This window comes from Cucumis sativus, chromosome 3, assembly GCF_000004075.3.
Source record: "Cucumis sativus cultivar 9930 chromosome 3, Cucumber_9930_V3, whole genome shotgun sequence".
Classification (NCBI taxonomy): domain Eukaryota; kingdom Viridiplantae; phylum Streptophyta; class Magnoliopsida; order Cucurbitales; family Cucurbitaceae; genus Cucumis; species Cucumis sativus.
Genome location: NC_026657.2, coordinates 30,053,564 through 30,107,830, shown reverse-complemented (window position 1 = coordinate 30,107,830; position 54,267 = coordinate 30,053,564). Strand labels below are relative to the sequence as shown.

Sequence of the window (54,267 nt, the reverse complement as noted above, 5' to 3'; positions counted from 1 at the left end):
AAAGAAAAAATTAAAACATAAGTAACATAATCAAATTAAACCAATGTCTTACTTGCAAATCAACGGGCCAAAAGAGCGTTGTTGTCATCTTGTTAATCAAACAGAGGATGTTGGTTGAGTGCTCCGAGATCATTTAGAATGCATTCACTTGGATAGAGACCCAAATTCATTCAAAGAGGTGCAAGGAGATCAATGCTCTTGAGAGACACTATATCATCCTGTTAATAATAAGCATGATAAGGGTTAAGTGGAACTGTTTGGAAGTGATAAATTTTGGTAATGATAGATGTGTATGGATCTCTCTAAGATAGCCTTGGTCAATGATGAAAGTTTTAGGTACCCTGAAAATTTAATTTCAATATAGGGTTTTAAAATTCAATTATTAGTTAGCTAAACTTTTAACATTGCTATTGCCATTACTGTACATTCCCTACATTTGAGCTCTAACTCTCAAGAAAATAGGAAATAGCTTAAATCTAAAAAAGAATTAGTTGACTACAAAATTTAACTAAACTTATAAAATAATTATAATAATAAATACTTGTATAGGTTAGCAAAATACTCCAGCCATATTTTTTATTGTTATATTATTTTTTAAAACATTTATAAATAGCCAAAAGTAACATAGAAGAACAAAAAATAAAAGGGATAAAATTAAGAAATTTATATAAGAATATATAAGCTTATACTTTATGCACTAATCTAAAAACAAAAACTCTCTATTAATTGTGCTTAAATAAAATAAAATATAAAAATTTTAAGAAAGTAAAACTTTTTTTCTTCTTTTACTTTTTAGTATAAAATGTATTTATGCACTCCAACTCAGTGACCATTACATCTCCCAACAACTGACCGGAACAAAAATGGCAACCTCCGGCGACCCCTTCTGGCATCAGTTGCTCTTTGGACGGTGGTTCTCAGCCTTTGCCTCCATTCTCATGATGTCCGTCTCCGGGGCCGCCTTCACGTTTGCCCTCTACTCCTCCGACATCAAATCTGCCTTTGGCTACGACCAAACCACCCTCAATTTGCTCAGCTTCTTCAAGGCCTTAGGCGGCAATGCCGGCATCATCTGCGGTCTCATCAATGAGGTAGCTCCGACTTGGATGATTCTTCTAATCGGCGCCGTCATGAACCTTTTTGGCTACACCATGATTTGGCTAGCCGTAACCAAACGGATCCCCAAGCCCCAAATATGGCATATGTGTCTCTACATTTGCATCGGAGCTAATTCTCAGACCTTCACAAATACTGGGGCTATTGTAACCTGTGTCAATAACTTCCCGCAAAATCGTGGTTGTGTTTTGGGGCTTTTGAAGGGTTACGTTGGCTTAAGCGGCGCCATTTTGTCCCAGCTTTACTTTGCCTTTTATGGCAACAATTCCAAATGTTTTATTCTCTTAATCGCTTGGTTTCCCGCCTCCATCACTGTTGTTTTCTTCCGTTCCGTTCGCATCATTAAGGATCTCCGGCTGCCCAACGAGGCCAAAGTTTTATACCATATCCTTTATATTTCTCTCGGCCTTGCGGGGTCGTTAATGGTCGTACCCGGTTTCAACAAATACAATACGTCGGAAGTGCCATTGTTGTGATTTTTCTGCTTTTACTGCCTCTGGCCATTGCTTTCAGAGAGGAACTGATTGTTTGGAAGAGTAAAATCGGAAATCCAAATGGACAACTAGAGTTAGCATCTCAACAACCACCGCCGCCACTTATCTCGGCAGTGCCACTGAGCCCTCCGTCGGACTCCTGCTTTAAAAACATGTTTAAACCCTCAAACAGAGGAGAGGACTACACAATCCCTCAAGCCATTTTCAGCGTCGATATGATCATTCTTTTTATCGCCTTAATCTGTGGTGTCGGTGGAACGTTGGCGGCTATGGACAATTTAGGTCAAATCGGAGAGTCTTTGGGGTACCCATCTCAGAGTACCACCACATTCATCTCTCTGGTCAGCATATGGAATTACCTCGGCCGTGTAGCCTCCGGATTCGTATCGGAATATTTCTGGAAAAAGTACAAAGTCCCACGTCCTCTATTTCTCTTCGGGACGCTTATTTTATCCTGCGTCAGCCATCTTCTAATCGCATTCGGAGTTCCACATTCACTGTATTTTTCTTCAATCATAATTGGGTTCTGCTTTGGAGCGCAGTTGCCATTGATCTTGGCAATCGTATCGGAAATTTTTGGGTTGAAGTACTATGCGACTCTAAGCGATTTGGGAGTAGCTGCAAACCCTATTGGGACGTATATTATGAATGTGAAAGTGATGGGTCATTTGTACGACAGGGAGGCTGAAGGCAGATGGAGGGAGCAGGGGAGAATTTGAGTTGCTTGGGAGTGGAGTGTTACAGAAAGGCATTTCTTATAATCACGGGGACGACGGTGTTGGGAGGAGTTGTTTCCCTAATTTTGGTGGTTCGGACATGGAAGTTTTACAAGGGCGATTATTTATAAGAAGTTCAGAGAGGAGGAAGGTGAAGACGTCGAGATTAAAACCACCGCATCGACCAAGACGCCCAAAACTGAATCTGTTTAGTAATCTTTTCTTCTAAAACTATCATCTTCAGGATAAATGGACACTATCCCAAGTCCTAACAGACACCCATTTCTGAGCAGTTGGAATTAATGTAAAAAGTAATATAAATTAAAAGATGAGACAGAAAATTTGTTCCTCTGAAAAAATGGAAAAGCCTTTCAAAAAATGATAAAGTGAACAAATGTTGGTTTAACGTGGGGCCATATAAAAAATTATAGAATTGATAGGATTATAAATTTCATGATTATTTTGAAAAACATCCATATGTTTAACTCAGAATTAATGTATGGATGGTTTTCAAATGTGAGCCACGATAATTTAAATTGATTGACTTTATATTAGACTTATGAAAATTTAATAACTCATCGAGAGAACAACACATACCTTAGTCAGGTCTTGCTCCATGAACTTCACAAAAAAGAGAAAAAGGTGAACGCAGATAAAGCAGACAAGACATCAATGTCAAATTTCTATGGGAATAAAAGAGTTGGAAGACATTAAGGTAATGTTTTAGGCCAATTCCATTTACGAGCATTAATTAACTAAATCTAAGGAGAACATATTCAACCCATCCAACTAAATTATTCAGAAAGTATACATACTGTCTGTATTGGTGTTATTCAGAATGCACTGACAAAATGAACTGTATTGATAGTATTAGTGTTTGAAGTTTGAAGTTTTTTTTTTTTTTTTTTTCCTTTTTCCTGACCGATTGGAATCATAGTTTCCTAAAATCAAAGGCGTCCAAGCTTCCAGTCCGGAGTCCCAAATATTTGTCCATCTTGCTGACAGGTATGTACAACAGAAAGTTCCAGACTCAGTCCTGCTTATCATCCATGGCATCTACCGGTTTTGGAGGTGGGTGTTGCTGACCAGCTAGAGGTTCCAACTCCACCTGTTAAGATTAAGAAAAAAAAACTTGCTTCAAACAGCTAGAGGTGAAAACTTTCAGAATTGAAACCACTAAACAGTAGGTTTAGTTTAATGTAGAACACCCACATATCTGCTGTGAAATTTGAAATAAACAAAATACCAAAATACATACAGAAACTAATAGAAAGACGTGTATCGATTTATACAAAAAAATGAAAACACATATCCTTATGTCAACTTCAGTCTAAGTTAGCATACATCTCTGAAGTCTTCTTTAGCTTGAGATAATAAAAAATGCATAATGATTTGGGATCGACCTAGAAAAGAGAAAATTGTGCGATCAAATTCAAAAGAACCCATCTCTGATTTATTCATTCACAAATAACAAAAAGTGATTCTAGCAGGTCCTATAACCCAAGAATGATTTAAAACGGAAAAGGGCAGCTTTGAGGCCTTTTATCTTGGTGAGTTGAAGGGTAATTATCGAAACAACTTGAGGTGTAAATGACGCGAAGAGTCTCTCTCAACATCTTCGGTGGAAACTTTGCCTCCAAAAACTTTAGATGATCTTCAACAGTTCGAGCTCTCTAATTGGAGAGGCCAACATAAGCTCTTTTCGTCTTTTTCTTTTTCTTTTTTTCTTTTTCTTCTTTTTGTCATTATTCCTGATTCAACCTCCATCATCGACTTAGATTGATGGGCTTTTTATGTAATCCTTCATCTTAGATAATGGGACACCTTCTCATTTCTCCTTTAGGGCAGTTTTGTTGGGTGAATGAATTTATTTCAGCTTCTTTACAAAATAAATAAAAATTGAACCTGTTTAAGTAAAGGTCATTGCTCCTTCGAAACTACCCTAACACTACAAAACAATAGACATAAGTGCCTAATTAACGTCAGTTATGAACCCATCATTTATTTCGAATGTCTTAAAGTTAGTTCATTTTCCTTCCTAATCTTGTATACATGTTTCTACCCCGAAACACCAAAGAAAATTGAACGTTCCATCATTACCCAAAATCACTATTCGATAGAAGGTAATTGAAGTAACAAGATGCAATCCTATTAAATCTCCTCAGCATGCAAAAACTATTAAACGTGACTTCTTGAGAAAAAAAAATTAACCAATACAAATAGCCGAAGCCAAAACTCCTTCATTGTTTCCGAAAACTACCTTAGCAACAAGCATTCGGTCAATAACAAGACAAATTGATAAAAGCTTAACCTTCTACATAAAATACACACATCATTAGTATCCAATTTCTAAACAAAAATTCATCCATTTACCTAATCTTCCTTGTCAAAAAAAAATTTATAAACCAAAATTCAGTATAAACGATAGCAGAATCACTCACATTGCTATTTTGTTTGGCAGCAGGGCGATAGGGACAAGCCGGCGGTACCACCTGCGGTTTTCTATATTCCCAGCCAAAAAGTCCATAAATTTTGCCCTAATAGAAAATTCAAGAAAAACAACAAAAGAAAAAGAAAAAGAAAATTGAGATGAATATTAACAAAAATTACATCCAAATCTTTAAGGGGATTAGATGAGCATGCGAAAAGACGAGATCCAAAAGAGAAAATGAGTCATATTTGGCGTACCATAATTAAATAGAATAGAACAGGAAGAGCGTTGACGACTGGAATGAGAAACAGAGGCAACAGGCACGCCAAGCAAACCTAATCAAAACCGAAAACAAGCGTAAAAGAACATTTCAAACTGCGAATCGCAAGAAATTGAGGGATTTTACCATTTTCGAATCGAATTGCCAAAAGATTGAAGAAAGAAGATCGCGAATCTGAAGAACTGACGGACCCTTCGATAAATCTCAATTTATCTGAGTCGAGGAAAAAGAAATATGAAACCGTAATATCAAGGAGAAAAAGAGAATGAGAAAAAAAGTTATAAAAAAATTGGCCCATGCAGGTCTCGAACCTGCGACCTTCGCGTTATTAGCACGACGCTCTAACCAACTGAGCTAATAGGCCAATGTTGATAATAGACTCCTACTTTTCATATTTATTCCATTTCTCATTTATTACTTATCTTCAACATTGTGATTGTAAGGATCAATCTTAAAAGAAAAGAAAATAAGAATTATGTTCGTTCATCCACACAATTCAACCCAAAACATGAAGTTGAATTATAAAAAACTGACAAAAGATAATCATGAAGCAAAATGTGATATAAATAGTGTATATGTGTTAGTAGTTTAGATGTAACAGCTCAAACTCAAACTTTAGACAAGACTTATCATATAATAATGGGCTATAAATTATAATGTCTCTTCAAAATCCAAAGCCCACCACTCAAAAAGAGCCCTTAGCTTAGCAGCTTCTTTCAAATTCTATGGTCTTTCTTTCTCATTTTGGCATTTGTTGTTTTCATTTAGAGGGGTAAAGATTTCTGGCTTTTAGGCACATGGCTCTTCATGTATTCTTCTTCTTCAACATAAAAGATTTAGATGCCTATGGGCCCTTTTTTTTGTCATCCCTAAATTATTTCAAATTCTGTCCTTTCTGTATCATCATCTATGTGCTCTTTCCTTATTATGATAATATATACATATATGGCTTTCATTTCATAAAATGCAATAATGGCATTTTCAATAAGTAAAGTTTTTGTTAATCATTAAAAACTTTAGTTCCATACTTAGACCATCATACCCTTTATTATTATTTCAACTTATATATATATATATATATAAGAAAATGTATGAGAGGTATAAATATAATGCAAAGTACATATATGAGGAAATTTTGTGTTGTTTTGTTACTTCAATGATCATTTGATAAGATGAAAATATATCTTAAAACTCAATCTCTATAACAAATCGAGTTTTTTTTTTTTTTTTTTCCATTCTAAACGTGATGGTATCTTATTAGATAAGATTTTTTTATAAAAAAAATGATTTTTTGAGATTATTAGAGAAGAAGCAATCCCTGCAAAGGTGCTTTCTAAGGGAAGTTTTTGAGAAGAGTAGAGTTGAACTTGGAAGTTATATAAGGAAAACATGTTTGAAGTAATATTTGAAAGATTATATTTTGATTAACTTTCTAAATATTTAAGTCAGTGTTTATAAATGAAAAAAAAAAGTGTATAAATAAGTAAAATGTAAATCCAAACAAACCCTTCAAAATGATAAAATGAAAAAAGAAAAAGAAAAATAGTTGGCTGAACTTCAACTTCAACATCCCCACATGGGTGAGGCAAAAGAATGTTTGGGAAGTGGAAACTGACAAATGAAGCCTTATTTGAAATATGTATTGGAAGTTAGCATCTTTTAATTTGGTTGCCATTGTTAAGCTAAAGAAGCAAACAATATTCAAATAGTTCTGAATATGGCAAAAGATGCCAAAAGAAGATAAAAAGAAAGAGATTGAAGCAATGGCTTATCATATTTCTTGGTTTGGAAACATTCATAATATTCCACACAAAATCTCTTTATCACTCCAATTAATATATATAAAATGTTAAAAGATCATATCCCTACTTTTGGACCCATATATTTTATGCACCATCATGGAGTCTTAGCTTGTATGACATTATATTTGTTGGGGTTTTCCTCCTCCTCCCTTCTTCGTTTTCTTCTTCTTTTATACATATATTGCATTATTGTTTGGCAAAAAGTGGAATCTATAATGGTTGAGTTTGATTGGTGTATAAAGAGACAGGTTTTGTCCAATGAGACTGTGCCAACTCAACTTGTATTTTGTTTTCTTGTATGTATTTTGCTTACTACTCAATGCATTTTCTTCTTTTCCTCCTTTGGTTTGCTATCTTTGGATTCAAATCTGGGCTCTCACTCCCTTTGTCTCTACTCTAAAGTTAACACAGACCTGTTTTCTTTTATCTTTCTTTTTTTCTATTTCACACTACAATATATATTTACATCATCTTCTTCTCATTCAAATATACCATTCTTTTAAAAGTTTGTAATATAAATGTGGATGATCCATTTCAAAATTCTATCAGTTAAAAAATTAGAGAACTAATTATAATCACTGTGACACTGACTTTGATAACTATTTACAGAATTTACTTATTTGTGAAAATCGTTGAGAATGCATTAGCTACGTCCACTAGTAAAGTGAGAAAGAAATTTTGTTAGAAAGACAATTTCATATTCAAGAGTCAAAGGGACGTTAGTAAAGTTTGAGAGTTTGTGTATATCATTTCTCTAAACCCTAAAAACTGCATATACATCAACATGAGATCCATGAGTAACGCAAATAAAAGATTCAACTTAATCTTGACAAACTTCTTAATCATCGATATGAGTATATATCATGCATACATTAGTAAACCATGATTGAACTGATTCATTGTTTTGAATTATGTATGTTGATCTATGTGATCATGATCCCTTTGTTATATACACGTAAATATGCATTACAACATTCTCCATAAATGTGAAGCTTATTCTTCTTTCTCAAAAGGCACAATATGATTGCCATATATGAGACGTTTAATGTGGTTTATCATAAGCTAAGGATAAGCTATTATATGTCTAATTTTAGCCATTCTTTCATTGTTTCCACATGGTTTGAATTTTGTCATACATTGAGAATGATGGACTTTAAGAGTGCTTATCTATATAGATCATTAAAATGATTACATAAAGTTGTTTCACTAATCATCTTGAATAATTAACTCATAATACCTATTTATAGGTAAAACATGGCAGTGTGCATAACTATAAGAAATATTATATTGATGTAACTTCCTGTCACATTCAACCTTTATTTAAATTATTTTGCTAACCCCTTTTTCCCTTGTCTCTAGCCTTTAGGACTCATTTAATTAGTTGGAAAGACTTTTATGGTATGCTTTTATTTTACTTAAGAAAGATGTTTAAAATTAATCGTTTACCATTCTATATATATAGTTGTAGTGAGGTTAGCTAGATGATAATTAAACTAATCTTTTCACAACATTATTAAATTTTAAAAAAAGTTTATAAATTAATTTTATAAATTTCAACGTTAGTTTACTTCTTTTTTTTACTATTTATAATCAAAATTGTATTTATTAAAACAACTCAGCTAAGTAAATCTTTGTAAATAAAAAGAATCAAATCTAAAAACATTTAAAATTTATAGTTGTACTAAAAAAAGATATTTTTCTTTCTCTTTTTGAATTAAATGTCATTAAGATTTTTTTTTTTCAAAAGAAAAAAGAAATAGATCAAGTCATCTTTTTTTATGTAGTAATTGGTGTTTCAATTACTACGTTATGTTTTTTTTTTTATTATTATTATTATTAACAATTAGTTTGTAATCCAAATATAACTCTTGATTTGATAAAGATGCAATCTAATCTAAGTTACAACTGTTATTAAAATTAAACAATGCAACTTATTAGTAATAGTTAAAACTTTTTAAATGTCTGTGTATATGTTTTCATTCATGGTAAAAGTAAAATACAGATATTTGAATTTACAAGTTACCACTATAAAATGGTCAAACTTTACTTTTTACTCATCTCAATCATAGGCTTCACTTTACCCTACCTATCAATAATTGATGTTCATATTTTTATCTCATACAATATTAAAATTACATATACTGAATTTCTTTTTTAATTTTTTTTTAAAAAAGCTAAATATTATATTGAAAGCCCTTTTCTTTGTCCTCCTCCGATCTTCTATCTTTAGCCTATGGAGTTTGAGCCAAAACTTTTCATTTCTAATCAATCAAGTGAACTCATTAATCCATAGACTTAGGTCTAAATAAAAATACTTATTCAACTCATCTCATAATTATTATAATAAAATAGGACATGTCATTTTGAAATGAGAACAAAGGTAATGTAAACTACATTACACATCTCCACACAATATTTCATTTATTTTTGTTGGCATAAAAATACATTTTCTTTTTCTCCCTTTTCTAATATGAGATTTTGGACCCTATGAGGTCAACAATTCTCGTATCTGTTCCTTTTTTGTGCCATTTTTTTTCCACTTGGGACCCCCCCTCTTTCAAAATTAAAAATTTTCAAACCAATAATAAAATCACCCAAAAAAAGATAAGAAATGAAAAGAAATTACAGCAAGAATTTAATGGAGCTTTCACTTTCAGTCCATAAAAAAAGCCTAATTTCTCTTTTTGATCCCTGAAGTTCTAATGCCAACACTCTGGTGTTAAGGAATGGTCTCTCTTATTATCCCAACAATAGTTATAAACCAACTGATGGCTTTGAACCCATTTCATTGCATTTTTCTGTTGTCTAGTCAGCCCCCCTGACCGGAACGGCGACGCTGACACTGGCCGGCACCATGCCGGGGAGTATGCCGAACAACCCCCTGCTTTAAAATTTGTATACTTTGCCACGAATGGCTGATATCTGTAATCGGCTCTGTATTTTCCATCCTCTGTTGCCCATGAAGATGCATCCCAGATTGAACCATAAAGCCACATTGGCCTTAGTGGAAATGTTGTAGCGCTTTTCCTTGGGTATCTTCTGATGGGTATGTCGTCAACGAGAAATCTGAAAACAGAGATAAAAAGAAAAATGGAGTGGTTTAAACAAAACCGAACCCAGATGGATTCATGGTGAAATTGAATGATGGGGGGTAATGAGTTTACGTACATGATTTCATTTGGACGCCATAGAATGGCGTAATGGTGAAAATCTTTCGTGGGGTCAAACCAGAGATGGAATTTCATTTCTCTGCCGATGATTCGACCGTCGCCACTTCCTCTAACGTAAACATTGGTTTGTAATGTATACGGCTTACCGAATGTGGTTCCTAAGAATTCGATGTCGACTTCATCGTGGAATCCTGGGTGGGCTTCGTTGTTCGAGAGCTGGGATTAAGAAAAAGAGAGAGATGAATTTCAAAACAGGGAAAGACGAAACACAGAAACGTAAAAAAAAAAAAAGTTGAAAAACACAGGGGGATAGGGGAATACGTAGAAGGAGGTGATGACGCCGGCGGTGTAGCCGGGTTGGAGTTTGATGGAGGCGGCGAAGTAGCCGGATCGGAAAGGGCGGAGGGATTTGAAGCCGCTGCCGGTGGTGCGATCGAGCCAAATGGAAAGGGTGTTTTGGGAGAGGCTTTGGTGCTGAGGGCCCCAAAGGTTGCGGAAGCCTTTGTAGAATTCCATGGAGCGGAAGCGGGTGCTGGGCCAGAAGCCAGGAGAGGGAGGCCAGGAGGCGGCGGCGGGGGAAATGAGGAGGAGGAGGAGGAAGAAGAAGAAGGCCATGGGGAGAGTGGAAGTGGAATAGGAGAGTGAGAGTGGCAACCGGCGAGGGGGAAATAGAATAGAGAATGAGGAGATAAATAAATAAATAAGAGATAAATTGTTGCCTTAATGGAAATGTGGGTCCCACAGTTATATTTTGGCCAATTACAATCTCAAATTTCAAAAGAAACACAAAATTATAATGTGAAATCAAATATGCATTTCTCTTTTTTCTTTTTCTTTATTGGAATGCATTCAAAGGAGAAATTCTGTTTAATGGGTGATGAAACTTTCATTCCAGTCTTCAATTTGGTTTTCTATATATCAAAAAATCAAATTCTTTCTTAATATAAAGTTGGTAGCTCATCAAATTATTCTTTTGTTGACAATTTTAAACATGCATGTGAAACTAACCCTTCAAAAAATTAAAATTATCAAAGACATATTTTGTATATGGATGAATTGTGTTTCACACATATAACCTCCACATGTATTCAAATATGTCGCTTCCATTTCTTTCTAAGGTCAAATTTTTAAATTATTTTTTAAACTTGAATTATAATTGTTATTTCTAGCGAACCCTTAAATACACAACTATGCTATAAACAATCTCCCGTGGCTATAAAAATATAGATTGATTGAGACATTACTTGTATTCCCAACAAACAATCAAACCAATCTTCGAGGTGCATTCATATGAAATGCAAAGAGATGCAAAGAGAGCATATGTGTATATTTATACATGGTTGGGTTTGATGGTCATATATCTCAAAACACTTGAGTAAAAAGAAACATAAAGAAATAAAGAAATATGTGTTGAGGGTATGAGATGGAAGAGGATCTAATATTTCTTTCAAAGTCTCTCAATCTCAACCACCATCTTTCACAAACTTAAATGATAAAACATGTAACTCTGTTTGAAGAGGAAAAAAAAATAGTTTTGAAAGGGATTGGAGATGGGCTTTGCCATTAATGTCACTTTGATTCTTGTTCTTTTTTCTTTTCATATATTTTTCCTTTTCACCTTACCATGAAAAAAAATCATTTAAAGAGATAGTTACACAATCAAATTGTAAATCTGTACTAGAGATATGCTACCTTGTTCAATATAATAGTGTTTTTTTTTTTTTTTTAATATCGTTATCTATGTCCATTGAAATCCTCTTAAACTCATTCCCTTCTGTTGATAGGTACTTGGCCTTTTTACATCCTCTATGATCCATTGATCCTGTCCTTTTCATTTGACTCAACCCCATTCTTTTTAGTTAAGAAAAGGACATTCTAAGCCACTCTTTTAACTTCAAACCTATCCTCACCAAATTATATTTCAATCTATGCAATGTAATTTTAGTAATTTTATGTTAAGATATCATTTTACCTATTTTTATTTTTCAGTTTCTTTCTATTTTTATCTTAATATCTTTAACTTTCACGTTTATATTCTTTTACTTACTTTCAATCCATCTTAAATTTATATTCCAGATTTTTATTACTTGTTTACAGGAAAAGAGAGAAAAAGAACTCTACTGGATTGGTATGTAATATGAAGATTATCTAAGAGGAATAAAATTACCAACTGTAAATCTTTAATTTAATGATATTATAATATTAATTAATTAACCTTTGAGGATAGAATGAAAAAAAGATAAGAAAACAGAAGAAAATTATTAACTATAGAGTTGTAAATTTACCATATCATATAAGATTCTAATAGCGACACTAAAATAGAATATTTGAAATATATATATGACAGTTGTAAAAGAAATCTGACTATCACCTATCTTTTTAACTCTTATGATAAAATTTAACAAATTCTCATATTTTAAAATTCATCTATTACTACTCACTTTATATCTATTAAGGCAGCTGTTAATTTTGTATTTAGTTTGATGATGTTGCTGGTTGGTGGATGTTACTGTTTTTGCATTACTTTGATGATATGTTTGCCTTAATAGTTAATAAATAAAAAATAAGATAAAATCAAAATAAATAGATATTTTGAAATTACATAAATATATGTATAATAAAGTTAAAAATTGAAAGTAGGGTTTGTAAAAACAGAATTGAAATCTTATGTTTATCCAAAAGGGGTAAAATTCCTGAGTCTGTCAGGAGTGAATATATAAAAAGTAAATGGCCCCAATTCTTCTTTTTTATATATTCACATTTATATATATTTGAAGTTTTTATTTTCATTTTATATTAATCCAAATTATTCAATCTCACTCTAGAAATAAACATGAAGCAACTTGTACTATACAATCACAAACCCATGTCCATCTTTTCATCAATACTGTGGGTTCCCCAAGGCTATCTTCACTGACCCCACTTACGATTTCTTCACAAACCTATTCAATTCCTGTTTGCAACAAATAGAACCACCACGCACACGAACAAAACATAACCATCAAGTAAATATGCGTTCGTGTATCACTATAGGCATGAAGAGGTTATGTTCCCTTTCAAAGACGATCACATTCGCTACACTCTTCTCTAGACCTAAACCTATTACTATAGATGAGACAGACCAGTGTCGTGATCTACTAAAGTGGCAATATCCCAATCAAACTCTATGTTCCACTCAAAATTCCTAGAAAGCATCTACTCTAGCACAAAGCATATCTCCTTCCTACGTAACTCCTTTAACAGGAAATCAAAATATAAACTATCACAATCGAGACTGATTCACGCACTGTTATAAAAAATATAATTAAGCATTATAGATTCTGAAATTCCAAACGACTAATATGATTGTGCTTCTGCAGTATATCCTGCACCAACAAACCTAGTTATGAAATAGTGGTTGAGGATAAGATACCACGTATAGATTATTTTTATCATCGTTAGATTATCATTCTTAATTTTTAAATCTATAATACTACAACAATCTATATTAATTCCACGACCATTTTTACGTATTAAATGATATGTTATTGAATTATTAAATGTTTCTTATTCACGTTTCCCTTTTATACCAGCATAAAAAAAATACTTTATTATAGTTTCATAACATAAATGGAATCATAGTTCAATAGATGATTACATTAAATTTAATTGGGATATATATTTCATCGATGAAAGTTGACCTATTATTGATTTTCAAGTATGAATCAATCAAATTAATGAGTAACAAAAATAAATCAATCAAATCAATCAAGTTGTGTCGTGTCATGTGTGAATTTTAAATTAACCTTGAATAATTTGGATGAATACTATAACTAACACCTCAATAAAGTAAAATTAAAGATTAAATTACTAACTTTAGTTCTAAATTTCAAATCTAGGTCTACTGCTTGAGGGTTGAATTTTCAAATTTAATAACTCAACAATTTTTTTAATATATAAAATTGAGATAATGAGAATTTAAACCATATACCATTTCTCGAGTGATTTACATCAAACCAAATTCGACACAATCAACAAGTAAGACCATCAATAATTAAACAAACAAGTTAATTAAAACTTTCTTTCTACGTAATAAATAAACTACCCCATCATTAGAGGCACCAACTCAATGGTAACAACAACAGGCCAAATCTGATATGCAATTTCACTAACCTTTATAGAACAAGACATAAAAAACCCTTTGCACAAATATATCACCAACAGTGTGCTATAAGCAGTTAAGCACACTGTATGATCATGAAACATCAAATGAACAGAAATTGAATATCCTAAATCTCTCAATCATTATGGAGCGAAATTAGATAGGAGATATGAGTTATAACCAGTAACACATAGGTATGTGAATTAAATTAGATTTTTTTCCAACAAAACAATCATAATAATTTTTTTAAAAAAAAATCAATATATACGTCAATAAATGTAAATGTCCACCTCACGTGTAAATCAAGAAGAAAATAAATCCAAACCAGAACCATATATATATATATATATACTCCATGCCATATAAAAATGCACACACAATCAATCATAATGTAAATATTGTATTATAAGAATTTGATGCGGTAGGGCATCACATTATTGTACCTCACTTAATGTTAACTTGTAAGTAATTGACGGTCCCGATTTTGCCATTTTTCAACCGTGCTCACTCTGTTACTGTAGGGTCAAGTACACTGGATTCTTCAACCGAATACTTTCTTCTTCGCTTTTGCAAAACAAACGGTGCGTTGACGTATGTGTAAGGTGACAGTCACCGCCCTATATTGTCGGCCAGTCATAATTTGCCAGCTCACATCCCAGCGGGTGCATGAATTTTCCATGCTTTCACTCTCTCCCCTTATCATCATATTTCATAATTCATACCATATTTAGCTAATTCATTTTTTACTCCTTTCTACTAACCTTTTCAACTATTAAGCTCCATAATTGTAACCTATTGTCTAATAAAAACTTACATTTTTTTAAATTTTGTATTGATGTAGAATTATAATGTGAGATCAAATACTAAAAGCTAGCCATATCTTTCTACAAATTTAGACAATCCATACAATAATAGAATATTTTTTCTTTTTCTTTTCACATATAAGTTTATAAATGGAACTTGGAGGAAATTTAAAAAGATTCTTGGCTACGGCATATTTCCATAAGATTGTGATCCGTATACTTTATTATTATATTATTATTCCATGTCTCATTCAATCTTTATATCGTGCCCATATTTTAAATAACAATGAACAATAATTTAAAAGGTAGGAAAGAACCTAAGCTTTGAAAAATGTGAACTAATTCTAGCCGACAAATAATAGGGCATGTGAAGACATTTCAAAACTAACCACCTTGACACCGCTTCTGTATCATTAGTCATCTGATCAATTTCAAGAGTACTATTAGCTTACATTTAGAAATGTATTGGAATGTTTCCATCTATTGTTTGGCGCTTCCAATTACCAAGTACGGAATCACATAACAAACCTAAGTTATTTACATGCCTATTTTTCTATTTTCATATTATTTATGTTTATATAACCTGGTCTAAAAAATGTGCTATTGACCCCATCCACATAGCTCCTTAATTCTAACATGAACAATAATTTGATGGAAGGGGCAAGATAAACTTGTAAACTATGCTACATTCAAATATTTTTTTCATATTTTAATAAAATTAAATATACCAAAGTTTTTATTTTATTTTATAAATGTTTTTAGTAATTTTAAGATAATTTCTGTAAAAGAAATATTTAATACAATACGAAGAAAACGAAAACAGGAAGAACGCAATATGATTAAAAATATATAAAACTCCATTAATCTCGCGCTTAATTTTCTATCCGCTTTTGATTTACTTATTTGAAAAGCCATTTATTACGCATTTTTTTTATTAATTTGAATTGGAATATAATTATGTATTGCGAATGAATTATATATATATATGCGTAAAGAATAAAGAGATTTTGATAGTGAAAAGAAATAAAACATTAAAATAATAAGGATATCATAAGTTTTGGATCACAAAATCCCTTTGGATACCATTACACATATTATTCATGCATATGACAAAAATAAAAAAATGTTTTTGAATTGAATTATTAATGCACAACTATATATATATAAAATAGAGTAGTAATTAATAATACTTATAATAAATTAAAAAAAAAAAAAGGAATCTAAGGCTTACCGACACTTTCTATCGCCTGTACACAACCTCAATATTGTATTTTACCCCAAGACGGAAATTTCGTACGTTTTTATCATCTTAGTAAAAAAAATAAAACAATATTGAAAATAAATATATTAAAATAAAACTTTTTAAAAATCCCATATTTTTTTCTTTCTTTATCTTTTTAAATTAACTAGAAAAAAAATCTGACTCTTAATTTACACGTAGTGTCCTTTGGTCTATATTTCTGTTTTCCTTCTTCAGATGTAGCTCTCCACCATTGTTTCATTTTCTAAAGTATATGTTACATTTTATATCAAAAGGTGCTCTATAGTGTTATGAAGGTTTCGCAAGTTTGGACAACAATTTTCTTAACTCACTTTAGGTACGGCCTTAAGTTTAGAAACTTATTTCCAACATATCCTACTTTTCTCTACTTGGATCTTTCTTGTGCTAAATTTCTTTTCTATATTTTAAATTTCATTAATAAATTATATCTACCAACCTTTATAGAAACTTTATGCAAAAGTTTGAATTATATTAGACACCGTCATATCAATATAAACACAACAGATAACTTGAAAATATTGAGATGATAGACATGACAATGTAATTATTAGGCCTGCAAGGACAACTTCTTATTTTGTAACAAAAGCAAAAGTTATTCTGTGCATCCATGGAAGTAGCATAACTTAGAGAAAAAAAATATCATGGAATTAATTAGTTTAATTTATTAGGTACTTTTTGATAGTATTTGTTAAATCATTGCATTTAGTTGCATTTTTATTCCATTTAATTTCTTTATCAACAACAAAAAAAAAAAAAACCTCAATTTGGGGGTAATAATTGAGTATTTGTGTAATGAAATATCAAAATTGAAGAATGGAGACAAATGAGTTCAATGAGAACATGCTTGAAACCTGCACTTTCTTTTGAGAAGGTAAATAGATACACAAAACTATAAGCTCAATTTGTGGTAGGATATTCAAGAGAGAGAGAGAGAGAGAGTGAGTGAGTGAGGGAAGAAAAGGGGAAATTTGTTGATGATGACCGCGGGGAGCATCCGGAAGGCTCCATTATTGGTTTACCATTAAAACATAAATGAAGATGGTACGATCTGTACCAGTCCCCAGCATTACCAAACTTCATAAATTTGGATCATAATTGAATGGCGATGGGGTAACATTTTGAACGGTCTACACAAGAACATCATCATAATCCGTATCCTCAATAAAATACAAAACTGAAATGCCATTAAAACAAGAGACCCAAAATGTAGGATTCCCAAATCCACCGCACTCCATATTCTCTTCTTCTTCTTCTTCTTCTTCTTCTTCTTCCTCTTCCTCTTCTTCCTCTTCATCTGTTGGGACCCAATATTGGGTTTTGACATTAACCTTCAAACCACACATCTCTTGGCATTTGGCACCATTTCAGCCGTTGGATCAAACAAAACTGTCAGTATTCTTCGCCGTTTACTGCACAACCATCCACTTTCTTTTCCCCCCTTTTCTGTAGCGAAAGCTGAAAAGGGGATGCTGTTTCTTCTTCTTCGGTAATTTTCCTTTAAGATCAACCCCAATCTCAACGCTTCACTACAGGAGGATTCACTGTTTACTCCTTTTTTGAGGGTCAAAAGGTACTCACTTACTGCCCCTCTGCCCTACTTCTTCTAATTCTTCTACCCATTTCTGTTTGTGTGAAAATTTCTGGGACCTTTTTCTGTTTTTCTTACGATTATGGATGTGGGTTTTCTGTAATGAGCTGATCTGAATCATTGTTTCTTTATGGTGACTGTTCGTGTGAGGATTCGTGTTTCTGAAATGTGGGAAACCCTTGATCCGTGAGTTTATTGAGAAACATGAACAGTTGATTCTAATTTGTTCGGATTAAGCATGATGTTTCTTTGATGGATCTTTAATTTGAATTGTCTTAAATGTGGAATTCCTTCAAATGGTTAGGTGTTATTTTGTGCTATGAAGAAAATGCATAGCAAGTAGAAGAGCAGATACTGTTCTATTTTCAGTCTGATGGAGTGGAATATGTATCCTTGGAGTCAAGGATCACTTCCTTGACATTTTGAATTTTCTAGGATTAATTCAAAGAGTGAGTGATTAGCTCTCAGTTTCAAACTAGAGCCGGCAGAGATTAATGGATTCGGAATTTGTTGGTGGAACAAACTTGATGGGACTAAAGAGTTGGGATGAGTCAAGCAAGAAAAAACTCTTTTATGTTTAGGCAATTACTGTATCTCTCAAGACTAAATAGAATGTAGAAGCTTATATGCCATGCCATGAAATTGAGAAGAACAAAAGAAAATTTTATTTTCTTCTCTGTTGGCTTTTAAAGTCTAAAAGATGACGACTCCACACAATTAAGATGGCCAAAGTTGTTTTTGAGAAGTTAATGAAATATCATAACTTTAATGACTGAAATATGGTTCCTTTCTGCTCTGATTTAATTTGTGTTTGGCATAGACTTTCAATACCTTCATAGTTCCTTTGAGTAATAAAACACTTTCTAAATTCTCCCATGTCATCCAGCTAGATACACATCAAAAAGCGTCGTAAGAAGCACCAAAGTATTTAATATGAAAGATACACATCAAAAAGCGTCGTAAGAAGCACCAAAGTATTTAATATCTATGGAGTACACATTTGATTAGTTTTTGAAGTCTACTAAAAAAGTATTTTACCCTTTTTATTTTTATTTTTATGAGAAACGAAAACCTTTATTACCACAAACAAGATAAAAGATTGAAAACATTCCCAATGCATAATGAGGGATGTAAGACGAGAATCACAAAAATATTGAGAGGATTTACGGCAAGAGATAGTAAGATAAAATAAGATGTTAAAAAAGAGAGTTGAAATTCGCAGCCTTAGCCTAGAAATGATTTTACTTACAAACATAACCAAACGTTGGTGGTTGTTTCTTGTTGTAAGTGAATGAAAAGACTAGGAAATAACGAATAATGAAACTATGTTTGATTTCTTTTTCTTCTTTTTGAGCATTCATCCCTTGTTTTTCAGCAGTGAAAATATACTTACTACTATAGAAACTTTGCGACTAATGAACTTCATGGTTTTAGGACTCCAAGTATGTTGTTCAAACTTTATGCACTCGTACAACTTTGTTGCAAGGATATTAAAACATGTCTTCTTATTAGGACTCGAACTCTACACATGTAATTTTTTATTGAAACAAGATAATGGTTGATTGAAATGCAATAGCGTGAGGCAAAGGTTCGTGCAACCCTGTATGGTATGAGATGGGCAAGGGTGTTAAAATCAACGTGATTTCTCTTCAATAGGGTGGAGATTGTGAATTTTACATTATATGATAGGGGCAAATATACATTTATTTACGTTTTGCTCTTTATTAGAATATGAAAGCATATTGTAAAAAGTAAATGTGTATTGTGAATATAGTATAATATCGACAATTTTAAAGGATATCAACAAATTATCTCGAATATCAATCAAATTTTACATTCCTGAAGAGACTCTTTATCTTTATTTCGTGTACAGGTCACAGTTTTTCAAAGGCAATGGTTGTTCATTATGGAGAAAATGGAAATCAATGGTAGAAATCCTAATTTGAATGGAAATGGGAACCATTCCTCAAATGATTCAAAGGTTGCCTTGAATGGAAAGTCTAATGAGATGCCTACATTCATCAATCACGGTAAAATCTACTTCCCTCCAACCATATGTTGTCAGGATGAAGTGTTCAATCTCAATAGATCGTACTCTTGGGTGACTTTTCCATCAGATTTACAAACAAAATATCCTCATAAATGTCATGTTGGTGCATCATTTTCTTACAGCTGAGATAGCTTGGCATGAAAGAAGAAGGGAATGGGTTGGCGACCGGGCTGAAAATGTGCAACGAGAACCAATGGAACCAATCTTAAGGTATTCATTTAGCTTCAAGCATCCCCTGTTCTTGTTTGTTGAAGAAGGCTTCATCTTCAACACGGTTATTTTCAAGTTTCAATTTATTTAGTCATCGACGACGCGTTCCGTGTTGCAGCTGGACAACAACATATGAAGATCTTTTAACTGCAGAGCCTTTTCAGCAGCCTATTCCGTTAGCTGTAAAGTTTCTTTGTTCATCCTCACCCCTCACTTTTGGTTACTTTTACTTCTATAAAGCTTCACTCAATTGGATTCTGCAGGAAATGGTGGACTTCTTGGTTGATATCTGGCATGAAGATGGCCTATATGATTAGGCATTCTCATATATCAGAATTGCATTTTTCTCCACTTTTTGCCCCTTTTGCCCAAGGCTTCTATTCATTTTTGCTACATTCGAACAAATTGATGATCAGAATAGATGGTTCTCTTGTACTCTACATACTGATTTGTAATCAACAAAGTAAAGATTATGGCATTTTCCATTTTTTCTTGGTAATTTACAGATTGAGATTTTCTTTTTCATGAATGTCAATGACTTAATTCCAATTTCGATTATTACGAGAATTAATAATTATCCGATTAGATTTATAAAGTATATTGATTTGTGCTGACAAATGATCTCTACTCCACATGAGCCATAAAGACTATCTGTCATAGATTTAATGTTTAAATATAAAACTTATCTATTGGTATAAAATAATACTTCTTTTCTTCAGTTTTCCACTTTGAGTTCAACAATTGAATTGAATTTTCAAAAAGTTGCATGGAGACTGCATTTTTATCGTCGGCCTGACAAACAAGATATGGATTAAAAATGATACACCTTGCTGCTTTCAACGCCTTGGAGCCAAAAAAATGGACAACATTATCCCAACCACGAACATGAGTAAAGAAACACATGGCCCAAATCTTGCATCTAATTTATTAGTATTTTCAAACTAAAAAAATTGGAGTTAATAAAGTAAGCCTTTGTTGATAGATTCAAACCTCCCCACCACAAATTGGTCAAAAATCAAAAAAAGAAAGAAAGAAAGAAAGAAAGAAAACTCAGCCATCTATAATTTGTTTGGGCTTTATGGTGGGCCGAACCAAATGAAATCCAAAATTGAGCCCACATAAAATGGGCCGTGAACGACATCTGGAAAAAACACAAAAGGGTATTAAAAATGATAAAATAAAAAATAAAAATGGCATCTTTTTTTCTTTGTGTAAAGCGCGAGGAAGGAGAGGAGAGGAGAGGAGAGGAGAGGAGAGGGGAGGGGAGGGGAGAGGAAATATTACCAGAGTATTCATATCCAATTTTCCATTACCATTACCATTAGGTCCATTACACGACGAATTGAATCAAATTTCAGTTTTCACTTTTCAACTTTCAACGGCATGTGCCGTGCCCACTTCCTCTTCTTTCCATTTTTCCTTCCAAGATTAGAGTAAGACCAAAACCTCCTACAAAAGTTCCAATCAATTTCAACAGATAAACAATCTGTGGCATTCAAACAACCCGTTTATTCCCTCCCCTTCTTTGAGATCCTTCAACTCAATCAAGGGGGCCGCCCGTTCTCTTCGTTTTCAAGTTTCCCTTCTCAATTCACGCATCTCCTGTGTTGATTAAGGTGAGTTACTTTACTTTTACTTCTTATCTTAGCTGAAATTAGCATCTTTACTTCAATTCTTGAATACCCATTTTGCTTGCTTGGTTTAAGAGAGGTTTCATATTCTTGCAAATAAGCGAATGCCCCATCTGCCCATCTTCTGGGTCCTAAAAAGTGTTTCAAACTTCGTTTGTGTTTAGTTTCATTCAATTGAAAAAGTAATGTAATATAAGTTTAATGGACCAGAGGGCATGGAGATCGATAAAGCAATCAGAGATTGTGATGATCGAAGACTCAAGACCAAGTACAATAACGCCATCTATGTTGTTAAGAGAGCTCTGGCTTTATATTCGTAAGTACTTCTTTGTCGATTTCTATTGGTTCTTTGGCGGGTTGTTCTTCTTGAGTTAATATTGATTTGGTTTTTTGCTTGTTGCCTTGATACTCGTGGTTATAGAACGGGAAAATTTTAAATCTTATGTTGACTTTAATTCGTAATGTATGAAAACCTTTTTAATTGTTTGAGTTATTCTACTTCCACCGATGTAATTATTGGTAGTTTTTGTATGGAAGTTTTTAGTTGAAATTGGGAAAATTGAAGGGATTCATTTAATACCATGTTGGATACTAGTGAAGGAAAATGACATATGGAACCATTCAACTTATTTTGAATTTGCACCACTGGTACTTTCATACAGTACACTGGTTTCTCATGCTTCTGCATTTTAAAGTTATTTTAACTTTAAAAAAATTACATACGCTCATGAATTCAGTGAATTGGCATTGTGATTGCAAATGTTCAGCATTTTGTTGGTGATTAGATGTTGATGGGGATAGGTTAAGAAAATCTCAATAATAAGCCAAGGAAATGAAAGATTGGCATCTATGATACCATTTCCTGAAACGTATAATGGTATTTGCCTCTAAGTTTTTTGCATGTTATAACATATTGTAATTTGCATCTTCAACAGCACTGAAGAGGTCGCTTTCAGCTTCAATGGCGGAAAAGATTCGACTGTAAGTTTTGGTGTCAGACTCTGTTTATCAACTAGTCTACTATTTCTCCATTGGTTCTTATGGCAAATTGAATGTATAGGTTTTACTGCACATACTTCGAGCTGCATTTTTCCTGCATAAAGAGGAAGAAGGCTGTTCTGTTGATGGACTAAAGGAATTTCCTATTCGAACAATATATTTTGAGAGCCCTTCTGCTTTCCCTGAAATCAACTCATTTACTTATGATATGGCAACCAAGTAAGAATACCTTTAATTTCACTTCAGGGAATTAAGTCTGTAGCATCAATTTTAGCTAACTGCTAATCAACTCATTCTTACATATCAGCTATGGCTTGCTAATGGATATCATCCGGACAGATTTCAAATCTGGCTTGGAGTCTTTATTGAAGAGTAGACCTATCAGAGCCATTTTCCTTGGTGTGCGGATTGGGGATCCTACAGCGGTATTATTTGTGCTTTATCTTCATAGACTCCATATTTTTTATTGGCTATTATATTTGTACTTTGAAATGAAGATGCCTCGATTTGTCTGCCCCCCTCTTCCTCAAAACAAACAGGTAGGCCAAGAACAATTTTCTCCTAGTTCACCTGGATGGCCACCATTTATGAGAGTGAACCCCATTTTGGATTGGTCTTACAGGTGTGGTTTGGTATTATTTGCTATTCTATTTCATTTCTACCAGCCCAACTTTTCTTTAACTGAGTACCCAATTCAAGATGAAACATTTATGAGTATAATTGCCATGGGCAGAATGTCCTATTCGAGGAAATATATGACTGATGGTTAATTTTCTCCTCATTCTCTTCTTCTTCCCAGAGATGTATGGGCATTCCTATTAACGTGCAAGGTCCAGTACTGCAGTCTTTATGATCACGGGTAATGATACCAAGTAAACACGGGATGCTAGTTATTTTTCTTGCTCATGTAGCTGCAGGGTTGTGTTTGTTTGTGATACCTGGTTTACTCTTTTCAAAGCTTTTCCTTCATTTTTAGGGTTACTTATTTGGTTTTCTTTTGTAGATATACTTCAATTGGGAGTATACATGATACACTTCCAAATGCATTGTTATGCATTAGTAATTCAACTGGAAACGAGGAGAAATTTAGACCTGCATACTTGCTTTCAGATGGAAGGACAGAAAGAGCAGGGAGAGCAAAAAGGTTTTCACCTTCCGTGCTAAATTCTATGAGTAATGGGACGAACAATGTGGATTTGCAGAAACAGAGTATGCTCACTGCATCGGTCATAGCTGTTGGAGATGAGATCCTGTAAGTCTCTCGTTTGTACCACATAATTAGTTGCTAAATGTCTCCATTCTCTCAAGTAAGCTGTTTACTTTATTTTCAATACTAATGGAAGTAAACCTTTGTGATATTGAATCTCAACCAACTCTTTAACCTTTCACCCTGGCTTTTTGTTCCCACCGTTTTGAACATCTTGTCCTCAAACTCATGCTTCTGTGATATCCTATCTCGTGAAATTCATAAATATTAATTGATCTGGATTGAATGAATGAAGAACTTTACTATTTCATGTCTTTTGCAATTTTTACTTCGTGTGATTTATGTGATAACAAGTCCTAAATTCACATGTGCATGGTGCCATGTTGCATTCGTAACAGTTCTCTGAAATATCATTGTTATTGCAACAAAAAAAAAAAAAGTTGAAGAAATAGAAGACAAAGTGCTATTTCTTTTGAATCTTTTGGACTGTTATCGCTGAAGTCTTCCATTATCCTTTATCTGCCCCATAGCTCAGCTTCGGCACTGTTGAGGATCGATTGGGACTCTCAATGCGAAGAAAGGTGCACTCCATTGGTTGGTCTATATCACACACTTCCATAGTTCGAAATGATGTAAGTTACTACAAGAATAGACTTGTACTTCTAGGTTGAATTAGCTTTCCCGTATGAATTGGGTATAATAAGATAACTCATTGTATGTAATAACATTTATTATAATTATGTTGAAGACATCAGAAAATCAGTACTTGCTGTACTATTAAATTTAAATTGTCGTGTTTGGGTTAGGCATACACAAATCTTCCTTTTTAGGGGGAAAAAATGCACCTGCGGTGGGTTTTAATCCTCATTACCATGCTCTAATAGTAAAGAGATGGACCTTTGTTAACTTTTCATCTTCTGCTCTTTCACCTTGTATCAGATAGATTCTGTTGCTGAAGAAGTAGAGTTAAGACGGTCTTCCAATGAGATGGTAAACTGCTCAACCTGAAAATAACTAACTTCTTTTTTGGTTTTTGTTGTCATGAATTTATATGATGCATCTAGACTCCTTTTACTTGCTGGCTATCACAGGTGTTTATATATGGAGGAGTAGGCCCATTGTTTTCTGATGCAACTTTAGGGGGTATTGCAAAGGCATTTGGTGTTCGACTGGTGCGTTGTTTTATTTTTTCGGCAATATTTTGAAGTGACATAATTGGGAATGAACTGAGAACTTTTTTCCCTTCGCTTTTTGTCAACTGGCTAAAAAAATTACACTTGCATTGAAACTTCAACAGGCTCCTGATGAAGAATTTGAAGAATACCTCAGGCATCTAATAGGGGAACATTGCACTGGTGACCGAAATGAGGTAATTTCAATCTTAACATGGATGTTTGGGTTTGGTTCTGTTGTGATTAACAGATGTTTTCTTTTCAGATGGCTCAGCTGCCTGAGGGGATCACTGAACTATTACATCACGAAAAGTTGCCAGTCCCATTGGTACGGTTAGGATGTGTGGGTTTTTTTCTTTCCCATTTATTATAGAATAGAAGGTTTGCCTTCTAATATATTAAATTACCTTAAATTTGAATCAATCTTGATATAATTTCTGCACCAGGGTTTCTTGAAATTAGTCGCTAACAATTCTCTCTTGTAGATCAAGTGCCATAATGTGATAGTTCTTACTGCAACAAACTTAACTGAGCTGGACTTGCAATGGGATTGTTTGATTGAGTTAACAAGAACTGGTGATCTTTTCCCATTGTTGGAACCATACAAGTCAAAGCACTTGACCACAAAACTTTCAGATGTATGTGTGAGATTTTCCTTGCCTTGCCATCCAGCTGCATTTGTGGCATACTCTTTGATGAATTATTATTACATCTCGTCTTTCCTTAGCATCAATGTTCTGTGCCATTTCGGCTACATAAATAAATTAAGGTGATGCCAGAAACACGCCGACTCTGGATATATTAGTGTTTGGTTACTGTTTTTCAGTTTTTAAGGTTTCGGATATGCTAGTACATAGTTAGAACCCCTTTGGTCGAGTGATGTGGGGAATGATAAAATGATTTTGTGCTTGAGCATGGAAATTAAATTAAGGTGCTAAGAGAATAAATAAATGATTTCTCAGCTTGACCATGGTTTGTGCTAGTTTGTTCAAACACAGAGTTGGTATATTTGCTGTCTCTAATCTGTTTTCTGGTTCCATTAATCTCCAACACTCCATATGTGTTTTTTTGTATTAAACACAGGTAGAAATTGCTCCATCTCTAGCCAAACTCTGTCTTGAATTCCCAGATATACACATTGGTGAGAATCCTTAAATAGGTTTAGTTTTCCCACTCTGATTATATATCTTTTCCAATCTCTTCCTAACTATTTCCTTTGCCTCGTCAAGGGTGTTATCGAGAAGCTAGATCTGGGCCGATTATTATAAGTTTCAAAGGCAAGGTACAAGTTGTCTCCCCCTCCCCCCCTTAAACAATATCGAGCTTATGAAAGAAAACGAATGAAGTATGTAACGTTTTGCTCGTTTGGTTTCAGAATGAAGAAAGAAATCAGTTAGCTGCAGAAGCCTTGAGCAAGAAGTTCCAACCTGGGGCGTTCACCGACACCAACTTGAATTCTCCAGAAACCTGAAGGCTAAAATTTCGTTAGCGGCAAGCAAACAGCAGACAGGCCCAACAGGAAACCAGAAGCTTTGATAAAGATTTGAAGATGTAGGAGGAATGAAAGTTGTGACTGGGATTTGTTAAACTGAAAGGAAGAGAAGATGAAAGAAAGAGCTTCAAGCTTCGTGTTCGTAACCACGCTAAGCCATGGAAGAGGAGGAAAGAAAACTATCAAATTTACTGCTATTAACATACACTACTATATAATAAAAATGGCCACTCATTATTAATTGTGGGTAGGAAGAAATGTATAACAGCCCAATATTGGAGTTTCAAAGACCTTATAATTTTGGATATTTTCTGTACTTGTGCATCATATCATTCTTAAACTTCATAAATAATGAAACTAAGAATCTGAAGATGACTTAGATAAAAGGTTTGGACTTTCAATGACTGATCATCATTTAACAAAAAAAAAAAAAAAAAAACAGTATTCAGAAAACTTCCCTACTGTCAAATTATGTTAAAATTAAACCTGAGTATGTTCAATTACAAGGGGTGATTTTATATTGCAACTTTTTCCTCTGCTTAATTTAATTCTCATCTGCTACTAAACATTATCTTTTTGGCATCAAAACTAAACACAGCCATATGCTATATCTGGACAAGAAAACAACACCAACAACCTTAACAAGAACTCAACTATTTGCTCCCTTTTCTTTTAATATTATTGTCCCCAGCTGAAAGGAAGTTCTTTAACTGTGAACAACTTTTAGGTGGCCCAACCTGCCTAAAACTGACACTTTTAGCCAAAATACAAACTTTGAATCATTGAGAGAAGATAAGATAACGTGGGAATTCAGATTGGATGAGAAAAGATTTTTGCTATAACTTTTAATTCACACCTCTACCTATTTAGTTCATATAATATGATAGGAGGTAGTCACTGAGGGGAGGGTTAAACAATGCAATATTAAATTTTGGTAGGGTTGTGATTTGAAGTCAACTTGGACAATCAAAACATGAACAGATTTTCAACTCCACATGTTTTCTACAAGAAACTAGAGAACATTTTGGTTCTCACAGAGATAAATATAGATGTGGTAGCTAACAATCAATTTTAAAATTCTCTTTAAACTATTGATTTAATTAATTCCAACGATAACTTTCACATACGTATATTAACTTTGGTCTTTCAATCATATGCTACAAAAGATGTACACATCTTCATATTGTCTTTAACTTTAAAATGAAAATACGTTTGACAAAATTTGAAACAAATTGAGGTTTAGTTATAAGTTTAGTTCCTCAACTATTAAACTTGTGCCTAAAGAATTCATAATTTGTATGTGAACTTTTAATTTTGTGTTTAAAAGATCTATGAATTTTGACGGTATTAAACATAAAAATGACAAATTACTCAACGAAATTATTAGAAACAACGCATGAGAGATAAAAATTTAAGTTTAAATATCTATAAACACATTTTAAAGTTGATGAAATAAATAAATTAAAAATCAATCTAAAGGTTAAACTAAACTTGTAATATAAGCTATTGCAAAAGATGAATAATACATGTGAATCATGAATTATATATATATATATATATTTGGCAGGTCAATTCTTCCATCTCAAAACAGGAGAGACATTATTGTCTTTGTCTTTATGCTTTGTTTTTCTAGAAAAATACTTTAGAAATTTGAGAGGAAAGAAAGAAAAACAATGGTATACTATACTTTTGTGTCTAAAATTACTACAAGCTTTTGACTACTATATATTATATATTTTTGTCACTATGCTTTTAATTCATAAAATTGACTTGTAGGCCAACAAGGCTATACTCATTCTTTTATATATATATATATATATTATCAAATTGCAATCTATATACGTATGTACAATGTCTTTGCTATTCATATATAGTTCATTTTAATTTTTAATTACCCTAATTTATTATGAATTTCTCTTAGTTTGCCAAATGATCTTTTATATTTTTAAAAATTCTATATGTTTCTTTTTACCATTTCTATACCATGGTTTTAATATTTCACAAGTAATACTTAAAGAGTTATTTCCTAATAAAGTAAAATGTATTATTGAGAATAATGATTAATAGCAAAAGGATTTCCTTCTTCTTCTTCTTCTTTTTTCTTTCTTAGAATAAAAGAAAGGAAGATATGATGAAGGACAGAGTTGCATATGTCGTTTGGTGAGGTGACAATCATAATCATTCTTTACAGTACAATTAAAACACCAACTTCAAAATCAAAACCACACACACACACATATATGTATATTAAGAGAAAACTTCTTTTAATATAACTTCTTGCAAGAGGTTTTAAATGGCAATAAAATATATAGTAGTAATTAAACAAACAAAAAGAAAAGTTAAGGTGACAACTGAACAAATTATTTGTCAATTTAATAAACTTATCTTTATGATGTGGTTGATATTAAATTAAATCTTGCTATAGAATATAGAAATCAAATTACATGGAAACTTAAGTTAAAGGCACATATAGTGACTAAAAATATAGTTGAGTAGCCAAGTTAACTAAATCTCTTTAGGGAGGTATTCTTCTTTTATCAAGTACTTAATTGTTAGGCAAATGGTGAAAATGATACTCAATCTCCCCTCTTTTTCTTTTTTTAATGGGTATAAACATTTTGACCCATGAAAGAAGCTAACTATAACACGATTCTATATAGAAAAGTGTTTAAATAAGAGGAGATATTCTTCGATTGGTCAACATTTACCAAGTTGGCAAAATGAAACAAGGAAAAGAAATTTGAAAAACTACAATATTATTGACAAATTAGAAGATCTTTACCTTTTTCAACATATGCATTAATGGTATTTATTGATGTGAGAATAATAATTTGGATTCATATCTTCTTTGATGTATGTAGAGAGTAAAGTGATAGATTGGATAGGAGAAATAGACAGGTAAAAGAAAACATCGGAACAATGTGGTATTATTTGTCCAACGCTATTTGATGAGTAAGTAAGTACTTTGACTGAGACAACGTTGTTGAGATAGTTGAAATGAAATCGAACACCAACCCATATTACAATACAATAGAAATTAATCAATTCGACTAAAGCTAAATATCACATTGATGTTCGGCTTGTTCTCTTTCCTTGCAAAAGTGCTACTCTAACACATTGAATGATGGGAAGAGAAGGGAGAAATCATGTGGACCTTGTGTTCTTGAACCTTAACAATATAGTGACTGTAAATGACTTATGATCACAATATAGTAATTAAGAAGTAAATTTGTAGATACTTTGTAATAGAAGTAATTAGCATGGTAGGCAAAAAAAAAACCAAAACGATCAACTAGAAACAACTAAATCGAAGTCGATCGGTCGAAGAATTACACATTAGATTGTAAAAAGACCCGTAAGACAAAAAAGAAAAAAACAATCAACAAAATGTTATTTTAATAGATTATAATATAAATAATTAACATTGACATTTTAAAAATTTGGACGTTGAATTTTCAAACCAAATTTGAAAGTAGAATAGGTAAAAAATAAAATCTAGAAGTGGAAGAAAAAGAAAAGATTGACAATTAGGCAAAGGCTGATAGAAAGTTTGAAATTATAGTATGAATGGTAAGTGAAAAGTTAATATTGTTGGTAAATAGTCCCCTTTGGCGTCCTCCATTTTGAAATAATGAATGATCTAGGGTGTGTTTGAAAATTAAAACCCACAATCATCAATTTTAATTTGACACCAAAATAATTCAAAATAATTAAATTAATTAATTAACCCTATCCTTTTTAATTAAATAATCTAATTAATTCTTCTTCTCTACTTTAATTTATACAGTTTGGCAAAACCCCACCTCTCAAAATCATTCCAATTCAAAAGAAAAGATAAAACCTTTTTGCAACCAATACCACGTAGTTGAGACAATAGAGCCTCGAGATCAATTATTTGAACTTTGTAATAAAAATATAAAATTTTGAGTACTTTTCGTGTCACTTATCACATTCCAATCCTCTATAATATATAATATGAAAAAAAGGAAAGGAATAATACATTGCATGAATAATAATTAATTACAAGGATTCCCTACACACAATTAAATACGAGTATATACATCAAGCTTTTGAGCTAGCCTAGCTGATGTATATATATAATATATATAGAGAGAGGGTGTGACAAAGCGACAAATAGCATATATAATTGGACCACTAAAATACAATAAAATAATTAAGGGCAAAATTCCATGATTTTCTGAAATTAAACAAGAGGGTCTAATAAATTTTAGGTTTTTAATTATGGCTCGAAAATTTAAAAATTATTGCCACATCCCATCATTTTCAACGTGCATATAAAATTAATAATACACATTAACATCTTAATTATCTATTCATATATATTTTTTCTTTAGCTAAAGTCATTGGATTCCTTTGAAAATTAAGAGGCTGCTCAAAAGAAAAAAGAAGAAAGAAAATCTTTGATCCTTACCTTGATTATCATAATCTCTATTTTTCGAGTGTTGGGTTTAAATTTTCTTTCTATTTATGATAAGGAGTTATGTGAAAGAGAGAGAGAGAGAGAGAGAGAGAGAGAGAGAGAGAGAAATTTATTTTTTTGACTTTTGTGTTGATTTGTTTCTCAATAAGAGAAGGAAGGGTCTTGTCTATTTGAAACATAAGTAAATTAAATCTCTCTCGTTTTCTTAGCTCAAGGGTTTTCAATTCCAAAACTTCTCAATTTTTTTTTTTTAAAAAAATCAATTTTGAGAGTGAGAGAGAGAGAGAAATGGGTAGAACTCCATGTTGTGATAAAGCAAATGTGAAGAAAGGACCATGGTCTCCTGAGGAAGATGCAAAGCTCAAAGATTACATTCAAAAACATGGAACTGGTGGCAATTGGATTTCTCTCCCACAAAAAGCTGGTAATTATTAATCTTTTTCTATCTTGATTTTGATAAAGTCTCGCTTCCTTTTTTATCCATATATATGAAGCAAAGGAGATTCGAACTTTTTCTGCTAACAACGACAGTAACATATTGGTCAATTTTTTTTGTTGAAAAAGATATATTTAGCCGATTTTATGATCAGGTATTTAATTTTGTTGAACTATATATGCTCATGTTGGAGTTAATTTGTTGTGTTTAGGTTTAAAGAGATGTGGGAAAAGTTGTAGATTGAGATGGTTAAATTATCTGAGACCTGATATCAAACATGGAGATTTTTCTGAGGAAGAAGATACAATAATTTGCAATCTCTATACTACCATTGGAAGCAGGTTCCTGTTTCATTCTCTCTTTCACCATCTTTATCACTATTTTTTTTTCACTCTCTCTCTCTCTTGTAATTTGATTCATAGTTATCCTTATGTGTGTCCACATACTTAATTAATTATGAAAAAAATGCTTGATGTTGAATTATTTACTTGTTTATTCACATGATATATATATGACAAATTATGTTTATTAATCTGTCAAGGAAAAAGTTCAAACTGCACATTTTGATATAAACAAGAAAAGAAAAAAAAGATTCAAACTCCTAGTTTAACTCAACTGATCATATAAGTTTGTAGGATACTCAAGTAAAAGGTTCGTTACTTGCCTTTCCATATATATTCAGAAAAGAAAACAATTTATCCAACAAAAAAACAGTAATTGCACTTTAGATAATTATTTCCATACTCTACCAGCTCAGGTTTTTTTTTTTTTTTTTTTTTTCTTTTCTGTATAGAACAATCTTGGGAGAGGTGAATATTTTTAGAGTTGTTTGGAATATAATTATGATTTCATATAATTGCTTGAGAAGTAATTGAAAACCTTTTATTTGAGTTTTATTTAGTTAATTAATATGCAAATAAATATTTAAAAACTAATTTTAATTGAGAGGGCTTTTTGGGAAACTACTTTGTAGGAGAATATTTTTCACTTGAAACCCTTTCTATAAAAAGTCACACACTAATGACTAAATTACTTCACTATAAATAATAGGTCATCATCATGATCATTTTTTTTATAATCCCAAATCTAGTTATGATTATATCCATAGTATTGCTAAAATGATAGCACTGATGTGTAATATAACTATTTTGAATTTAGAAGATTAGAAGGATGTTATTGAGTCTAATCTAATAAATATATATTGACTTTTTTGTATTACAAACATGTGTAGGTGGTCAGTAATTGCTGCACAATTACCAGGAAGAACAGACAACGATATAAAAAACTATTGGAACACAAAATTGAAGAAGAAACTAACTAGCCCACATGGGATGCTGCCCCAATTTATTCAACCTTCATCAACAAACTCATCTTCATCTTCTTCTTCACCATCTTCATACTCCAATAATGGGCCCTTGATCTCCACCTTATTAGAACCCATATCATTCTCATCCAATCTTCTCCTAAACCCCACCACCACTACCACCAACAATAATGCTACTCCATTATTTAATCATCAAGCTGTCTCTCAAGATCATCAAAGCTTTATGATGAGTACAATGGTGGGGGGTGAAAATAATTATCATGTGAAATTAGGTGATCAGAGGTCGTTGCTTGTGTTTGGAGGGGATCAAGGGAGTTGCAGCTCATCAGACGCGGAATACGGTGGCGGAATTGGAGTAGAGGAGAAGAGGAGATCGTTGTCGTCGTCAAATATGAGTTTTGTAGAGTGGTCTAGAGTTGTGAATGGATGGAATAATAATGAGAAGCAATTAGAAGATCAAGGGATGTGGAATAATAATAGTAATATGGAAAATAACTATAGTCCATTTATGGACTATGGGCTCGAGGAAATTAAGCAGCTAATTAGTTCAAGTAATTGCACCACCAATGTTCTTTTTTGATGAAGCTACCACACTCACTCCTGATCAAATTACTTTTGGTTGTTGTGTGTGTTCTTCTTCTTTTTTTTTCTTTTTTTTTTGTAAATGATACAAGATTTTTGGGGTTTCTTTTAGAGAATGGTGTAAATATTTGTTAATAATCATGATCAACACTGATTTTAATTTCTTTTGTATTTTATGCTATTTTTCAATTTGATTGATGAGTTAATTGAATCTTTAGTTTAAAGGAGGATTTTTTTTTTTTGGTCTATTAATTGAGTTACAATTTTTTTTATACCCTTATTAAGTGCTTATTTTAAATTCAGCTCAAAATTATAAAACTATAAAATGTATATTCTAAACGAAAAAGAATTAAATTTCAATAATAATGAAACATAATATATTTAATAATAATTGAGACATCTATTTACGTTAATGATTCAAATCATTCATGCTCTCAATTAATTGTAAGAAAAATTCTCAAATCAAACCATACAAGTGAAAGTAGGTTGCGTTAATGAGAAATATAAAAGTACAAGTACATGTACTTTGTGAATAATGAAGATTAATTGAAGAGTACATATAATTAAACTATTAAACAGAGCATAATATAATATGATCAATTATTATCATTTATAATTTTTCAAGTATATATATATATATATATATATATATATATTGTCTTAGATGATGGGAATCAAGATCATTACAATTAAACTAATATCAATTGGTGAGAAATTTAAGCATTACAAGTCCACTTAATTTAAAGTTCTTGTTTAGAGTTTTGGATTTTTCTCCCCTTACAAACTACATCTTTGATAAACAAAAATTAATTAAGGGTACGTAATTAATTAATAAGCTCTAATTCCAAGTTTAATTAAAGTAAATCAAATTGGATGTGTAGTCTATATTTAAATAGTGTAAATACATAAATGATAGGAATGATGTATAAGTCAAAAGTTTAGAGATGATATGCAACGAAAATATCAAAATTTGTTAGATGTTATTTTGAAAAATGATAAAAACAAAAAATTCAAAGAAAGAAAATATATAAACTAATAAATAATTAAAGAAATTGAAGCCACCTCTTTTAATTAACGAATTGAGCAAAAAAAAGGTAATTGATAATTTAAATCACATCCATCAATCAGTACATGTGGGGGAGGATGGTATTAAGGCTGACAATAGGAGGAAATTAAGAAAAATATGTACAATTTAATTAATTAATTAGTCTTAAGTGTTGCTGAAGTGTGGTTCTAATTATTTTAAGTAACCCTAAATTATTGAAGTCTGCAAAGTGGAGAGGACACCAATTGTCAGAAATGAGAGAGACTTTAATTATTAAAAAAAACAATATATGTGCAATATGGACTATGGAGTGGATTAATCTTATAATTAAATGAAATCCAAGATATTTCTAAATTTATATTTAACTTAAAAGGTTATATTTAATATAATTTTGTTTATGTCAAAGCAATAGTTGGATTACACTGTCTAAAATTATATAAATTTTCTTCTTTTTTTTAATATTTGGATTTTATAAACCACTTGTTAATAATGTTTTCACCCACTAGAGATATGATTCAATTTACATATATTTTGGTTGAACATTTATGCTTTTCATTTCCAAATTTAACAATTTAGACTTAATAAAATAGTCAAATTACTAAATTTAGAAATTGAAGTTTCAAGTTGATATTAAATATGTTAGAGAGATAAAAATGTATAGGAAGGTGCATGGCTAAAGTTGTAATTTAAAACTTTTTGAAAATTGTGAAGCCAAACATGTTTGAAATGTCGATCATATTTTGGTCAATGATATGAAGCTTTAACATAATAGCCATGGGGAAGTAAATAATTATGAGGATGAGAATGGCGATGGGAGAAGAGAATCTGAAGGGGAAGCAGCCAAGAAGAAGATGATGAAAGAGCATATGGGTTTTGGTTTTATTGTATGGACAAATTGAATAAATAAAGAGTGGGGTTTCAATTAAAATAAAGAAAAATAAAGACAAGAAGAAAATAATGAAGATAATCTCATTGACCAATTCAAAGGTTTGTTTGTTTGTTTATCCATTTTTTTTATAAACAAAATTAATAAAAGGAAAGAAAGAAAAAGAAAATTAAAGACTTCTAGGGTTGGATGTGCAACCCAAAGTCAGATTAAGATTTTTTAAAAATGCTTTTATTTCCAATTTAAGTTTTGTTTAATTTTAATTTTATCTTCAACTATCTAATTTTAATTTGTATATTTTCAATCAATTTTAAATTTAATTTAGATTTTACTGAGATTAATAATAAAATAGCAACGTCTAAAATTATTTTGTTATATTTAAAATTTAAAACTGTGTTTTATTGATAACAATTTTTATTTTAAAAAATAAAATAGCTTATGTTACATTCAAAAGTTAGAGATAACAGCATGTTACTAAATTTAATTAAGAAAGCTAGAAAATTAAATGTGTGTTTTTTAAAATTAAAACAAAATTTCTCTTTCTATTTGACTTTTTAAGTTTCTTCTCATATTTTTAATTGTTTACATTGTTTATTTTTAACCTATATTACATCGTTTAATAACTACACGAAGATGGAATCTAATATTTTGTTTATATCATAGTAAAAATATGTAAAAAAATTTTAAAAAATATATATCAGTCATATCATATAAGATTCGATAGAATGTAATTAAAATGTCTACCATTTTTTTTTTGTCGAAAGGACTAATTCAACTTTAGTTCTATGCTTCGATTTTGTGGAGTTAACTTTGGTTCTATAACTAAAGATATATATCTCTCAAATAATTAACCTTCTTCTATAAATATTGAGTATTGCATTTAAAATTATTGTTATTATTAGGCTACTAATTTGAGCTCCATACAAAATTAACTTCAAATTAGAACTAATGGTTAAGATTTAATAGCACTGAGATAAATTTAGACATTTGAAATTTAAAGAGACCTCAAATTGGATCGAGAGAGACTCAAAATTTAGAAAGAAAATAACAATAGCGAAAATATGTGCATTAAATATATGCTATAGAGAAATTTCAATTTCAATTCTAGGAGTGGTAATAGTTTATATAGATTGACCTTTATTAACAGTAACCAGCTAGCTAGTGTAGATCTTTACTAGAATTTCATCACACTATAATTTCTGAAGTGTTATGTATATATATAACTATTTTAATTTATTGACTCATAAATATGTTACCTAAGACCTGCAACCCACGAAGTTTATCAACTTTTATAAATTTCACCTGCGTTTATGAAAAATGCAATATTTTTAGTATCCAAATCTCAACTCTATATTAAATTTACTATTGAAAAGCCTCAAACACCTCAACCCCAATATGAATATGTTTTTCGACCCTACACGTTTTGATGTTTAATTAAAAATCGATCTAACTAATGTCGAATTGAGCTGGATAGAGTGATGTTCGATGAAGTATTCTATATTCTTGTCCTACCGCCAAGCATTTTTTAGGTTCCGTTATTTCATTTAGGGGTTGAGCTAATGTTTTGAAGCATTAGATCACCATGAATTTGCCTTTGGCCTTAATTCAAGGATAACAATAATAAGTAATGTGCGTTTTTAGTTGTTTCATACAGTAATAGTCATATTTATGATCACCTTTTGATTATAATGGAGCACATCTCCAGCTAAAATGGGAGGTCCATATAGGTGTGATAACCCATATGTTGAACCAGCCCAAAAAGTCATCAATCTAAACAGCCATCCAATGGAGAAAAACTAGCCTCGACCTACTCTTACTTCACCCCCATTTAAGTTTAAAAAGAGAGAAAGGAGTAATTTTCCTTTAGAAAAACAAATGGATGTTAGAAATTCTTAAAAGTGGTCACTAAATTTTGGCTCATAAACAAAATGTTACCCCTCACCCAAACATTTAATTCATTTTAATATTAAATTAATTTTAGATGATTAGAGGAGTGTTTTAAAGTATTGAAAAATGACAAATAATTTTAACAATTTCAACATCACTCCCAAATATTATTCATTTCATAAAAATGGTAGTCAAGAAATGAATAGTGCATGACTTTGAGTTTTTAAATTAATTTAGAAGAACGAAGGGTGTGTTTAAAATCATTTTCTTTTATTTTTATTGAGTCGAACCTGAACCTACAAATCTCTTGATCTCTTTATAGCAGTATATATTTCAATCAATTGAAATTCAAGGCACCAACCAACAACCAATGTTCTTGAGCAACCTTTGGTCATTTAGGTACTTTCTTCTTTCTCATGTAAGACGAGAAAAAAGGCCTACCCACACCAAATGAATCACATGGCTTGGCCGAAACAATGACATTCATTAACCCTATAAAAAAGGATGGGTCTAATCTGATCCCAAAAATATAGAAAGCAAATCAACTTTTTAATCTTCATGATGACTGTGCTGTACTAGAGACTGACAATTTCTGTTAAGTCAAAACTAAAAATGAACAACAATCCAAGTTGCTCAACTGGATGGTAAAGGGAAAAGAAATTGAATTAAATTAGGTGATGAGCTAAAATAAACTATATAATTTGATACATTTTCAATATTTATAGTTAACAATAGCATGTGACAATTGCCCTTTTCAGTTTTGTACATATATTTACATCAATTTTATGTACAGAATGCACAAGAGAAATGGTTAATAAAACTTAAAAGGCTGAAAGAATATCATACTTTACAAAAAATCCCATTGCCAATACACTTTCTCCACAATACCTCCACCACTCTGAACAGCCAAGTGAAGAGTCTCAGAAGCAGGAGGAACCCCCCATAGAAGTGGTACAGCAACTGTCATGGTTAGCTTCTCTTGCAATCCCCCTTTACTTGCCTTTTCTGCTGCTACAACCTATAAACATCAGAAGATGAAAAAATGAAAAAATGAAACTCAAACAAATTCACCCCAGATCAACAAAACGATCATTGGAACAAATGGTGCATATGGATTTATAACAAACCTCTCCACCTTGCTCCAAAACAATGTCCTCCACAACATCACTTAGCATCTCAACAGAACGACAAAAGCCAAAGATACAAAGTCTTCTTCCCATGTCAAGTCCCTAAACAGAGTGAGTAAAGCATAAGACAAATCCGTTAAGGCTTTAACTCAATACAATACTGTCCAAATGGGCTCACATTTGTTGCTGCAATATCAAATAGAGCACCAAGACATATGCTCTGTTTTGGATCCATGTAATCACTCTCTTGAAACCGTTGGAATCTTTGGGAAGTTTTCGATTTCCCTTGTTTTTTCTGTCAAAAGAACATCCATTTGATCGAAACACGAACCAGATTGCAACAACTTACACATAACAATACAAAACACACTGTAATTGCCAGTTTTAACTGAAAAATAACAAAGGGGTTGTAGGACATACATCTGAAGAAGAAATTCTTCGAGGGACAATGGAGCCTCCAATCTGAACCAGTCCATCAGGGGTGAACAATGTGACTCTCTCCTCAGGAAGCCAATGGATTTCTGTACACAATTTCAATTTAAGCAATCCCTTGTACAAGATAGATTGACTTCATAAATAAAACAGAACCCAAATAATTCATTTCATTCCCATCACTCGAATTACGAAAACCACCCTCATACCGTAACAACAGAACAAACTTTTTAAAAAAGAAAAAAAAAAAAAACCCTTTTCTCAATCAATAAAATAAAAGGGGGGAAACCCCATTTGGAATCAAACATAATCTCACCAAATCAGGTAAATAGAATTGGGGGAAATGTAAATAACGTAACCATACGCATCGGTCCTTCAGCATAAGCAACAGATTTGTTAAGAACGAAAGATGAAGAAGAAGAAACGTACCAGAATCACCGTCGGCCCAAGGAAACAATCCGAATGAATCGTCGTCACCCATGAAGCCTCCAGAGTAGGAGGATTTGAGGGAGAAACGAAGGAGAGGAGATGGGCGATGATGGGAGAGTGAGAATTTGGGAGAAAAAAGAAAAGGGTGTGGGAGGAAAGAGGGGGAAAGGTGGAGGGAAGGTTGGGAGGAGAAGGAAGAGAAAGAGAAGGAAAGAGAAGGGTCGGCCATGGATGAGAGCATTGAGAAATGAGAAGAATGGGGAATTGGGAATTGGTGTGGAGAGAATGGAAGAATGTGAAGAAGGGGGTGAAGAATCTGAGGATGAAAAATGGCAACCGACCGAAGGGGAGAATAGGAAAGGAGAAGCTTTGGAAGCCACAAAGGACACGTAGGTAGCGTACAGTGATTGTGTGTTTCAAATGTGAAAGAAAATCGCCTCTTTCTTTCTACGGGAATTTCTCTGCTTCACGTTTTACAATTTTGTCCATTTCACAATATTTCTTCCGAAGATATTTCAACCATTTCATCTTTTTAATTTAATTTAACATTCTAATTTATCCTTTCAAACTCTTTTTCTTCCAACAAACTTACTTGGTCGATAGTCTTTATAACCTTTCGTTATTGCATCAACAAAAGTCTTGTCTAAGGTGAATTGTAAAGTAAAAAATTAGAGAAATAGGCAGCATCCATAGATTAAAAGGGAGATCATCTACGTTTCAAACCGATTATCATCTTTTTACATAAAACCTCAAACTTCACCTATTGGTCAGTCACATCACATCCCTACAAGTCCATATTCATCTTTTCTTAAGAGGGTGCATGTAGTCATCTCCAAAGTAATTTAGAAACGGTCGTGGAAGGTCGTCACTCTTGTAACTCTACATTCTAGAGCAATGTCTAAAGAGATCCCAATCATGTTTAATGGGTTAATATGTAGGCACCTCACATAAACATCAATAAAAACTAAGTCTTACTACAAGTTGACCGATAGAGTCATTGAAGCAATAGATGTTCAAAAGACTCGATGACTCAACCAAAATGGAGCCGACCGACTTTTAAGAATTAATTAGGTTGAGTTGAAATTTTTTAGAAATTATATTTGGAGTCCACCCTAATTGAAGTAACACAAGCTAAAAAAAATATTATTAAATCAAGACTATACTATTTAGCTCACAATTGTAAATAATTAACCAAACTTTAATCCAACATTGATGTGAGACTAATTTATATTTATATCATAATTTAACACTAATCTTTTTGTAACGAAGTTGAAATGAGATTTGTTGTTAAAGTCTTGTTTTGGTTTAATAATGTATATGAACTGTTTATTTTATGCTAATTAAATTATATTTCGTATATATTCGAAAATAAGTTGTGTCGAATGGACTCTATAGAAAACATTTGGTATGATAGTTTAAAAAAGACAACTAAATATAGTCTTACATACGATGAGATTGTAGGTTTTTATAACATAATGCAAATAATTATAGCTATTAATAAATTATTGACTAATAAAACAAGATCAAACTGACATGATTGAGCTTCATTTAACGTAATTAACATAACCTTTTTTGAGATAAGATGTTCAATTTCTGATTGGAGTTGTTGTATTAAAATTCAATCGGGATTTTTTTTTTAATTTTATTATTAGACAAAGTTAAAAACTTACAGAGCAATGCTCAGATTGAGTCCTCTCATCCTAAATTATTATACCTAAAAAACCAAAAGATTTCGTCAAATTGAATACAAACAATAGAAGAAATAGAAGAAAACGATTAACCGATTCTTAATCCATTGTAACAGTGATGAGCATGAACTCTAACCTTTGTTATTTAAAGAATAAAAGACTAAAGTTTAGTTCATGAAAAAGAATCCCAAACTTTTCATAACCCCTCGGTTTTGGAAATTCTTCTCAAGACATTTCGAAGCATCCGTGATGAGCATGAAACTCTAAACCTCACCATTTTAGGTATTAATCAATTCTGTCAATGTCACAACGGTTGATTCATTTTAAAACCTAACCTTACCTTACGATTTATTGGGATGAAGATCCGATAGAAAGAAGTCAAAACTTTTGTTTTAGGTAGTGTGGACAAAAACCAAATCTTTGAATCCCCCATATCCCAACCCATCCTCTTTCTTCAATCCCATTTTGGCAATGGATATCACGATGAACAAATCTTTCAATCCCCAATCGCAAGTTTACACTTCCCGTCGTCCTCCAATCCACTTTCCGACCGACCCCACAATCTCCATTGTTTCATTCCTCTTTCGAAACTCCTCTTCTTATCCCAACGCCCTTGCCCTTGTCGACGCTGACTCCGGCGAATCCCTCACTTTCCGTCAGCTTCAAATCCAAGTCTCCAAGCTCGCTCATGTGTTCATCCAACTCGGGATTCAAAAAGGCGATGTGGTTCTCATATTCGCGCCCAATTCCATTCACTTCCTTGTTTGTTTCTTCGCCATCGTCGCCATCGGAGCCATTGCCACCACTTGTAATCCTGCTTACACTTCCGCTGAACTGTCAAAACAAGTCGCTAACTGCAAACCTAAGCTCGTAATCACCGTTCCCGAACTCTGGGACGTAATCGGTAAACTCAACTTACCTTCTATAATTCTGGGTTCTAAAATTTCTTCAAAATTTTCCCGTTCCAACATCTGGGCTTACTCCGATTTGATTAAAAAAGCCGGCGATGTGTCCAATTTGCCGGTGAGTGAAGTGGGTCAGAACGATGTAGCGGCTCTTTTGTATTCATCTGGGACGACAGGGATCAGTAAAGGAGTGATTTTAACTCACAGAAATTTCATAACGGCGTCTTTAATGGTGACTCAAGATCAAGAGCTTCTTGGTGATCCCAGAAACGTGTTTTTATGTTTTCTCCCAATGTTCCATGTATTTGGTCTTTCTATAGTTGTTAACTCGCAGCTTCAAAGGGGAAACACCGTTGTTTCAATGGCAAAGTTTGAGCTGGAAAAGGCTTTAGGGTTGGTGATGAAGTACAAGATCACTCATCTTTATGTTGTTCCCCCTGTAATTATAGCTTTGACAAAGCAAAAGGTAGTGAAAAATTACGACTTGTCGTCGTTGCGGCAGATTTTATCTGGGGCAGCGCCTCTTGGGAAGGATGTGATGGATGAATGCTCTAAGATTATACCTCAGGCCAGGATCATCCAGGTTTTGAACATTGCCTTCTCAAATCCATTTTGCACTTTCCTTTTTGCCTGCGAGTCAAACTATTATATTATTTGAATAATTTTATGGGATAGTACAAAATTAACAATATTTATAAAATATTGCATATATAGCAAAATCTATCGATCATATAAACTCTACGTTCAATAGATTTTTACTAATTACTGATAGACTTTGAGAGCTAAATTTTGTCCTATTATCTGTGGGCTGATTATTATATTTGCACCTGTCTAAACTGTTGGTCAAAACTATCTTTATCAAAACTAGCATGTTGCTAAGGTTATAAGAGGTTGAGTCAAAGTAGCACTTTTTATAGTGATAAGAAGTGATTTCATTCTATTCAGAGCATCTTTCATTACATTTACTACAGTAATTCTGAAAAAGTAATTTCCCACTTGAGTGTTGGAAGGAAAAAGTGGAACTTAAGTTTGTTTTAAAAGCCTTCCACTAGGAAGGGTTCAAGGACGTAAATCATGCAAAAACGAAACTAATATGCCCAAACTTAGCATATATTTTAGTTTTACACCTCTTTTAAAACTGGAAAGAATATAGAGTATAGAACAATTTAAATTTTTAGCCGGATTTCCCTTGCTCCAAGTGCTTCCCTGTGATATTTTTTTTATTTTGTTTCTTTAAGTAGTCTTCAACTGGTTTGCAATTTATGCTTTACAGGGATATGGTATGACAGAAACTTGTGGAGTAATTTCAGTGGAGAATGTGGGAGTAGAATCTACCCAATCTGGGGCAACTGGATCCCTTGTTTCAGGAGTTGAAGCCCAAATTTTGAGTATAGAAACACAGAAACGTCTTCCACCTGGCGAAACTGGGGAAATTTGCGTCCGTGGACCAAATATGATGAAAGGTGGATCTCCTTGGATGTCTCTTTCCCCCTTCTGGGATTTTTGGAAATTGCTAGTATAGAAGATTAACGTTATTAGATACATTAAAAGCACATACTTTCATAAGGAACCAAACTTTATTGAGGAATAATAAAATAATATAAGTAGCAGCCTATAATAAAGGACTCAAACTAAAATAAAAATGGATGCCTATCAAGCAAAATAAGACCTTAACAAGGACCAAACCTTCTTTCAAGAACAACTGCTTTTTGCTCTGATGAATAGCATTCATCCATACTAAATTACTAATTATATTGATGGGCACATCAATGATCAAAAAGCAACCTAGAATTGTTTTACCTTGACCCAATCTCCTCATTTGAACCTTCTTATTAATTTCATTTGAAGCTTCTTATTAATTTTTCATTCTTATTCATTCCTATCATGTTATTACTTGCTTAAATGGATTTGCTGAAACGAATAAAAAAATTGCTTCCAGTTTAAAGATGTCAATTTCATTTCTTGATAATTTGTTGTTAGAATGTTCAAGTTTGGTTCTATATCTTCCTTTTCTATTCCTATATACTAGTCTGATAAGGTAGATGTTTTCATGAACATTTCAGGATATTTCAACAATCAGAAAGCCACCAGCCAAACTATAGATGATCAGGGATGGGTACATACTGGAGATATTGGGTATTTCAATGAAGAAGGAGAATTGTTTGTTGTGGACAGAATCAAAGAACTCATCAAATGTTATGGTTTTCAGGTTCCACTTCTCATACTCAAATTCGAAACTTTCCATTTGGGAGTTCTTTATTTCCTTTTATTAGGCACCTCTTGTTAGCTCAAAGCATTTTGTTAGTTCGTTAATGCTTCATCAGACTCTCATCAATTCTTCCATTACCTACTGAGTTCTCTAGAAAATAACCATCACTAAGATCATGGATGGCATAAAATTGTCTCTATGTTAACTTGGTTTTTTTTTTTTTTTGTTTAATTAGTAATTACTAATCACTAACTACAAATATTAAAATATACATCCTATTTTTTATGTGTTGATGATAGTTTATGATCGGTTATTCTTATTATAGGCTTTACCAAAACACCCATTCTTCAAGCTAATGCAACCATTCAACAAGAATTACTTTTTCACATTAATCTAGAATCTTTTGTATGTATTAATTGTTCGTTTGGCTTCGTCGAATATATATAATGTTATATGTGCATTGCCTCTTCTTCTTAGAAGTATGATCTTTAGCTGCCTTTATAGTTGAATGGTAACAATTTTTTTCAACTTTCTTGTCTGCATATTAGGTTGCACCAGCAGAGCTTGAAGCGCTGCTACTTTCTCACCCTCAAATAACAGATGCCATTGTGATCCCGTAAGTAGAATATAGAGGCATTTATAGTGTCTTAGTTATGTCTTATGTGGACGTTCATAATGGCCTTTTTTCTTTCTATTTTCTTACTTTCGTTTTAAACTCCGACATTAATTTCCACCTGTAGCCATCCTGATGATAAAGCCGGTGAAGTCCCTATTGCATTTGTTGTTCGTTCTCCCAATAGCTCGATAAGCGAAGAAGATGTTAAAATTTTTGTCGCGGGACAGGTAATCTTTTGCAAACGCTCCAACAAGAACAATGAAATAAATTCTTTTTTGTTGAGATGGACATATTTTAACTCTTGGAAGCACCATTTTATTAAGATGTCATTGTTTGCATATAATCTTTACACAAAGGACCTTTTTCTTATTAACCTCACTTGAAAATTTCAACACACGATCTCTAGGTAGTTGTTATTAGAGACTGTTTGTCTGCCCCTTTGCCAAGGGAGCTGCCTTTTAAGGCTATGTTTAAGATGCTTTTCGTGTGCTGCATAAAACCAAAAAATGCAAAACAAGCTGTAAAACAACCATCATTTTGACAATGGAATGCTTGGAAATGATCACCCTCTTTCCCTTTGCAGGTTGCACCATTCAAGAGATTAAGAAAAGTAACATTCACAAGTAGTGTTCCGAAGTCGGCTTCAGGAAAACTTCTGAGAAGGGAGGTCATAGCACAAGTCCGAGCCAAGATGTAAATGTCGAAATATACCGGTAGGCAAACAAATTAATTTACGGTTATAAGCACAACGAAACTGGAAATTGTTGGAAATCTCTATACAACATTCATTCTTATGCTAATAAAACATTGGTTTGGTTCCAATGTGATGAAGTTTCTTTTTTCATTTTCTTACACATTATGAAAAGTTTCGCTCACAAGTTGACTTCTTGGCAAGATTTCGACTACATTAGACGTTTGATGGAGACATGAACAATGCAACGCCATTTTACATGGATGATTATAAATAACAGCTTTATATTGGGAAAAAAAAAGTGAATCATTTCAAAACCAACCAAGGTAAAGGAACAAAAAAAAAAAGGTATGATTTGAAATGGAGTGTGAAGAGAGAAATAATTGAGGTGAAGAAAGTGAGTGAAGAATGAATAAGAGATGAAGTAGATGATACCCAATTCTGAGCATCAAATTTGAGGGAATGTTGCTGCTTTCACAAACACCACCACTCATTTACAATGCCCACTCAACCCCATTTTACATACCACTTTTCTGTCACTCTATCCTTTACTTTCACCCAAAGAAAAAGACTGCTCTTGTTCTTCTGCCATTTTATCTCTTCCCTTTTTCTTCCTCCTCTTTTTATACCTCAAAGAATGTGGAACGATGTGGCAAATAATTTTACACCGTTGGATATATAAGAGAAATTTACAAAGCTTCTTTTGAACGTTGTTATCGGTGAATTTGGTCCTAGAGAGATAGACCCATGGCAAAAATAAAAAGAACTAGGAAGATTCTCTATTTTCAAATAGAAAAATGTAAACTTCAGATCATTCGCTATAAATAACATTCTTATTAAATCTTACTCTCAAACTCTCTATTTTCAATATTTCTTAAACTTCCTCACTCTAAGCATTGAAAAGCATACAGCAGGTGTTATATCAGTCTGCGTTCACATCCAACAATCTCTCCTCTTCTAAACATCGCAATCTTTCAGTCTTCAAACTACTTCGTTTACTATTACTGAACTTCACTAGGCTTGGTATTACCAAGGTTTAAGCAAGTATTTTCCCATATTGGGCCAACTAAGCCATCGTATTTGCGAGCTAGTATAGTACCACATCTTGGCAGCCCAAAAAGTTGACCCATTCATGATGTAACCATATTTTACAATGACTAATGATTATAGTGCTCTCTATTTCATAAGAAATCATAGGCAATTAACACACATGCATGTGCAAACAAGTTTCAAAAGCCAAATAATAAGATAGTCTTATTGTTGGGTGAGATTGGTTCCTTTATTCAAAACTGTTGGGCCTCAAGATTTAAGAAGTAAAGAGGATGAGATTGAAAATGTTAGGTAGAGAGGAAATTTTGATTTTGAAAAGGTGGGTTCATGGGAAATTAAAAAGGGTCCCATAGTTGTGTGAAATTTGGTATTGGTTACAATCTTTCTTCAACTTTCACTTTCCAATTGTTTGGAAGATTTTGACACAGAGATGGCTATGTGCCATCATCCTCTGTTAACTTCAATTATTTAGGCTTTGCACATGCACTCTCTCTCTCTCTCTCTCTATATGTCCATTTGATCATCACTATTGCTGCTACCTTTGGTCTAATCTTTTCAGCTTTTTTTTATATACATATATATATCAATGTTGGGTCCACGACTGTTAATCAAAACTTTGGAGCAAATTTTTATTGGGGTCCATTTTGTTACCCTTTGTTTTGACTTAGGTTAGTCCAATTGGCCCGTTACACATTTGCTTTATTGAGTCTTTGACTGTCGGTTTAGTTTTCACTTTTCACATGGAAATTTAGATTATCACTAGAAATATTTGTGGTAGTCTAAACATAACTCCAATAGTTAAGCTATGTAATCTCAACTAAAAGATCTACATGTTGTAATTGGACTTGAAAGAAATAAAATATCTTTTTTTGTTTTAGATTGGTTTAGTCACTTTCATACTTTTCTCTAATCAAATAAGCATTCTTATGATAAACTTTAATGACTTGAAGTAATTGATCTTTTGAAGTACACCGTTTTACTACTAGATAAGATAAATTGTACGTTTAATTATCAATCACAAGTTTTTTCTCGACACGTGTCTTAACTATACTGGAACCTTAATCTCTCGAAAATGAATGAATAATTGGATATATATATTAGTATATAGAGTTATGTATTATCACCTTGATGTTGACTATTGTGATGTAGAATGGTTTGAATTTGAAAAGATTTTATTTGGAGAAGTGATGAAATAATGGTTGAAGTAATGAAGATTGCTAAGTGGGTGGTGGATCATATGGGAAGCAATAGCAATAGAATTTACAATTTAAAAAAGAAATTGTGAAATTAAGAAGCCAAACCAAAACCCATCAATCTCAATCAAAAATCACCATCTTCATTATCTTATCACAGAGAGCTTAATGGTCAAACATCAAAAGATATTGACTGAAAATTTTCTATCAATGTCCCTTTAATTAATCTCTCTTCAATTCACAATTCTAATCATATTCATATAAAAAATATAATTTAAAATGTCAAAATTCCTTTGACCCTAAACCCTAAAACTCCTATGTTAATTCAACCTTAGCTTATCCCTAGACTTTCATGATCTTCTTTGGAATATATATATATATATACAAAGTGTTTTCTTTTTAATGTCTCTTAAAACTCTTTTTTTTCTTGGGGACCTCAAATTTTGAGCTTCGAAATAACATGTTAAATGATTCTTTTTGTGAGTTATTGTCAATCATCATAATAAAAAAGCTATTTGGATAAATTAGTTCTTTTCTTTTTCTTTTTCTTTTTCTTTGCATGAGCTGTGGTTTATTTTGCTGACAAAATAATGGCTAAAGTATAGTCCAAATTTTTGAAAGGGCCAAAAACCCTTCCTTTGATGATGAAAAGTTAGCTCTTTTTCTTTTGTTATATCAACCATTGTTTAATTCCATTTTCACATTTTCAATCTTAATTTGTTTTCTTCTTTTTCTTTGGTACATTTAATAATGTTTGTTTGATGCTTAATCTTTTTTTTTTTATACATTTTCAAAAGCATTTTGAATTATTATTCTTGGAATATTGACTAAAACAAAATTTCCTTTTTTTTTTGTCTTTTGAGATATTTTCTCCAAGAAAATAACAAACTCTCATTAGAAAAAGATTAAGATTTTACTTGTGAGTATTGGTAGTTTCTTTTGTAAAAGTAAGTACTTGCATTCTTTTCTACACCAGATTTACCCAAAACAATAAAATGGGGGTGGAAAAGAGAAAAACGTAGCATGAGTAGTCCATTTGGGGTTTTGCATATAAAAAGGTAACGAAGCAAACTTTCCAAAGGATAAAAAGATGTATTACATAACAAATGAAAATGAATTGAGTTTAAAGTATGATTTGTGAAATACTATATTTATTAACGTTTTATATATATATATTTAATATAATTTTGAATTTAAAATTTAGATATACTAAAAACACACGAAAAGAATATATTGTTTTTAGAAGTTTTTTACACTATTTGTAAAACAGAAATATAAAAACAGTCTTAAAAAAATAAAATACAGATTAGCTACTAAACACTTTGTTTTCAGAAAATAGTGAATCTGAACAAAACAAAAACATAAAATATGATAAAAGAAAACAAAGGTAGAACTAATTAGAAAAAATATTTGGTGAAGAAAGAAAAATCAGAGAAACAAGAAACAAGGACTTTGTGATGTGAAAACATAACCCAAAAAACCAGAAACCAAACGTTAGTTTATGTTTAAAGTTGAAAAGAAAGGGCAAAGGGGTGAGTCTGTTTCTGGTTTAATCGTACTAAAAATTAAATAAACTATGGGGTTGCGTGGATTCCTTGCTTTCACAATAATATAATATATATATATAATACTTCTATGTTTTTCTAAAAATAAATTCATTGTTTTCATTATTTATAATGATACCAAAACTACCAGCACAGTATATGCTAATTTGTTTTGAGTTTAGTATGGAAGTTCAGACCTATGGCTGAATGCAATAGTCTAAAATATAATTATTCCAGTGGAATGTGAGGATTTTAATCCAAATTTGTTTGTTACATCTGTACAGTAACTATACTTGCTTTGTTCCAATAAATATCTACTAACTTGTTTAATACATATTGGAATTGAGAAATTTGAATTCGCTCCGTTAAGTTCTTATTGACAACATCTACTGATTTAGTACATGATAAGAAACATATCACATCATATTTTCATTAAATTAATTTTAAAATATATAAATTTAATTGATAGCAATTTTAGGAATGATAATTAAATATATATAACATTTGTAAATGATAAACCAATAATTGTTATATAGTAGATATATACTTTGTTATGGAGAATTGAATAAGTAGGGCAAAGGTGAAAACAAATATATATGTATATATATGTATAGAGGCAAGACACATGGAAGCCAAAAACCCACTCCCACTAAGGAACAAATAATTTTCCATAATCTTTTTAAGAAAAAAACAACCCACAGTACACCAACACATTACAACACAATTTTCTTTTGTAATTTGTCCACTAAGAAAGGTCAACTTTCCCATCAACTCACTATAATACCCTTATGAACAACAACAACAAATCCATATCCATATCTCCCACTACATTCTTATGGTCTTCTTTCCCATTATTTTGTTTCTCACAAACCCTTCCTCGCTCCCAATTTCAACTCATTTTTTAGGGTTTTTTGTTTCCCTTCTTCTTCTTCTTCTCTCTCTCTCTCTCTCTCTTTATAAAAAGAGATCCAAATCCACGTAGAAAAACATTAGTCTTTATAGATCTTAAGTTTATAATATTTATATTTATATATTCAATTCAGAGTTAGCTAGGGATCATGCCTTTTATTTAGGGTTTATAAATTAAACTACGTGAATGGAGAATATATAAGTACATATGTATTTATGCTTTTAATTCTAAAGTGTAAGGCTTAAAATGACATCCACTTAGATCCATAAAATGAAGACTTGAAAAGGTAGGCTAAGATGCTTAATGCATGTGGCTTACACACTGTATATGCTTATTAATCTTGCTTTTTCTTAACTAATTTTTCTTTTAAGAAAAAATAAACAAAAGTATAAAAAAAAAAAAGAGAAGATTGTGGAAACCAACTAAGATATGGAACTTTGAATTTCCCCCTAAAATTGAGAATTATTTCTATTTGTCCAAACGAAAAAAGAAATAGTAGTTTATTTATTTAATAAAAAAATGTCTCTTTCTTTCTTTCTTTCTTTCTTTTTTCTTTCTATCTCTTGATTAGATTAGGTATGAGTTTGATTTGAATTTAGTTCTAAGATTTTGAATTTTGTTTCATCTTAATTTATAAATATAAGATTGGTTTTTTTTTTTTAATATTCATTAATTAGTTAAAATAATTATAAAGTAAATACTAATACTAGTAAAAAAAAAAAAAAGTGAAACAATCTCAAAACTTATGATAATTACATCATTATAAAATTAAAAATTAAATTCAATCAAATTCAATGATATATTAAAATTTATGATCAAATAAAAATTAGATCTTAAACAAATGTTTTTTTTCTAGTAAAGACTGAGAAGATTTAAAAGGAAATCTTGAATGATAGGGTTTCCACCACAACAGCTAGCTAGCTTGCTAGGATTTTATGAAGGAAATTATATGAAAATTTAGGGCTTTTTTTAACAAGAAAAGGACAAACCCAACAAATTATTGAGTGAAAAAAAATTAAATGAGGGTTTGAAAATATACTGTATATTTTTTTTAAAAAAAAAAAGAAAGAAAAAGAAAAGTTTCTGAGTGCTGACAAATTGATCATAATGAGTTGGTAATAATGTGGTTATGCTTTGGAGCATATGCCATCTCATAGGTCTTTGTATTATATTTATAATGTAGCAAAAAAGCAAAGAAAAAGTTCTAATTTCTTTACATTTAATCTGAGATTCAAGCTAAGCATGGTCTCAAATTATATGGAATATTCCATACCCTATATTTAATATTTTCTTTTTCTTTTTCTTTTTTTCTAACCCCCAAAAATGTAAAATAACTAATAAAAGTTTGTAATTACCCAACCTAATCACTTGTCTTGTTGCTAATCAAGCAATTTTAATACGAATAACCTTCTACTCTTTTAAATATATGTATAGAAGGAAGTTGGAGATTATTCAAAGGAGTGTTGTGGGGGAAAAAACAATTCATTTTCAGTTGGTGTCATTAGTTGAAAAATAAATTAACATTATTTGATGGTTAAGATAAATATATATTAAGAAGAAAACATGACATAGTGATTAATTATTATCGTAAATATATTTTAGGCTATTATATGGAGCATTTTAAAATTATTAGAGGGTGTTAGGAACATTCATGGAAGCTTTAATAAAAAAAAAAAATTCTATATTATTAACATTTCAACTTCAATTCAAATTATACAGTAAAGTGATGACGAAAATAATTAAAATACAAACATAACCAAAGAGTAATTAATAATATAGAAAAAAGAAAAAAAAAACACAAGTGAGTTGTTCAAAAGTTATTCTCTAAAACTGTTTTGTAAGGACATCTTTATTGCTTTCTCTCATTTCCTCATTTATTTTCATAAGTGCTCTCTATTTCTAACAATAATACTCTAAATATGCCTCTTCAATTACTAAATTAATTAACAATAACTTAATTTCACAATTCATATCAACAAATTCTCCAAAATATATTTATAGTTAAATTAGTAGAATATTTATGATTTGATAGATAATCTCATAATTAATTGTTTATATAAACTAATTAAACTTTCAACTTTTTTTTAACAAAAATGATAAGAATCAAGATTTCAATTTAATTAACACACACATATGATATATGGACATCAGATTGTGAGAAGATAAATGGATGAGTTCCAAACCACAATTTTCACAATTAGGGTTTCTATTCATGACAATAAAGAATTTCAATAATTTATTTATTTTACTTTATTTTGTTTCTTGTTTTTTAATTAAATCTACACCACCTGTTATGATGTTTTCTTTAGATCTAGTCCATCCAATTAGACATTGTCAATTAAATCCTTATTCAGTGATAAGGTTTGCCACTTTCAACTGTTTAGATCTTTCTAATTAATCTACAATTTCATTTTTTGAATTCTTCAAAGTTAAATATTATTATTTGAATTGTTTTTTTTAGAGAGAAAAAAAAACAGGGAATTAAATTAATTAAAGCTATTGTCCCTAATTGTTGATTCATAATCATAAAGGTTGTCTGTAATTTAGGAGGAAAGAGTGTAAATTAAGTTAATGAATAGAAGAAATGATGTGTGAAAGTGGCCAAAAACCCTTTTTTAGCAAATCTTATGATGGATTTTTAATAGGGTTTAGGACGGTGAAAGTGCTTTTTTAATTTTATTTTAATTAATTACTTTCTTATTTCTTAATTTCATTTTGTTTTTTGGATTTTACTGTCTTAAACTAGGCAGTGATTGGACAGCCAAACATCCAATATCTTAGACACCAAGCACGAGAATTATTTTTAAATCTTAATTATTCATATACCCAAATTTGCAAATTATTTATAACTTAATTAATTCCTTCAAACTATTATATAACTTAGTTTATCACTTTTAATTTATCATCATTCTGATGTCACACTCACAGTTAACATTTTCTAAAAAACAATATGAATAACACCATTGACATTGACATCACTTGGGTATAACTTTTTATCGTTCATCTAAAAACAAAATTTATCTAATAACAAGTTATATATAATTAGACAATACTTTGGTAGGATGCATAAAAATAAATGTACTCATATGCATCTATGTATTGTGATGTTCGTTTTTGTATGCAAGGTAGTCAAATTTTGAGTAACTAATTCAATAGAATATTGATGGTATGCATATTTATTATTGTTCTCTTGATATCTTACAATTAAAAAGGAAAGATAGTTTGGATAGCATTATACGACGATCTATTAGAAAAATAAAATTCTTTATTTGGCAAAAATCTTCGAACAATATGCCTCATAAGTCGCAATAGATATGACCTATCAAAGAACTTAACTTACTCGATTATTTAAAGCTCCTTCACTTTACTCAAATCGGTCCACCTTTGAAGTTACATGTCATGTTTTGTCCTCAAGTTATACACATGCCCTACTCAAAATTTTACCAAGATATCATACTTAGTCATAATTAAGTATATAGATAGTAATATTTGATAGAATGTCACCATTCCAAAAAGAGTATAATATAATCAAATAATACCTATATTTTAATCTCCCACCCTATGAGGTTTCTTCTTCAATGGCCCAACCCTAGTTTTTTCTTCTTCTTATTTATAGAAAAAAAAAACAGAAATAAAGATAAAATATTTAGATATGATTTCAAGAGAAAAAATTCCAGATCCATGTAACCTATATTAATTATAAGGGTTTGACTTAAATTCAAGCATTTTGATCATATAGTAAGACTCTAATTAATAAGCCCAAAGGTTGTTTATTGTTTTATCAATAATGTAGATTATGTATCCTTAATTGAAACTTAATGAATGAATGATATAGATTCCTTAAAAATATGATTTAAATCTGCAATGCACATGTGAATAATAAGAGAGATCCCTGAGAATCAAAGAATATAGTGAAGAAGTAAAATTGAGATAAACCCTATTATACAAAATTGAGAAAGATAAAAAGGGTAGTTGTTTTATGGGGGACCCTGAAGCTTTGAATTTTCATACAGACAATTACAATTCCCTGTTTTCAATGGAGTCCACACGAAAAAACCCTATCTATGACTACCAAATAAATTATACATATAACAAAATTATATGTTCCCCCTTGTTGTCACATGCCTTATAAAATTGGCCTACAAGTACAACAACAATTCTCTCTCTTTCCACAACCATTTTACACTGCTCAAGAAGGAAGAAATCAGATTTAGAGTTGTGAGAGAGGGTAGCCTAGGTTCATTGGGTTGAAAATTTCTAGGGCATGGGCACTAACTTTTGGGTCAGG

At 31.7% G+C, this 54,267-nt stretch overlaps 7 protein-coding genes, 1 non-coding gene and 1 pseudogene across 9 annotated transcripts; 5 read left to right on the top strand and 4 right to left on the bottom strand.

Annotated features, from left to right (window-relative positions):
* The first annotated feature begins 737 nt into the window (after nt 1–737).
* On the top strand, nt 738–2,685 carry LOC101216065 (annotated as a pseudogene).
* A 312-nt stretch (nt 2,686–2,997) lies between these two features.
* Nucleotides 2,998–5,319, bottom strand: LOC105434961. Its single transcript, XM_011653665.2, has 4 exons — nt 5,164–5,319; nt 5,015–5,092; nt 4,768–4,863; nt 2,998–3,434 (listed from the first exon to the last, which is right to left on the bottom strand). Exons 1-4 carry the CDS (start codon nt 5,164–5,166, stop codon nt 3,357–3,359), a joined length of 255 nt encoding a protein of 84 aa, XP_011651967.1. The 5' UTR covers nt 5,167–5,319; the 3' UTR covers nt 2,998–3,356.
* Nucleotides 5,320–5,327: 8 nt separating this feature from the next.
* Nucleotides 5,328–5,401, bottom strand: TRNAI-AAU. The gene has a single exon. It is a non-coding gene; the product is annotated as a tRNA-Ile (tRNA).
* A 3,799-nt stretch (nt 5,402–9,200) lies between these two features.
* Nucleotides 9,201–10,679, bottom strand: LOC101221682 (probable xyloglucan endotransglucosylase/hydrolase protein 32). The gene is made up of 3 exons (XM_004137794.3): nt 10,331–10,679; nt 10,008–10,225; nt 9,201–9,905 (listed from the first exon to the last, which is right to left on the bottom strand). Exons 1-3 carry the CDS (start codon nt 10,622–10,624, stop codon nt 9,539–9,541), a joined length of 879 nt encoding a protein of 292 aa, XP_004137842.1. The 5' UTR covers nt 10,625–10,679; the 3' UTR covers nt 9,201–9,538.
* Nucleotides 10,680–17,242: 6,563 nt separating this feature from the next.
* Nucleotides 17,243–20,641, top strand: LOC101221441. 2 transcript variants are annotated; one of them, XM_031883613.1, is made up of 5 exons: nt 17,243–17,805; nt 19,697–19,853; nt 19,996–20,083; nt 20,175–20,265; nt 20,347–20,641. In XM_031883613.1, the coding sequence occupies exons 2-5, from the start codon at nt 19,730–19,732 to the stop codon at nt 20,398–20,400; spliced, it is 357 nt and encodes a 118-aa protein (XP_031739473.1). In that variant the 5' UTR covers nt 17,243–17,805; nt 19,697–19,729; the 3' UTR covers nt 20,401–20,641. The 2 variants fall into 2 exon arrangements, with proteins under 2 accessions (XP_031739473.1, XP_004137841.1); XM_004137793.3 differs by having other exon boundaries at nt 17,291–17,805; nt 20,202–20,265.
* Nucleotides 20,642–21,311: 670 nt separating this feature from the next.
* On the top strand, nt 21,312–26,970 carry LOC101215823 (FAD synthase). The gene is made up of 17 exons (XM_004137929.3): nt 21,312–21,699; nt 21,925–22,030; nt 22,650–22,695; nt 22,775–22,932; nt 23,021–23,138; nt 23,253–23,335; nt 23,513–23,572; nt 23,717–23,965; nt 24,456–24,552; nt 24,860–24,910; nt 25,012–25,092; nt 25,218–25,289; nt 25,358–25,420; nt 25,578–25,730; nt 26,176–26,233; nt 26,322–26,374; nt 26,468–26,970. The coding sequence occupies exons 2-17, from the start codon at nt 21,930–21,932 to the stop codon at nt 26,561–26,563; spliced, it is 1,539 nt and encodes a 512-aa protein (XP_004137977.1). The 5' UTR covers nt 21,312–21,699; nt 21,925–21,929; the 3' UTR covers nt 26,564–26,970.
* A 4,031-nt stretch (nt 26,971–31,001) lies between these two features.
* On the top strand, nt 31,002–33,597 carry LOC101215587 (transcription factor RAX2). Its single transcript, XM_004137928.3, has 3 exons — nt 31,002–31,449; nt 31,673–31,802; nt 32,693–33,597. The coding sequence occupies exons 1-3, from the start codon at nt 31,314–31,316 to the stop codon at nt 33,363–33,365; spliced, it is 939 nt and encodes a 312-aa protein (XP_004137976.1). The 5' UTR covers nt 31,002–31,313; the 3' UTR covers nt 33,366–33,597.
* A 4,263-nt stretch (nt 33,598–37,860) lies between these two features.
* On the bottom strand, nt 37,861–39,610 carry LOC101221206. Its single transcript, XM_004137792.3, has 5 exons — nt 39,174–39,610; nt 38,733–38,833; nt 38,491–38,607; nt 38,313–38,414; nt 37,861–38,203 (listed from the first exon to the last, which is right to left on the bottom strand). Exons 1-5 carry the CDS (start codon nt 39,412–39,414, stop codon nt 38,033–38,035), a joined length of 732 nt encoding a protein of 243 aa, XP_004137840.1. The 5' UTR covers nt 39,415–39,610; the 3' UTR covers nt 37,861–38,032.
* Nucleotides 39,611–41,073: 1,463 nt separating this feature from the next.
* On the top strand, nt 41,074–45,435 carry LOC101204417 (4-coumarate--CoA ligase-like 7). Its single transcript, XM_011653664.2, has 6 exons — nt 41,074–42,349; nt 43,040–43,229; nt 43,830–43,975; nt 44,524–44,591; nt 44,716–44,818; nt 45,175–45,435. Exons 1-6 carry the CDS (start codon nt 41,333–41,335, stop codon nt 45,286–45,288), a joined length of 1,638 nt encoding a protein of 545 aa, XP_011651966.2. The 5' UTR covers nt 41,074–41,332; the 3' UTR covers nt 45,289–45,435.
* The last annotated feature ends 8,832 nt before the right edge of the window (nt 45,436–54,267 follow it).

What these genes read in the sequence shown, in the direction of transcription:
- LOC105434961 (XM_011653665.2), bottom strand. An exon ending in TTCTATTCTATTTAATTATG is followed by an intron (nt 4,864 to 5,014) that starts GTACGCCAAATA and finishes ATTTTCTATTAG; the next exon opens with GGCAAAATTTATGGACTTTT. An exon ending in CTGCCAAACAAAATAGCAAT is followed by an intron (nt 3,435 to 4,767) that starts GTGAGTGATTCT and finishes TAATCTTAACAG; the next exon opens with GTGGAGTTGGAACCTCTAGC.
- LOC101221682 (XM_004137794.3), bottom strand. Translation starts at nt 10,624, where the DNA reads ATGGCCTTCTTCTTCTTCCTCCTCCTCCTCCTCATTTCCCCCGCCGCC. An exon ending in GCGTCATCACCTCCTTCTAC is followed by an intron (nt 10,226 to 10,330) that starts GTATTCCCCTAT and finishes TCTTAATCCCAG; the next exon opens with CTCTCGAACAACGAAGCCCA. An exon ending in TGGCGTCCAAATGAAATCAT is followed by an intron (nt 9,906 to 10,007) that starts GTACGTAAACTC and finishes CTCTGTTTTCAG; the next exon opens with ATTTCTCGTTGACGACATAC.
- LOC101221441 (XM_031883613.1), top strand. Translation starts at nt 19,730, where the DNA reads ATGGAGAAAATGGAAATCAATGGTAGAAATCCTAATTTGAATGGAAAT. An exon ending in GCCTACATTCATCAATCACG is followed by an intron (nt 19,854 to 19,995) that starts GTAAAATCTACT and finishes ATTTTCTTACAG; the next exon opens with CTGAGATAGCTTGGCATGAA. An exon ending in AGCAGCCTATTCCGTTAGCT is followed by an intron (nt 20,266 to 20,346) that starts GTAAAGTTTCTT and finishes TGGATTCTGCAG; the next exon opens with GAAATGGTGGACTTCTTGGT.
- LOC101215823 (XM_004137929.3), top strand. Translation starts at nt 21,930, where the DNA reads ATGGAGATCGATAAAGCAATCAGAGATTGTGATGATCGAAGACTCAAG. An exon ending in GGATTGGGGATCCTACAGCG is followed by an intron (nt 23,139 to 23,252) that starts GTATTATTTGTG and finishes CAAAACAAACAG; the next exon opens with GTAGGCCAAGAACAATTTTC. An exon ending in TGCAGTCTTTATGATCACGG is followed by an intron (nt 23,573 to 23,716) that starts GTAATGATACCA and finishes TTTCTTTTGTAG; the next exon opens with ATATACTTCAATTGGGAGTA.
- LOC101215587 (XM_004137928.3), top strand. Translation starts at nt 31,314, where the DNA reads ATGGGTAGAACTCCATGTTGTGATAAAGCAAATGTGAAGAAAGGACCA. An exon ending in TTCTCTCCCACAAAAAGCTG is followed by an intron (nt 31,450 to 31,672) that starts GTAATTATTAAT and finishes TGTTGTGTTTAG; the next exon opens with GTTTAAAGAGATGTGGGAAA. An exon ending in TATACTACCATTGGAAGCAG is followed by an intron (nt 31,803 to 32,692) that starts GTTCCTGTTTCA and finishes AAACATGTGTAG; the next exon opens with GTGGTCAGTAATTGCTGCAC.
- LOC101221206 (XM_004137792.3), bottom strand. Translation starts at nt 39,414, where the DNA reads ATGCTCTCATCCATGGCCGACCCTTCTCTTTCCTTCTCTTTCTCTTCC. An exon ending in GAAGAATTTCTTCTTCAGAT is followed by an intron (nt 38,608 to 38,732) that starts GTATGTCCTACA and finishes TTCTTTTGACAG; the next exon opens with AAAAAACAAGGGAAATCGAA. An exon ending in TTGATATTGCAGCAACAAAT is followed by an intron (nt 38,415 to 38,490) that starts GTGAGCCCATTT and finishes CACTCTGTTTAG; the next exon opens with GGACTTGACATGGGAAGAAG.
- LOC101204417 (XM_011653664.2), top strand. Translation starts at nt 41,333, where the DNA reads ATGGATATCACGATGAACAAATCTTTCAATCCCCAATCGCAAGTTTAC. An exon ending in CTCAGGCCAGGATCATCCAG is followed by an intron (nt 42,350 to 43,039) that starts GTTTTGAACATT and finishes TATGCTTTACAG; the next exon opens with GGATATGGTATGACAGAAAC. An exon ending in TGGACCAAATATGATGAAAG is followed by an intron (nt 43,230 to 43,829) that starts GTGGATCTCCTT and finishes TGAACATTTCAG; the next exon opens with GATATTTCAACAATCAGAAA.